General features: G+C 42.3%; 1 protein-coding gene across 1 annotated transcript; it reads right to left on the bottom strand.

Moving 5' to 3' along the window:
• Positions 1-41,344: 41,344 nt before the first annotated feature.
• LOC147900068 (uncharacterized) lies at positions 41,345-63,768 on the bottom strand. The gene is made up of 7 exons (XM_087376942.1): positions 62,958-63,768; positions 61,953-62,487; positions 45,066-45,341; positions 44,826-44,963; positions 41,996-44,249; positions 41,827-41,900; positions 41,345-41,690 (listed from the first exon to the last, which is right to left on the bottom strand). Exons 2-5 carry the CDS (start codon positions 62,238-62,240, stop codon positions 42,714-42,716), a joined length of 2,238 nt encoding a protein of 745 aa, XP_087233068.1. The 5' UTR covers positions 62,241-62,487; positions 62,958-63,768; the 3' UTR covers positions 41,345-41,690; positions 41,827-41,900; positions 41,996-42,713.
• Positions 63,769-72,089: the final 8,321 nt, after the last annotated feature.

The raw sequence follows: 72,089 nt of genomic DNA, 5'->3' as shown, positions 1-72,089 counted from the left end.
TCATGTACGAATTGGTTTACAATATCCTCACAAGCCATGTGAGTATTTGAGAGATTTTTATCAATTTCTCACAATTCTCTCGTAGTGCTTTTGTTGCTTCTATTGTGATGGAGCTAAGTGTACTATGATATAATTGTTTGAATTGATGGTTTTCCTTAAAGGTCATGATTACAAAAACCAATTGGTATTCAATTTAATGTATACCCAACTTTTTTTGTTTCAAGAAAAGACTTGTGGGAGTCTTTTAAAACTTGTTGGTGGTAACGTGGGCTGGTTGGAGACTTTAACATGGTGGATCAAAGAAGGATAGGTGGATTGAGAAAGGTACTTTATCAACAAAGGTGAGCTAAAGACACGAGAAGAATTGAAAAAAGAACCATAAAGTCAAGGTACTTCATCAGCAGACGTGAGCTAAAGACTCGGCAAGAATTAAAAGGGAACCATGAAGTTAAGGATCTCATTGAGGAAAGAATATTTTCTTGGTCTGATAGGCAAGTTGTTGTTTTTAGGAAGGGAGGCTAGGATTGATAGAATTAAATATTGGAAGTCTCAAATACCCAAATTGTGTCTTCCTGTTTACTTTTTGATATTGCAAGCTTGTTCTAGTCAAGTTAGGTGTTGGATAGGGCGTATTAGACCTGGAGGGTCTATTTTTGGGATTGGGGATTGAATTCACCTCTTCCTTTTCATTTACAAAAAATGTTTTCTCCTCTTTGCAATAAAACCCTCCATAAATTGTGAGGATTTACACCCATAAATTTGTCCTTTACAACCCATGTACCTATCTACTGGAAGGCATTAGTGGGTCAAATTTCTCGAGGAGGATTAAAATTCACCTCCTCTTCTTCACCTTTGGATCCCATGTAAATAACCAATGGAACAGTTGGGTCTTCATGACCTTGTGGAGCAAGATATGCAACATATATTTCTAGCTCTCCTTGCTGAATTGTCAAAGAATGGTGTCCTATATTCACCTTCATTTTTATTCCTTCTTTTAAGAGATGGTGTGTCTCTGTATTGTCCCTAGTGTTGTGATCAATCTTTGTCACTCTAGGTAGCCTGTGAGTGATTGTTAACTTACAACAATTGATTATGCTCTCTAGAGCCTTATCTTTATTCCATGCTTGTGTGGAAGAGGTTGTTGTCACCGATTCTCTTTGGATCCTTATGGATGGCATGGAGCTTTGGAGTTTTTAAGCTCCATGAATATTATCAATACTACTCTCATGTATTGTGCTATCCCTACATCGAGGCTTATACCTTCTCCTAGGTTGATGTTTATGCTAGTCTTGGAAGCCCTTTCTTGGTTCTTTCAAACGAGGTGTACTTTCCCTAGTACTCATAAACAAGGTTTCCAAAATAGCCAAAAGTAGTGACTCATGAGCCATAGCCGATTGTCATTACTAGAGTATCATGTTTAGTGAGACGTAGAGACATTGCATTGGCTTTTTTTGGGCACAAGCTTGCCACCTTCTCTTTCTATGATCTATCTCAGGATATGATTTTAGAGATCAGTCATTTCAACCTTTTAGTAGGGCCTGGCCAAAATCGGATAGTATGTATGGCCAGGCCTTCTTGGTTCTTTGGTTGAGCATGAGTTATTATGCACAAGGGTTATGCTTCCCATGATAGTCCACCTTACAGTAGTGCTCCCTACCTCATTTGATTGTGTTTTATGCACTTCTCAAGGATTGCATTAATTCCTCCATATGTTGCCATAGGCTTTGCAGCTCTTGAATGCCTTTTTCCACAATCCATGGTCAATCTTAATGCATGCCCCTACCTCTAGAATGTGCGGCTCACCTTGCTTATTTAGTCTAGCTAATGAGTGAGTGGCATAGAGCATCTATCCTCAACCTTAAAGTTTTTGGCTCCTCAGAGCTAGTCCTGCTGCTCTTTGGGGCACCACAAGTATCCTTATACAACCAAATAACACTTGAGGCATATAAACTTAATAATCCAATAGCATTTTCCCTTCAACATGTTTAGGAAAAAATCAAAGTCTTCTCTTATCCACCTTAGCCAATCTATTGATGAATACACCTTCCTTCACTTTGATGTAGAAAGGTAGGAGATAAGTAGATACCTCCTAGCCATATGTCCAGCTTTATGGCTACTTTATGATTAGTTATAGCTCTTTTAGGATTACTTATATTGCATACATTAGTTATAGCTCTTTCAAGATTAGTTATAGCTCTCTTAGGATTACTTATACCACATACATTAGTTATAGCTCTTTCAAGATTAGCTATACCACAAATATTAGTGGTCATCAAGGAATGCTCTTTACTTTCCAATTTGCACGTCTTCTTTTCCTTAGGTCCAAGGCTACTAGCCAACCCAGTACTTATACTTTAGATAGCCTCTTTTTTATTTTGTAGAAGTTACATCAATTATGTTAGTTGGTAGATTATCATCCTTTTGAACATTATGTGCTTGCACTTTAGTCCTCATCAAACTGTTCTATCTCATATTCCACCTTATCTAGACACTCCATATTTATTGCATTAGATTTGCTAAGCTCATCCTTGAATTCCTTACTTGATCTTGTCTAATCAACCTTTGAGTTTGTTTCTCACCCTTAGATGAATCCATTCCCTTTGTGTTTGGCACCTTGAAAAGCTTCTTTCTTGTTTCATTAGAGATTTTGAATGGCATCAAAGGCATTCCATATTTTTAAGGAGTGACTTGACCATTGGAAGGATTTACCTCTACTTGTGCAACCTTATTGACAAGAGCTACTAGAAGATCCTCTTGAGCACCATTTATTATATCAATACCTCTTCCATGGCCTCACTACCCTGTGATTGAACTCTATTTCCACCACTATAATGGCTACCTCTTCCATGTCCTCACTACCCTTTGATTGGCCGAATTGCCACCATTATACTTAGTCATGCACTTTTTAGCATGAAGCACTTTCTAGTTGTATGAGGGAGCTAGGGATTCAATATTAATCCTAGATTCCTTGATAGGAAAAATATTTAGCAATGGCGTTACTCCACAAAGAAAGTAAGATTTGGATAAGTTTTTGTAGATCATAAAATACTATTGGGAAATTTCTTAGCTAAGTTTAATTGGACAGGCTTGCCGTTAAGAAATTGGCTTGGTCTTTGTCAACTCTCAAACATGTTTGGTATATTTACAAAGTTTGTGGTTTGATTACATAGAAAAAGAAGATCATTGAGCTCAATCATTGAAGACAAAGATTATCAAGAGAGAATCTAGGTACAAATATGCTAGGTATAATGGTTGTCTTGTAATGGACTATAAGTCTTTGTTGACTACTCTATCATGCATCTCAACCTCCCAAATGAAAGCGTATAATACTTTTTTTTCAAGATTATACTTTTTTCCCAAGAATTTCCAATTGTTGAATACAAACCTCCAAAACTTTTTTGATCCAAGATTCTAAATAGTGTATCATAGAGGATGGACCCTGGCTAACTCCTAGTATAGCATGGGCTTGAGCCAATATACAAATTTATCATGCAAATCATCATGAATATAGGTTGGAAAAGGGGTATTTTAGCAGCCCTTTAGCTAGAGTTAGTGGGAAAAGTGGAGGGACTATAGGTCCCCATCCACCATTCATTATATGCACTTTTTGATGTGACATCTAATCTTATCTCCCACCTCCTTCCTCCTTCCTCCTGCGTGCTGCCTTCACTCAATCTCCCAATCTGTGTGTGTGTGTGTGTGCCTCTCTCTCTCTCTCTCTCCCCCCTCCCTCACCCTCTCTCTCTCTCTCTCTCTCTCTCTCTCTCTCTCTCTCTCTCTTCCCTTTTCCTCCCTTGTCACTCCTCCCTCTCCCTCTCTCCTCTTTGCAAAATTCTATCCCCTTTTCCCAAATCAGCCCAGCCTCCATGCTTTCTTGGGCCTGGTTCACAAACGCCTATTAAGAGTGCCACCCAAGTTGTTGCGGCCAAACCTATATGCCCAGCTGCAAGAGTTCATTGTAACAATTAACATCCCCAAGCCTCAAGAACCGAGTGTGGCCCGACCTGCAACATCGACCCGAAAAAACAACAAGCATCCATCGACGGACCAGAAGCCCTTCAACAAGGGTAGAGAAGCCTCTAGTCATATGAACAAGAGAATTGAATTCAAGGCAAGGGGCATCAAAAAATTTTCTACGGAGAAAAATGTGAGCAGTAATCCCCGAGTTGACATGTGAGCGACCCGTATGCATCCAAAGCAAGTAGCGCTCCCGTATGCCTCCGAAGTAAGCAAGCACTCGTGGAAACATGTTCGTGCTCACGCCTTTGCTCTATAGCGAGTAGCTTGGGTAGCTGAGAGCGTCACCCACATCGGCCAATTGCAAGCAAACACCCCCAACAATGATAGGCCTGACACCCTTGCCACCATGCCCGTGCATCGCCATGCCCGTGCATCTCCATGCTTAGTCTAAATCCCATGATCTTGCTATCCGGGTGTATATCCGGGTGTAGCTTGCCATCTTCCATCATCGACGTCCTATCCTCGCCTAGTCATCCTTGTAATGCAATTCGCCGTCGTCAACGCGAGGTTGCCCATCAAACCTTAAGTGTTAGAATAGGTTATGTTAGTTGATTAGTTAGGTTGGGTTTAGTTAGTGGGTTAGGTTTAGGTTTAATTAGTTAGGTTAGGTTTAGGTTTAGTTAGCTAGTCAGTTAGTTGGCCAATTAGGTTAACTTGACTAAACTTTGGTTAGGTTGGGTTTAGTTAGTGGGATAGGTTTAGGTTTAGTTAGTTAGGTTTGGTTTAGTTAATTGGGATGGGAGGGGTCCTAAGTCACCTAGGACAATTAGGCCTCCCTCCAAAAAAAAAAAGAGCCCTTTTTTTCCCAATCGCTTTCTACCATTTCGGGGCCTTTCCAAGCCCCATTCAGGCTTATTTGGGCCACGTTTTGCAGTTTCTTCATCCATCTCTCTCGAGCTTCTCCATTACTTCTTAGGTGGTCATTATAGCTATCTATTTCTTTGAGTCAACATTTGTACTCCCTTATGAGACAATCATGATGCAAACATCTATCTCGTGTTGAGGAGTTGTCATAGGTTGGGGACACACCATTTGAGGTTGCTCAACAAGAGCAAATGGCATTTATTGAGAGTGCTCCTATAGGAGGGATACTCGCCTCGCATCTCCTATACATGTGGAGCAAGGGAAATTTTTGGATGCTTTCTCGTAAATGCTTCAGAATGCCTTCTTGCAGATGGGATAACAAATCAAGCAGAAGATTGGCCAGGCTATACAGGATAAGGGCAAGTAGTCCGCACCCCAATAAGGGGACCACTCAGACAGTCAGGATGTTTTTTATGCTCCATGTAGGGTTTTATGGCAGATGCCTGTCGTGCCTATGAGCATCAATCTTCTGGACCGTTGCATGTACCCCAGCATGGGGATTATTTGGACTTGGATGATGCATTCTCTATGTCCAGAGCACCTTCTTGCAGGATGTCAAGCCATCTTTTGGCTCATAGTTCTCCGGATCTATGTAGGTCAAGCTGTCTCTTTTGGGCCGACCCATTGGTGTGCATCCAATTAATTCTCCTTTCACCACATCACCGAGTATGCCTGGAGCTGGTTTTGGTTTATATGGTAGCCCACACCCCTGGGAGAGATGTCAGTCCTCTTCTCAACCCTTTGGCATGCCATCACTTCAGAGAGATGCATTTGGTAGAGCAACCCAACCAGGGGTTCATGCACCTATTGCTCCACCAGTGGGCACACATAGCCAAATGTAGGCAGTGCATGAGATGGTAGTAGCTACTAAATAGCAAGGGGTTAGTGGTGGCTAGTAGGCCACTTTTGATGAGATGTTGTTAGATTACTTGCATTCAAATAAGGAAGGACCTGAGGCTATCAAACTTGAGATGTCTTTCTCCGATTATGTGAATCTCAAGCGTGATGATGCCCACACTTTTGGAGGTTACGCAAAAAAACTGCCACTACTAGCTATTAAAATGTAGCCTTGGTATGGCCTTGTAGGCTACTCTTAAGACTCATTCAAAATTTAGGTTGACTTTGGGGCCATATAGGCCACCTCTTTGTACTTTGTCATTATCCATTTGCAACAAGTACTTTGGTTCCTTTAGCTTGTTGTTTTCTCCATTCCACTCCACTCCCATCTGATTGCTTCATCTGATTGCTTCCCGTACCTAATAGTGGTATTAGAGTAGTTTGTTTTTTATCCATCTTGCTACCCTAGCATGGAATTTCACCTTATCCCAAATATCTCGAGCTCTCAAATCACTACCTATACTTTGATTGGCTCCGCTCATAGCTCTGTATAGCTTTGAGTTGCATTGGCACCTATCATGTAAACTTGCATTGTGCTGCCATTGACGTTCCATGTGAGCATTGTTGTGGGAAGCTTTAGGCTATAGCAACGACCAATCATGAATATCTCTAGGTATAGTCAGTGCCAAACTTGCACCATGATTTGGGATTAGCTTTCCATACTATTGTGCCATACCTACTCTACGTTGTCGTTCGGCCCACATCCTATCGGCCCACATCCTACTACACTACAAGTCATCGCATCACTGTCGGTACAAGTATCATACAACTCAAGGAATCTTTCGCAAAGATATCGTATGGTTCAAGAAACATTTCATGCAGTGTACAATCCATATAGTCTATGCATAGACCTACCCAACCGCTGTACATCTGCCTTGGCTGTCCGTATAGCATCGTCAAGTCAATGAAACAAAATGTGTGCCAAGTGAGTGCACACTTTTGCCTACTCAAATGGTTGCAAATTTCCAGACAATTTTTGGGGCTTTCCCTCAATTTTCCTTGTTTTGTTGCAATTTGCCCTTTAAAAATTGGGTCTTTTATTTTGTAAGATATATTGAGGTTTACTTTATACAATGAAATACTTCTAGAGCATTTGTCTAATTCCCATTCTGGTGATAATATCAATGATTTAAAGTCCTCTATATCTTGTGTTGAGAGGGGTGTAGATTCATCCTCTTGCTCTATTGCAAACCCAATTATTATGGCCAATAGATGGGCAATGTAGCTTTTACCATTATGTGTAGTGGATACATAATTGGTTAGCAGCAAGGATATGTGTTGAGCCTAGTCTTGTAGTTTTGCTTTACTACCTACTCTCAATGCGGATAGCATGGATGGGCACATCATCCAAGTAGTAGGTCCAGTCCATGATTGCTCAAGAAGTTCTTCCTCAGATTCCCTAGCATCAATTTCACTAATATTGGCATCCAATTGATTAACCTCGTTCTCAAATTCTTTTGACTAGTCTGGCTTCACCTCATCCTCTTCCATCTCATTGTCCTATATCCACCTCTATGTCTTTTGATCTGTTAGTGCTTCATAGGCATTATTAGTCACAAGAGGGACTGCATTAGTTGTAACAATAGGACCAGATTATTCACCTACAAAGTTTGAACTTTTGCCTCTGAATTGACTCTATTGTATTAAAGGAGGGTCTTGCTTCTAATGACTTCCAGCATCCTTGGGAACCCATTTGGGATTAGGTGGCTCATGGACATTTTCCTGTATATTCTTGATGGACTCACTTCCTACCATGCTATCTTAATCGAGAGTGTCTTTTATATTTCTCTCCTTACATGCACTGTGTTGATGGGATGGCTGGTACTCAAGCACTTGGCAGATGAAGATTAAGGTAATCTATCGATTAAGATAGCAAGGGAGGAAGCGAGTCCAATTAAGAATATCAAGAGAAACAAGTGAGGATGCAAAATTTCTCATGCTTGGCCTCTGTTTACAAGTAAATATATGCGTATTTTCAGGGAAGGGAAAGGGAATCATGCTTTCAGGAAGGGCAAGGATTCCAGGCCATCACAATGGTGAAGCCTCCATCCACTTTAACTTGGAATCCCTACCCCTGAATAAAGCTTTAAAGCATATGCTTCAAGCTTCAAGAAGCATATAGGTTATTAAACATACATTCAATTTTGAAAGAAAGAGAATGCATATGTTTCAAGCCTATTTCTAAAAAACATACATTCATAAATCCTAACACTCATTGTAAATTCAATTATTTAAACATATATACATTTTGAAACAAAGGCAGTTGAAGGAGAAAAGAGAAAAGAGGAAAAGAGAAAAGGGAAAGGGAGGGAACGGAGGGAAAGAGAAAGCGAGGGGAGGGAAGGGAGAAAAGAGAGGGAAGGGGAAGGGGAAAAGGAAAACTGAAGAAAAGGAAAAGGTAAGGGAAGGGGAAGGGGAAGGGGAAGGGGAAGGAAAGGGAAGGGGAAGGGAAAGGGAAAGTGAAGGAAAAAGAAGGGGAAAGGGAAAGGAAAGAAAAACTTAAGAAAAACAAAAGAAAATCAACATAGCTTGTGGAAAGGGATGCTTGCAAGGTGTGGTGGTCATCCTTAATGGTGGAGAGGTGTTTCCAAGATGTGGAGGCCTAGATAAGCTATAGAGGATCAATGAAAAATGGAAGAGAAGAATGAAAGTGATGCAATTTGGGATTGGGTTTTACTTTCCACAGCATCGATAAAAGCATTGAAAATACCATCGATAAAAGCATTGAAAATAAATAGAAATCATTTTCTGGGGTTTAGGATATTTAGTCACAAAATTTAAACAAAAACCCCTTATCCAATTCTTTAGAGTGTTGGTAAGGTGATAACATGAAATGGGATGTGAAGTTTTAAAACCTATGGGCATTGTTGGACCAAGACATTGTTGATCAAATATGTTGGTTTTCCATGGCTATGTTCGGCATCCATTCATGAAACAGGATAAAAGTTGATAGTCCTCAAATTCAAAATGGTACAAAGATTCTCACTAGGAACTATTGCATTTGATGTAAGAAAATGTGTTATTTTCAAGGATCCATATCACCATTTTACCACGTATCAAAATAATGCCCCGTTGGTGTTCTAGTCATGAAAATGGGGCCTGATGGCCATGATACTTTGCAAGGGACTCAAAATCACCTATATTGAGGAACATACAAAGTATTATGTCCATTGTATCCCATTTGCATGATCAAGAATAAACATTTCCATGTTCTTGCCCATGCATCCCCTGTTTAGGTCCAAAATGAGGCCCCGATGGTGTTCTAGTCATGCAAATGGTGTCTGATGGCCATGATCCTTTGTAAGGGACTCAACCTCACCTATATTGAGTCTCATCCAAAGTATCATGTCCATGATATCCCATTTTCATGATCAAAAATGAATATTTCCATGTTTTTTCCCATGCATCTCCCCTTTTGGTTTGAAATAATGCCCTGGAGGTGTTCTAGTTATGCAAATGTTGTCTGATAGCCACGATACTTTGTAAGTGCCTCAAAATCATCTTTATTGAGGCTAGTGAAAAGTGTCATGGTCATAAGATCCCATTTTCATGATCAAGAATGAATATTTCCATGTTTTTATTTTGACTTGGCAACATCAACCTTTAGGTGGATTATTTACGTTTTCTAACTGCAATAAGTCTAGGTAGATTAAGTTTTCAAGATTTTCTAGAGAAGGCCTCATGGAGATTAACATTTTGTAGTCTAATGGTAGAAACCAATGCAAAACTTAGCCGAGACCACAAGTCAACCATAGGAGGAAGGAGAGCCATTGGATTCTACTCATGTGCATCCTTAGAACAATCAAGGAGAGCAAACTAGGGCCCTAATAGAATTGTAACTATAATCTTTAACCCCAATCGAGCAGGGTGTGATTTTGTAAGAAAAAAATACAACATGTGTGCTCAACAGATAAGAGGATCTCGTATGCAAGAGAGAAAAGCAGATAGTATGGAGAATCAAAAATTTGATTACTGTAGAACTGATACAATAGATGGCGCTACCTCCCAACCGTGCGCTCTTGTGAAAGAAGCTTTGATGGCGAGCTGGAAACACTAGAGGACAGAGGCTGGATACTAAGGAATCAGTGTTGCTGTAGCCAGTGATGAAATGGGCTTCACGGGCTTGCTCTTATATAGCCACCAGTCGTAGTCGATTAGATCCAATTGGGTGACCAACCCAGTCCGCTCAAAAAGGCCGATTGGGGGTCAGTCCCAAAATAGACCACCGACCACACGATAGAACTGGTGCACAAAATAGAGCAACTGACCTACGGACGCCGTTCGGCCTAGAGCCATCCGGGATCATCTGGGGCTCCAAACAAGCCCCACAACCCGAGAGTGGGTTGCCCCAGGAAATGCTCCATCTACCCTTACTGCGGTCAGTCATGGGATGCCTTCTTGCACTTGCATGTAGTCTAGTTGGCAGTGTGCCAACTCCGTCAGCCATCAGGCCACACATGGCCCCCATCTAGTGTCCAAACCAAGACCTATCAGATAACCGAGCTACTCAAAAGCCTTCTCCTCATATGGGGGGCTTACAAGTAGAGTTAGTTGGTTCTCGCATAGTTACACGAGAGTGGAGCATTGATATCTAACACCCCCCTCAATGTCCACCCGCAAGTGAACTTACTTTTTCGGCCCAATGCCAAGTCGATGAAGATGCCTCTCCAGCAAGTCTCTTCCAAGAGCCTTCGTGAAGATGTCCATAGCATTCTCTGTAGTCAGACAGTACACCAAGTCGACCTCTCCATCCATGAAAAGCTTGCGTACAAAGTGATATTGAATCTCAATGTGTTTTGTGCGAGCGTGGAACACAGGATTCTTTGCAATCGCCATGCAACTCTGATTGTCACATGATAACTGCATAGGCTTGTTCTGCACTGCATCCATGTCCCCTAAAATCCTCCTCAACCACACTGCCTTGCAAGAAGCAAAGCATGTTGATTTGTACTCAGCCTCGGTAGAAGAAAGAGCAACTGTGGGTTGCTTCTTGCTGACCCATGACACAACTCTAGATCTAAGTGAGAAACAGTAACCTGTCACTGATCTCCTACTGTCCACGTCTCCTGCCCAATCCGAGTCACAGAATCCGATCAAGATATTTCCCTTGGTATAGGTGATGCCATAATCAAGTGTGCCTTTAATGTATTTTAGCACCTGCATCCCTGCCCTCTAATGGTTCTCTCGGGGTTTATTAGAAAACCTGCTTAGTACACCAGTCACAAAACTGATGTCCGGCCGCATGTTGCACAAGTAAATCAAACTGCCCACAAGCCTTCTGTACTTCGCTTCATCCACCAGTGGTGATGAATCCTCGTTTGAGAGCTTCATGTCAACCTCCATAGGGGTGCCAACTGTCTTGCACTCAGCCATGCCAAATGCCTTCAGTATCTCTTCAGCATACTTCAGCTATAAGATGATCTGTTTTGGTTCTTGCCAAACTTCAATCCCCAAACAAAAATGCATCAGTCCGAGGTCTATCATTTCAAACTCTCTTCCTAGCAAATGCTTTGTCTGCGAGATCTTCTCTTCATGGTTCCCTATTATGACAAGGTCGTCCACATAAAGGACCACGATCATACACCTGCCTCCTTCTTTGAAGATATACAAATTTGCATCAGATGGACTCCTCCTGAACCCGTTTTGCAGAAAGTAGGCATCAATTCACTGGCTCGTGGGGCCTGTTTTAGCCTGTAAAGTGCCTTCTTCAGTTTATAGACTTTACCTTCTGAACCGGGGATCAAAAAACCTAGTGGTTGTTCCACGTATACCTCCTCCTTGAGATCTCCATTCAGAAAGGTAGATTTTACATCCATTTGAAACACGGGCCAACTTCTCTGAGCTGCTAAAGACAAAACACTGCGAATTGTGGTTCGTCGAGCTGTGGGAGCAAAAGTATCCTGATAATCAAAACCATGTACCTGTGCAAATCCTTTTGCAATGAGCCAAGCCTTGTACTTATCCAATGTGCCGTCGGACTTGTACTTGGTCTTGTACACCCACTTGGTGCCGATTACCTTGCGTTTTGGTGGTCGATCCACAAGGTCCCAAGTGTTGCTCTTCATTATGGAGCCATACTCTGACTGCATAGCCTCCATCCACCTATCATCACCCTGTGCCTCTTCAAGACACTTGGGTTCATTAGCACGGATCACCTCTGTCATCAAAGCATAGTTGACCAAGTGTTCCTACACCCTTCTTTGCTTCTCTAATCTCTTGGACCGGTGGTGTTTGGATGGTTCCTCCTTAATGGCTGGAGGTTCTCATCCATCCAAATGCTGCTTTACCCACTTCGGGAATGGCTGTTGTCATTGTGATTCTACAGGCTCTTCTTCATCTTCTTTTTCTTGAATCCTCCCAAGCACCATTGGGGGAGTTTGGTCTGCTATTGGTGGTGGTACTGAATGGATATCCTGGTCTTGGTTGTCTGGGAAGGAAGCATCCTCCTCCAATTGATGCGGCTGTTCTGAGAAGACCACATCACGACTTACTATTACCTTCCTAGTAACAGGGTTGTAGAGATGGTAACCCTTTGCCTCTTCACTGTAGCCCAAGAAAATACACTTCCAGCTCTTCGGTTCCCATTTGGTCCTGTTAGCATCAGGATGCACAAAACAGTCACATCCAAAAACTTTGAAATGTGCAGCTGAAGGTTTCTTACTAGAAAAGGCCTACAGTGGAGTCATCCCATTCATAGCCTTTGTATAGCTACGATTCAGAATGTAAACTGCCGTGTTACATGCTTCAGCCCAAAAAGTCTCTGGCAAATCTTTCCCTTTCATCATACTCCTACCCATTTCACAGATGACGTGCATCTTGTGTTCTGCTACTCCATTTTGCTGTGATGTATGTGGTGGGGGTTTCTGCCTCTTGATCCCGTGACTTTTGCAGTAACTTTTGAATTCACTTGATGTGAACTCTCCACCTCTGTCTGATCTCAACTTCTTGACCTTCGTCCCCGTTTCTTTCTCGACCATTACATGCCATTCTTTGAACTTACTAAAAGCCTCATCTTTAGTCTTTTGGAAGTATATCCATATCCTTCTGCTGTAGTCGTCGATCAACATCATGAAGTAGTAGGAACCACCCAAAGCTTCCATCTCCATCTTTCCACAGAGGTCCGTGTGAACGAGCTCTAGAGGAGCCTTTGCCCTACTGGCCTCTTTAGGAAAGGGTTGCCGATGCTACTTGCCCATCATGCAAGCTTCACATACATCGAGTAGATCTGTAATTTTTCGTAGGTCTGTAATCATTCCACTTTTATGCATCTCCTTTAAAGAACTAAGGTCTAGATGACCAAACCTCTCATGCCATAACTTAGTGTTCTTTACATCGGCTCGAGCACTAAAAGATGAGAGTTCGTAGATGTTATTGCACCATGTACCTTTACTAACGACCTTCCCTTGAAGATCCATAATCTGTGCACCATTCTTATCGAATTGAACTTTGAGGTCCCGATCCGTAATCACAGAAATGGACAACAAGTTTCTCTTGATATCTGGCACATAAAGAACATTGGACAACTGTTTTATAACTCCATTTGACTTGAGAGCTATCGTACCTTTTCCTTTTGCTGGACATTTTGCATCATTGCCGACTACTACCAGGATGTCATTCCTACCGGATGTAGAGAGGTATACCAATCCTTCCAACTAGTCATGTGGCGTGATGCACCACTGTCAATGATCCAAGGTTCCATCCGCAGGTACATGAACCGCCTCTGTGCAAATCTCCTTAATTGCTATGAATAGCTCTATTGGTAGTGCCTGCATGCTGTTGCTGGACTCTTTCTTTACTCTGTTCTTCTCATTTGCAATCTTCTTCCGGCACTCATTCTGCTTGTGCCCTACCTTGTTGCAATAGAAACACTTGATCTTCTTCTTTCTCTTTTTAATCATCAGAAGAAGATGGGTTACCAGAGTCCTTACCCTTACCTTTCTTTGATCCAACATAGAAAGCCGAATCTTCTCCAGTCCTCATCTTTTGACGCATCTCCTCCTCTAGGTGCATTGCACTAAAATCCTCAAAGTTGAGGGGCGGATTTCTGTTTTGCATATTTAGCACCGTAACAAGACCGTCGTACTTTGGTGGGAGGATCCGTATGCACCTTCGTGCTAGATTCTTGCTGGTGATGGTGATGCCAATCGCAGTCATCTGATCACACAGATTCTTCACCCTGGTGATGAACTTCTCTACCGCTTCAGACTCAGACAGTTTCTTGTTCGCAAGTCAAGTCTCTGGATTCTAAATCCGCATTTGATTCATGGTATCGTACTGATTTTTCAAGACCGTCCATGCCTCCTCTGCTATGGTGACATGTTGAATTAACGCCATGACAAAATCACTTACACACAAACAATAGAACACAATGCATCTGCATTTCTTCTTGTCCACGCGAGAATCTCATCCGCAGTTAGTACTATCTGTTGTCCTGCATTGGCTGGATCTAGTCTCGGATCTAGTCTCGCAACCGGCTTCACGTAGTAGTATCCCAAAGCTTGTATGCACTTAGGATGGTCTTCATCTTGAACTTCCAGAGTGGATAGTTAGTGCCGTCTAACTTTCTGCTTTCACCGAATGGTGGGATTCGTAGTCTTACAGGCTGGGCCATCTCTCAGAATCTACTCGCAAACAGAAACACACTACCCAATCTTCTTGCTAGAGCCCAAGCTCTGATACCATGTAAGAAAACAATACAATGTCTGTGCTCAACAGATAATAGGATCTCGTATGCAAGAGAGAAAAGCAGATAGTATGGAGAATCAAAAATTTGATTACTGTAGAACTGATACAATAGATGGCGCTGCCTCCCAACCGTGCGCTCCTGTGAAAGAAGCTTCGATGGTGAGCTGGAAACAGTAGAGGATGGAGGCAGGATGCTAAGGAATCAGGGTTGCTGTAGCCAGTGATGAAATGGGCTTCACAGGCTTGCTCTTATATAGCCACCAGTCGTAGTTGGTTAGACCCAATTGGGTGACCGACCCAGTCCACCCAAAAAGGTCGACTGGGGGTCAGTCCCAAAATAGGACATCGACCACATGATAGAACCGGTGTGCAAAATAGAGCAACTGAACTACGGACGTTGTTCGGCCCATCCGAGATCATCTGGGGCTCCAAATGGGCCCCGCAACCTGACAGTGGGCTGGAAATGCTCCGTCTACCCTCAATGCAGTCAGTCATGGGATGCCTTCCCGCACTTGCATGTAGCCTAGTTGGTAGTGTGCCAACTCTATCCAACCATTAGGCCACACATGGCCCCCATCTGGTGTCCAAACCAGGACCTACCAGATAACCGAGCTACTCAAATGCCTTCTCCTCATATGGGGGGCTTACAAGTAGAGTTAGCTGGTTCCCGCATAGTTACACGAGAGTGGAGCATTAATATTTAACAGATTTTTCGGTGAGGTTTTTATTGCAAGATTGTCAAAGAAGGCAATAAAATTTGTGATATCTTTTATATCCCCCTCCCACACCTATAAATCCTAGAGATACTTTATCGGTATGTTTGAAGAAAATTTGACGATTTGACATGTTTTGGTTGTACATAAGTCTCAATGTACCATGACCATTACTATTACTCCTAAGTGGTCTATAATGCTTTTACAATCAAGGATTAAGGTATTAATCTAGTATTTGGCATCATCAAGGATTTGACACACCCCTTAATCTAGTATGAGCACGATCACATCATCATCAACATATACAATAATGAAGGCCATAGATGAGCTCTCTTAACAAAATGATATCTTTAGTGACCTTGATGCCTCTAATGAATCCATCAATGTTTTAATAAGAAATTAATTCAAAAATGAATAAATATCTAGTAATCATCACATAAAAACATTAGAAGCTCTAAATTCTTTGAAAAAAGTCAAAACTTTTGATACATGCATACTTTTTGACATCGGAAATGAGCTCAGAAGGCCCTGAAACCCTGGAAATGATTGTAAATATGGGTACCTTTTGATGCATTTGGAAAAAATCCATATAGAAAAAAGTACAACTAGCAAGGCCCCAAAGGAGCCCGCGTCAGCGCGGGATCCTTTAGGATGTACTTTTTTTAAATGCATTAGGAGGTACCTGTGTTTACATTCGTTTCTAGGGTTTCGGGGCCTTCAGAGTTCATTTTAGATGTCAAAAAGTACAAATTATATATGTATCAAAAGTTTGGCTTTTGTTGAAAGGGATTAAAACATGGCATACAGAGAAACTGATGTATGTACATAAAGGCATCTAGAGTTTAGGTAAATAAATTTAATGTCTTTATGTAGATTTCATATAATCCATAGATATGGCCAAGACCTAAGTCTAAATGTGCATGAAAAATGTTTGCACACTTTTCAGGATTGCAAAAAGTTCATGAAAACTTTTCCTTCATTTAATGTAGGATTCTTGGTCTCTTTAGAGTTGAGATGTTTTTGCCCACACCTAAAAAGAGTCATAGTGCATGTGTGTGTGTGTGTGTGTGTGTGTGTGTGTGTGTGTGTGTGTGTGTGTGTGTGTGTGTTGGGGGGTGGATTAAAGATTGTGTGAGGGCGGTTTTAAAAAAATCTTATATGTTTTGTTTGGCTCTCACAAAAGCTCATGACCGAAATCTTGCAAAAAGATTTCCCTCGATCTAGCAAGACTGGCAAAATGGGCTCCTTTGGGGCCTTGTAGGATGTACTTTTTTCCCAAATGGATTTTTTAAAAACACATTACGCATCAAAAAGTATGTGTGTTTATAGTTGTTTCTAGGATTTTGAGGCCTTCTGAGCTCAATTCTAGTGTCAAAAAGTACAAATTATGTATGCATCAGAAGTTTGTTTTTTGTTGAAAGGGATTGAAATATCTCAAACGTGGCATATGTTGAAACTAATATACACACATAAAGGTATGTAGATAAATTTAATGTTATCATGTGATCCATAGATATGGCTAGAGACCTAGGTATAAGTGTGCATGAAAAATGTTTGCACACCTTTTAGGAGGCCAAAAAGTTCATGAAAACTTCATATAAGATTCTTGGTCTCTTTAGGGTTGAGAGAATTTTCCAAGCCAAAATAGAATAATTGTGTGTGTGTGTGTGTGTGTGTGTGTGTGTGTTTTAGACTCAAGGAAGATCTGAAGAATTCATAGGGCTGATGGAAGTGTTTGTGCAAGTATGCCATATTATGTTCAGTCCAGAAGGTCCATAGAGCCCAAAATCTAATCCAATGAAGGCGTAGAGAATAAGGTCTCAATGGAGTAGGACATTTGCCTGTAAGGAAGGAGATCTAGACATGTCATGCATGGAGATAATTTATTTGTGTTTTTGATTTGGGCTCTCCCCTTTTAGAAGAGTCTCTTTGTACAATATTAATCTTCTAATACGAGTCCATGGAATTACCACAAAAAAAAAGTGTGTGTTTTAGACTTGACATGACCCCTTTCCATAGTGAGATGAAAACAATGTAGCTCAAAAGAGAGAGCAATTGTCATTAATGAAAAATATTGAATGCTAATGTTTTGTCAAAAGGTCAAAAAATTATAAAATGCACAATTGTTCAAAAAGTTGTGCTTTGATAAGTCGTGGCAAGCAATACTTTTATTGAAGAGGGGAGTCTGCATACCTGCCACCATCCAGCAAGAAAAACGGTGAGAACTAGCTTTAACTTAAGTTGGGAAGACAAGTGTCATAAACACCCCTCCCTTGTTATCGGTATCAAAATAAATTTAACACTTAGCCTCAGACTAATCTAGCTTAATGCGAACTTGCAAGTGTAAAGGAGAAAAAATAATGAACCTTTGTAAAAAAAAGGCGGGGTGTGGGGGGGGGGGTTTGACACAAATTAATAGAAATAATGGGAAAAGGAGGGTTTAAGGAATGGGTTAGAGAAATTTAATTTAATTAAAGGTAATCTAAGAAATTAAAGATGACGAAATGTTTAAAACATTAGGAAAATAAAGATGATGAAATGTTTAATAAATTAAGAGAAAGCAATAAAGAGAATTAAGGAAAAGGGGAGAGAGGTAAATATGTATTTGAGAGCAGAGGAAAGGAAGAGATAAATAAACGTGGGGAGTGAGAATAATTAAAAGAGGGGGTTTTTTTATTGAAGGAAAGGGGGATAATTCGGGGGTTAAAGAAAAGGGTTAAATTGGGGGGTAAAGGAAGGGGGGTTTTTTCCTTAAATAAAAGGAGGGGGAAAGTCATAGAGGGGGATGGGGAGGGAAAGAGGCATAGAGGGAATAGAGTAAAAGAGGGACGAGGGGGGGGGGAGAAGGAACCAAGTAAACTAAATTTGAAAAGGTAATTAGAGCAACAAATTAACTAAATAAGAGAGGAGAGGGGTTTTTTTGAAATGAGAAAAAGGAAAAAAGATTTTAGAAATGAGAAAAAAGGAAAAAAGGGGGGGTGACTGGACCTGTGAGTCTATAGTCATGGTCAACCTGAGTCCTAAAAAAAAGGAACCAATATGAGAGTTGACATTCATAGGAACGTCTCGAGACAATGTGTAATGTGCTCTAGAGTCACGAAACATGGTACTACATCACTGAAGGTCTTGAATGCATTAAAGGCACGGGCTCCGGGGGTCAAAGTGGGGAGTCAAGTACGGGGGCTGGAACAAGGGCAACAAGGAAGTAGGGGGACAAAACGATCAGCAATGCAAGTTTTAATTGGGCCAAAGGAGCGTGGATCATGGTGCAGAGGTAGAAGGGAGTATGGGCCAAAAGGCAGCGAGCATAGGGCTAGGGAGCCAGTAGAGGGTGTATGTAAAAGAAGCAGTTATGGGCACGTAGGCTGAGCCGCAGAGCAACGAAGGCAATGGGAGGTCAACTATAGCCATGGAGTCTAGTTAAATAGGCAAGCCTCGTCGAGATTTCAGAGTTTAGTAGAGCATCGAGGATTATAATAAGGGCATGAAAAGGCGTGTTTTAATGATCCTACAACTGCGTGCTGGGCATTATATAGTGTAGGGGAAGGGAATGGGGGAGTGAGGTAGTTAGACAGTCAGGGGGTCGTGGGTAGTTAGGTTAGGGAGACAATCAGGGCCCTAGTCATGGGTAGTTAGGTTAGGGAGTATAGTTAAAGAAAGAAATTAATTAAGGGAGAATAAAGGCAATTAAGCGAGAAAGAAATTAATTCAAGGAGAATAAAGGCAATTAAGGAAAGAAAAGGGGGTTTGGAGGAAAAAAGAAAAAAAATGGAGGGGAATAGTAATATCATAGATTAAAAACAAATTACAAAAAAATTAACAGGGAAGAAAACTTAAAGAAAAATCAAAGGGGAAAAAGGAGGTAAATAAAGAAAAGAATAAGAAAAACAAGAGAGAGAGATAGAGAGAGCCGACGAGAGAGAGAGAGAGAGAGAGAGAGAGAGAGAGAGAGAGAGAGAGAGAGAGAGAGAGAGAGAGGGGGTGGTTGAGAGAGATAAAAAAGGTTAGAGAGAGAAAAAAGTAAGAAATTGGGAAAAATTTAGGGGGAATTTAGGGGGGTAAAAATAGGGGAAATGGGAGAAGAACTAGGCGGAAAATTAAGGGAGAAAATGGGGGAAAGGGGGGTTAGGAAAATTAGAAAAAATAGAAAAAAATTATAGGAAAAAGGGAAATTTAAGCAAAATTAAGGGGAAAAGGAGAAAACTAGGAAAAAAATTAGAGAGGGGGTGGGGGGAGGGAAGGGAAAAGGAAGGCGGGGGGGGGGGGGGATTAAAGATGGAAATAAATAGGGGGAAAGGGATAAAAAGTAAATTGAATGTAAAGTGGGAAAGGGATAGTAAGTGTGTGTGTGTGTGTGTGTGTGTGTGTGTGTGTATCCAACTTAACCCTAGTATGATACAACACACTAGGTTAGACAATAGGTCATCAACTAGTTTTATGATCTACTGTCTACCCGAAAACGAATAGAAGCACTTTTTTAAAGGAGTGGAAAGGATGTATTAGAGTATGGTGAGTTTGAAATTTGACAAGCAAAGGTAATTGTTTAAGAAGAGGTCTATGGTAGGTAGAAAGTTTTAAGCAATACCGGGGTGGGAGAGGGAGGTGGGTTAACCTAGGAATTATTTGGGAATTACTCAGTGAGCAAGAAGGGGAAACAAGAAGTGCCTTAATGACTTAAACGTGCTATGTGCAACCATCCAAAGTTGCAGGGGAAACATTATGTGTGTTTTAGACTTGAGATGACCCCTTTCCATAGTGATATGAAAACAATGTAGCTCAAAAGAGAGAGCAATTGTCATTAATGAAAAATATAATCACTTTTATTGAAGAGGGGAGTCTACATACCTGCCACCATTCAACAAGAAAAATGGTGAGAACTAGCTTTAACTTAAGTTGGGAAGACAGGTGTCATAAACACCCCTCCCTTGTTATCGAGGACACAATAAATTTAGCACTTAGCCTCAGACTAATCAAGCTTAATGAGAACTTGCAAGTGTAAAGGAGGGAAAATAATGAACCTTTGTAAAAAAAGGGGGGGTGGGGGGGGGGAGATTTTCGACACAAATTAATAGAAATAATGGGAAAAGGAGGGTTTAAGGAATGGGTTAGAGAAAATTAATTTAAGTAAAGGTAATCTAAGAAATTAAAGATGATGAAATGTTTAAAATATTAGGAAAATAAAGATGATGAAATGTTTAATAAATTAAGAGAAAGGAATAAAGAGAATTAAGGAAAAGGGGAGAGAGGTAAATATGTATTTGAGAGAAGAGGGGAGGAAGAGATAAATAAAGGTGGGCAGTGAGAATAATTAGGAAAGGGGGGTAATTGGGGGGTTAAAGAAAAGGGTTAAATTCAAGGGTAAAGGAAGGGGGGTTTTTTTCCTTAAATAAAAGGAGGGGGAAAGTCATAGAGGGGGATGGGGAGGGGAAAAGGTATAGAGGGAAGAGAGTAAAAGAGGGAGGAGGGGGGGGGGGGGAGAAGGAACCAAGTAAACTAAATTCGGCAAGGTAACTAGAGCAATAAATTAACTAAATAAGAGAGGAGAGGGGTTTTTTGAAATGAGAAAAAAAAGAGGAAAAAACGTTTTAGAAATGAGAAAAAAGGAAAAAAGGGGGGGGCTGACTGGACCTGTGAGTCTATGGTCATGGTCAACCTAAGAGTCCTAAAAGAAAGGAACCAATATGAGAGTTGACATTCGTAGGAACATCTCGAGACATTGTGTACTGTGCTCTAGAGGCACCGAAACATGGTACTACATCACTGAAGGTCTTGAAGGCATTAAAGGCATACAGTCTTGAAGGCATTAAAGGCATGGGCTCTAGGGGGCCAAAGTGGGGAGTCAGGTATCAGGACCAGAACAGAAGGGCAACAAGGAAGTAGGGGGACAAAATGATGGGCAGTGCAAGTTTGAATTGGGCCAAAGCAGCGTGGATCATGGTGCAGAGGTAGAAAAAGGGAGTATGGGCCAGAAGGCAGCGAGTGCAGTGGGCATAGGGATAGGGAGCCAATAGAGGGTGTATGTAAAAGAAGCGGTTATGGGCATGTAGGCTGAGCCATAGAGCAACGAAGGCAGTGGGAGGTCAATTGTAGCCATGGAGTCTAGTTAAATAGGCAAGCCTAGTTGGGATTTCAGAGTTCAGTAGAGCTTTGGGGATTATAATAAGGGCATGAAAACGCATGCTTTAATGATCCTACAACTGCGTGTCAGGCATTATATAGTGTAGGGGAAGGGAATGGGGGAGCAAGGTAGTTAGATAGTCGAGGGGTCATGAGTAGTTAGGTTAGGGAGACAGTCAGGGGGTAATGGGTAGTTAGGTTAGGGAGTGTAGTTAAGGAAAGAAATTAATTAAGGGAGAATAAAGGTAATTAAGGGAGAAAGAAATTAATTAAGGGAGAATAAAGGCAATTAAGGAAAGAAAAGGGGGTTTGGAGGGAAAAAAAGAAAAAAGAAAAATGGAGGGATTAGTAATATCATAAATTAAAGAAAAATTAACAGGGAAGAAAACTTAAAGAAAAATCAAAGAGAAAAAAGAGGGTAAATAAGGATCAAAAAAACAAGAGAGAGAGACAAAGAGATAGAGAGAGCCAGAGATAGAGAAAGAGAGAGAAAGAGAGAAAGAGAGAGAGAGAGAGAGAGAGAGAGAGAGAGAGAGAGAGAGAGAGAGAGAGATGAGAGTGCTCTCAATAGAAGCAAGAACGGAAGAGGGAGAGAGAAACAAAGAGCCACACAAGTTTGATGGGTGCAGAACCACCCTAATCTTCTTTTTCATTCATTTATATATGTGTTTGAGTATTGTACATAACCGAGGTAAAGGCACAGTGACCTTTAACCCCCACAACCTCCCACTTAAAGGACAATGTGCCTTTAAGGGAGAACAACCAGTGAGCATACTATCCAATACCCATCAAAACTTGTGTGGCTCTTTGTTTCTCTCTCTCCCTCTTCCGTTCTTGCTTCCGTGCTCTCAACGAAAGCAAGAACAGAAGAGGGAGAGAGAGAAATAGAAAGCCACACAAGTTTTGATGGGTGCAGAACCACCTAATCTTCTTTTTCATTCATTTATATATGTGTTTGAGTATTGTACATAACCGGGGTAAAGGCATAGTGACCTTTAACCCCCACAATCTCCCACTTAAAGGACAATGTGCCTTTAAGGGAGAACAACCAGTGAGCATACTATCCAATGCCCATCAATACATGACAATACTCAAACCACTGACTAGGTAGACTCTTCGTCAGCATATCTGTAGAATTATCATCTGTATAAACCTTAACAAGCTCTATGCGCTTGTCCTCAAGTACCTCCCTGATGAAATGGTACCTGACCTCAATGTGTTTGGTCTTTGCATGAAAGACCGGATTCCGTGCTAGCTGAATAGCACCCATGGAATCACTATACAATGTCGGTACACCTGTATGAATCCCCAAATCTCCCACTTGCCGATCAAGCCATATAGCCTCCTTGCAACCCTCTGTGGCTGCAACATACTCAGCCTCTGTGGGGGTTAAAGGTCACTATGCCTTTACCTTGGTTATGTACAATACTCAAACACATATATAAATGAATGAAAAAGAAGATTAGGGTGGTTCTGCACCCACCAAAACTTGTGTGGCTCTCTGTTTCTCTCTCTCCCTCTTTCGTTCTTGCTTTTGTTTAGAGCACTCTCAACTGGTATCAGAGCCTGGGTGATCTAGCTGAGCGTGCGTGAATGCTTAGAAGCTCAGCAACTCTATGGGAGGAAGGAGAAGCTCTGTGGGAAGCTTTGTGGGTGACTTTACTTGCATCCGAGTCTATAGAGACCTTGGAGGAACTTTTGGAAAAGTCACTTTGGTTTTGCAAAGTGGTTTTGAGAGCCTGTTAAGTTCTTTTAAAAAAAAAGTCGTTTTTTGAGCTTTTTCTTGTTCCGTTCGATGACAGAGACTCCGTATTGACTTGTAGAGGCAACTATTGCTTGCTTTTGGTGTCCACTTCACTTCAAGATCTTGGAAACACCTTCATTCTTGAATCTAGGATCATTTCATTGGATTTCTGACTCACTGTATCAGTTTCTGCGTTTTTCTACCCGGGTGTTGGAAGTCAAGTTTGGAGCAACCATTTGCAGATCTGTCAGTTTCGGTGGACTCAAGAGGTCCTAAAACTTCTATGTTGCTCATCATTCGCACTCTGGTGGAGTTTACAAACAGCTCTATTTCCAAAAACGTTTTTTAGTCCGTGTGTTGGACCCAGTGATTAAGCACAGTTTTCAAAACCGTCTGTCCCATTGCGTTCTGGATGCCCAAAAACCCCTACCTGTCAATTCTTATGCGATTCGGTGGAGGATTTTCAGAGTTATAGATCTCTGTGTATTCGATTTCGTCTCTCTGTTATGCATTTTTCATTCTAAGGTTTTGAAAACTTAGATTTATGCCACATGGCAGTGGATAAGTGTTGACTCCCATTTCTCACTCATCAGTGGGGATTTTGGAGTTCCAGCAAAAGAGAGATATTTGCAGATTTTCTTGCTGAGTCCGATTATGCAATGGCACCCAATTTTTGAGGCATCTCAGGTTCTATTTTTAGTAAAAGTCATTACCATGGGACTACGATTTCTTGAGCATACCTTATGCAGATCACTCTAGTTGCAGTGTGCACTCATTCGTGGTGTGCATTGGGTTGCAGTGGATGATTTATAGGCCATTTGGATGCATTCTGGTCCTTATTAGATGCGCTGATAGGCCCAAATTGCCTTGTGGGATGCTATTTTTATGGATGCTTTAGACATGGATGCTATTTTATGCTGAGGGACAGCTTTGGCACATTGTAGGTGATGCACTGATAGTGCTATGCTCTCTTGGATGAGATATTATTAATGCATATGCCAATGGACGGTGTTTATGCTTGAGTCATTTGGCACTTATTGGCATTTTGGATTGCCATTGCAGTTGGCATTTTCTTTCGGGCCAAATTTGCTCATATGGATGCATAGCATATGCACATGAGTCAGATGCTTTGAGACATGAGTTTTGGTGATATTTCACTCTATTGTGGCATACACATTTGGGTGCACCTAGTATTTGGTGTGATTCTCTGTTGTAGGCACTAGCATTTGGGATTTTTGCTTCATTTGCATCATGGTATCCTCTTCCATGTCTGAAAAGGAGTTTTTTAGCATTAAAAAGTTTGATGGGACAAACTTTTCTTTGTGGAAAGAACAAATAAGGGATGTGCTTATTCAAAAGAAGCAGATTAAACCCTTGGCAAGGATTGAAGCTAAGCTTGCAAATATGTCTGAGGATGATTGGAATGAGTTGGATGCATTAGCAAAATCTACTATTAGACTTCATCTTGTAGAGCCAGTGTATTTCACAGTAGTAAATGAGTAGACTATGGAAGAATTGTGGAAGAAACTGTGTGCCACTTATGAAAAGGAAACTGCCTCTAATAAAGTTTACCTCATGAAGAAGTTGTTTGAGCTGCAGATGAAGGAAGGGGTCTCCGTTGCTTCTCACTTGAATGAATTCAATATTATTTTCAGCCAGCTTCAGGCTCAAAAGATGAATTTCGATGTGGAGACTAAGGCAATATTTCTCTTATGTTCATTGCCATCCTCATGGGATACCTTTTGTACAGCTGTCAATAACTCTGCACCTGGTGGAGTACTAAAATTTGATGATGTTGTGGGTAGCTTGTTGGCCGAGGAGATTAGACGGAAGTCTATGGACGGCAACAAGCAGGATGCAGCCTTAAATGTGCAAAGGGGTAGATCACAGTTCAGGGGGAAGTCCCAAGAAAGAGGAAAGTCTCGTAGCAAATCCAGGGCATGGAACATTGAGTGTTACCACTGTGGCAAGAAGGGCCATATGAAAAAGGATTGCTACAAGCTGAAAAGAGAGCAAAAGGATAAGAAAAAGAATGCAAATTGGGGTGCAAATCAAAAGGAAGAGAGTCCAAGGGAGGACAAAGGAAAAGTGAAGATCGAGGAGATCAATGCAGTCACACATGATAGTGACAATGACGTTCTCTTCATGTCTAGTTTATCTGTAGAGTTGCTTACCACTTCAGATGATGCATATTCCCAGGATTGGATTTTGGATTCTGGTGCTTCATTCCATGTTACTCCCCATAGGGAATGGTTCTCCACTTATGACAATGGAAAGACAGGTTGTGTGCATCTTGGAAATGACTATGCATGTGACATAGTGGGAGTAGGTGACATAAAGTTTTCTTTTGCAAATGGGTCTGCATTTATTTTGAAACATGTGAGACATGTGCCTAAGTTGACCAAGAGTCTTATTTCAGTGGGTCAGCTAGATGATGCTAGTTTTCACACCACTTTTGGCTTTCACAATTGGAAAATTCAAAAGGGCTCTATGCTTTTGTCCAAGGGTGCCAAGTGTGGGACTTTGTATCCCTTACATGTCTCAGGGGTATTTGATCATGTTGTTGCAATAACCGAGCAGCCAAGCACTTCTTTGTGGCATTGCAAGTTGGGGCACATGAGCCAGAATGGAATGAAACTCTTATGCCATTTGGGTTATATACCGCATTTGAGTTTCTCTGATTTTGAATTTTGTGAGCATTGTCTCTATGGGAAGCAGACTAAATCACCCCATAAAAGAAGGGGAAAGAAAGAGTTTGAAAAGCTTGATTTGGTTCATTCAGACGTATGTGGTCCCATGCCTACACGGTCATTAGGCGGGACTGAATACTATGTGACATTCATTGATGATGCAACTAGGAAAGTGTGGGCTTATGCTATAGCTCAGAAGAGTGATGTGTTCCAGGTATTTTAGAAATGGCTAGCCTTGGTTGAGAATTAGTCAAGTAGAACGCTTAAATGCCTACGGACTGACAATGGTGGAGAGTATCTTTCTCATGACTTTCAGCATTTCTGTTATTGTATAGTTCTCTAGTAAATTTTGTCAATACTATAATAACTTTTCCTAAATTTCTACTTTGCCATATGTCTTAGATGTACACTCTTGATGACTATGATTATAAGCAATCAATAATTTTTATTAATTTTTTACTCTACCATATGTCTTAACTCTTGAATCTGATTATATGCAATCAAGAAGACTCATGACACTTGTAGTTTTGAAGACTATGATTATAGGCAATCAAGACTCATGACACTTGTAGTCCCAAGATGCCTAGCAAAGTTAAACTAATTGGTTGTATTTTACTAGATGGATGCAAGAAATAGGTCTTGACCTTTGAGTATGTCCATGAACATAAGATGAAGTCTTTTAATAAGCGTGTTCATATAAATTGTATTCTTTTCATTTGAGTAATGACATCCTTTTTTCAAGACCAACCTCCAAGTACTATACCTATCTATAGGAGTGATTATCTAGCTGCATAGGCATGCGCACATACATTCTAAAACTATACCTGTTTATAGGAGTGGTTATCTAGTTGCACACACACACACTTCCTACCCCTTCCTCCTTTTTTTTAAACACTTGCTCCTTCATCTCTCCCCCCCCCTTGTCTTTCCCTATTCTCCCCTACTTCCCTCATTTATCCCAAAATTTCCTTATTTATTCTTCCTTTTTTAATATTTTCTCCCTAAAAGAAAAGAAAATTAATAAATTATTCCCTAATTTTCTAACTTTTAATCCTATGACCTTTCTTCATTAATCCCTCCTACATTCCATTATTTTCCTATTCTCTTCCTATCCTTTTACATTTTTTTCCTCTATTTCTTCAACCCCCACCCTCCCCCCTCTTTTTCTCCCTTACTTCCCTTATATTTCTCCTCATTTTGCTTAACTTTTCTTACCTTCATTATTATTTTCTAATTATCCCTTACTCTCTTATTTGCTCCTTAAAACTTCCCTAAGTTTTCCTTATCTTCCTTAATATCTTCTTAATTTTCTTAAATTCTTTATTTATTATTTTCCTTATTTTTTCTTATTTCTCTTAACATTTTTTCTCTTAATTTCTCCTGGTTCTTTCTTAGTCTCTATTTTTATTATATTTTTTTCTTGTTTTCCTAAATTTCTCTTGTTTCCTTTTTTAAAAAAATTCCTTTATTTTTTGGTTGTTTTACCACTCTTTCCTTCTTGCTCATTTTATTCACTTTTTAAATTTAATCTCCCTACCAAACTCTACCAATCCCATCAAACCAAACCCCCCTAAAAGTACCAACCTCTTTACCCCCCTAAAGTACTAAACCTAAAGTACTAACCTCTTTACCTTTAAAGTACAAAATCTTGGCTATATACACCCCGACCCCCCCCCTCGAAACATGCTGCCACATGTGCGCTAGCCCGCTTTTATGCTGACTACCTTGCGTTTCCACCTCCTTGACTTTCGCATTGCATGCCCTTCTGTTTCCATCTCTCAACCTCCCTGACTGCCCACTGACCCCAACTACGCACTTAATGCCTACACTCTGGCTATTTATATGCCCTGTGCCTCCTTGTACTATCCTACCTACCTCTCTAGCCCTTTACTCTCACACTTGCACCCGTCGTACTAGCTGCTCACTTCTCCTCTTGCATCACTATCTGCACTCGCTATGCACACTTCATCACTGCTCTCGTTTTTTGCACCTGCTCCCACGTCTTGTGCTTCACTATCTATAACCTCTGCTCTTCTTCTCGGGCCCGTCACAAATCAATGCTCTGGTTTTGCTCCCCAAAATATGCAGATCTATGTCTCAGTCCCTAGGTGCTGCCACATAGTCAGCAACAGTCGACACCACCTTCTCTCCCCACACTTGTCTTCGGAACCATGGATTCTCAGGTTCAGTCATCATTTCTTTAGGCGTACTTACTACCCCCCTCTCTCTTAATTATAAATTCTTTTACACTCCTCCTATATCCTTACATTACTTACCCTTTTCTTCATTACTTTGTAACACATTTCATTTAAACTTATTTTCCCAAAACCGCAAACCCCCTCCTCCCTTTTTTAGTCTTTTCATAATATATGTCCCTTTATGTTTTTTAAATTTCTTTCTATATAAATGCTTTAACCCTAAGTTTTCCCTCCCTCTCTATAGATCTCTCAAAAAAATTTCCCCCCCTCTCTATAAATCTCTCTATTTCTACGTTCCCCTTCTTTATAGGTCTCTATAGATATAAAACCCCACTTTTATTATTATTATTATTATTTCTCTCTCCTCCCAAAATTTCCTCCCACTTCTTTTTATTTCCTCTCACCATGCTACATTTTCTTCTTCTCTCTCTTTCCCTTTTATTTTTAATTTTACTGCCCAACTTATACCCCCCCCCTCTCCCCTTTAAAAATGTTCACCCTTAATTTTCCCCTCATCACTATTGACCTTTTGTCCTCTTTCCTTGCTTTTCCCTCTCAATTTTCCATTTATCGCATTCCTTTCTTGTATCGCCCAATTTTTTAAATAAACCTACCAGCCCACTCAAATTCCCTCACCATACATTCTTCTTTTTCACATTTTTTAAATTTTTCCTTAAACCTAACCTACTTTAATCCTCTTCCTATCCTTATCTTGTTTAGTTAATGATTCTAGGCCAAACCCCCCCATGTCCCCATCTTTTCCACCAATTTTTCTTCCTTTTATTAATCCTAATACTTCTTTTCCACTTCTCATTTTCCCTAGTTCTCCCACTTAATTTTCCTCCTATCCTAATTTAAGTAAAGATGTATTTTTTCTATCCTCCTCCCACCCTCTATTTATTTTTATTTTTTTACATTTTCCTCTCCCCTTTGTATGAAGCTCAAGATTGGTTCACTTCATTCCGCAATTTATAAACGTATCTTGTTTGCACTTTTAATACTACATCGAGCGGTTTAAGTTCTTGGTAAAAGCTTCTAATTTATTGTGACCTCGATAACAAGGGAGGGGTGTTTATGACACCTATCATCCCAACCTACGCTAAGCTAGTTCTTACCATGTTTTCTTATTGGATGGTGGCAAGTATGCAGACTCTCCTTTGCAATAAGAGAGATGCTTGTCAGGACTTACCAAGCTCTAACTTTTCACAAAAATGTTTTTTTTACAAAAACATTGCTGGCACTTCTTATCAAAACTCTTACATACTTTTTATGCAATTTTGTAGTTACTTTATCTACATACTCAAACACTTCCTTAATTCTATAATGTTCTCTTTCTATCCTTCTCCCAGAATCTTTTATCGTTTAATTATGCAAAAGGGGTTGTTGTCTTGTTTCTCACACACATGTCCTTTCCCCTGCAAATCTGGACGGCTGCACATAGTCCACTTTAGTCATCAAGGCTTTTTAGCTTCTTGACTCCTTTCATTAAACTAGTTTTAACTACGTTTTACACAAATTTTGTTACTAGTCCTCTTGTCTTTGCAGAAGCACTATTGGGATACTACAATTTAGTCCAAGTCACTCAACAGTCCTCTCTCGATACCCTCTCCCACGTCTCAAGCGGTACTCTCATGTTTCCAGAAACCTAAGTTCTTTTCGTTCATTAGAACGCATGATCTTGAGGCCCTTTTAAAACACACTCCTTTACTCATTAAAATGCTTTCCCTTAAAAATTGGATCAAGCTTCTTAAATTCTCCCAAAGCAAAAGTGATGGCACCCTCGCCAGACTTGAAAAAGTTGCCTCTAACCTAGCTGCTATCGATCTCAATGACATAAAGGCTTTGAAGGATTACCATACCATCCTCCCCGGCCTCGCCAATGACATCCTTATTCTCAATGGTGCCTTTCCCCTCCCCTTCTTGGCTGGGTTAGGCCTTTCAAATTCTAGTTTTCACAGCTTTATTAACCTTGACCTTTTATCCCCTAAAGACAAGGCTTCTTTCAAAACCCTCTTGCAATCCCTCTTGCAACCACCAAAACCCCTTGATGGTAGAGAGCTAAAAAATTTTGCTTCTTGTGTTTCCCTTCTTCCTTTTATACACATTGAAATGAAGGTTCCAATTGTTGATCATAAGATTTGGTGTCTTGATAACCTAAGCTCTAACCTGAGCTCTCTTGCACCCTTTTGCATTCATTTGCTTGCCTTCATTTGTAACCTCTCATCAAAAGAGGTGGAGCAATGCAAACAAGATTCCTACCAGAGGCATCAACATCTTAACTCAAATTACTTCTTCAACTCCCAATTCCTCTCCTAAACTCTATTGACCATTCTAAATGTGGCCTCACCAAGGAGGTGTTCTTCCACTCAAAAGGTGCCACTTGTAATGATGCTAGCTCTTCAAAAAAAGACGATAACTATTATGTCAAGAATTGTTGGAACGTCTTTAGATCTTACATAAAGTGTACTTGTCTCATAAACAAGACGAACCTGTCCTGCAAATCCTCTATCCTCTGGTTTGATCATGTTGTCTTGTTTATTCGCAACCATCTGGATATCTTTTTCCCTATTGGCTCCTTACAAGACAAATTATTTTCCTTCTTAAACTGGATGTCACAATAAAGAGGTAATCTTCTCCCTTGTCACATTTTACCACTTCACGATCCTACTCCTTGAAATTGCAAAGTCCCTTTCTCCCTCCGTCGACTTCTCCCTCCCTTCTTCTATTCTCAACCTCCTAGGTCCCTCCCTTGCCCTTAACATTCTTTCCCTTTCCTCTACTGCTAAACTCAATCCTCCTCCACCCAAAGGAAGACATAGTTCCCCCCCAAAATACACCCCTAAATTTAAAAATTTTATCCATTTTGCCCTGCTCAGCAACCCTTCTCACACCTCTCATGTTAAAGATTCCCAATCGGAATCTTTCGCCACCTCTGCTCCCAAAGAAAAACACCAGACAATGATGATTCCTCACACTACTCCATCGACTGGGATAAACATTGATTGCCTCCAACTTGTTGGCTTTTCTCAAATCATTACCAGCAATCATTCACCTCCATCCAAGGGACAAGATTGATCAATTTCAAAAAAGGCTACCTACATCAGTTGAGTAAATACTAGAAGGCCCTTAGCCCATGGGGTGACTACGGTAGGGTCTCTTTGTTCTTCCTTAATCCTTTCTTCATTCACTCCTTATTGAGGCCCTTTTGAGACCCCAAACTTCCCATAATGGGTACTTAAAACCATTTTGTTGAACGCATATGATGGAGGGGAGCTTTACATGGTGAATGCCCAGAGACAACAAACCAAATTCTAACAACCAATGATCAAAATAGATTGCTAGAATTGGTGCAATGATTGGACCTTATAATGATGCTAAAAAATTATGATACTTTAGGTAGTGTAAATACTTGCAAAGGAAAATGGGAGTTTGGGACTCTTTGTTCAAGCCAATGATAAACACATGGTTAGAAATCCAATTTATTTCATCAAGAAGAGTTTTGTTTTCTAAAATGGATTGTTGGGTTTTAAGGTTGGCAAAATGAAAGAAGAATCTTTTCCAAAAAAGGTGAGAAAGACTTGCTTCGTAAGTGGTGTGATCCAAATTAAGACAGAGACAAACTTCTTAGAAGATAGTGAGTGCTTGAAGTACTGCATGAGGGTGTAAGGGGGTAATGCGAATGTGGGGCCAAAAAGGGTATGAGACCGGAGAAAGGAATGATGAAAGAAGTTGGGGTCCGAAGTGCAAACATGCAACTGATCATCAAAAGGTTTACAAAAAGGTTTAAATCTCTTAAGTGAATTACATTGACAACTGGAGCTAAAGGAATTAGCTAGGAAGGTAAGTTTTGGTTTGTAAAGTAAGGATCTAAGGGGTGGAGTATATTTCCAACTGAAGGAAAAAGAGTCGAAAGTGGGGTGAATGTCAGAATCAATGTTAAAGTGTAGCAACAACATATCTCGGGAAAGAGATTTAGGGGGAGTTTTAGTTAAAATCTTGTTTGAATAAAGAACATGAAAGTAATTTGAACTTTTCTTCTTTGGAATAGGCTAAAAAGGAAATAACCCATTTTTGAGAATTTTATGGAATGTACCTCGCGAACATTAGATGGAGCAATCTGTACAAAAACTCACCCTTGTCAAGATACTCTCCCGAGTTTGTACCCCAAACTACTTTGTCATTCGATACACTAATATCCATCTCTATCATGCTTGATTCTCTTAAGATTCCTTACTACTCCAACAACCTTCCTTATCTCATGTGCACTTATAAAGCACAAAAACACAGATTTCGTTGGCTTACTAATGCTCAAGATTGCATCTTCTCTCCTCTCACCAACCTTATTTCTTCAGGACTTAAGGAGCTTAAAAATGTCATCTCCATTCCATGGAGATAGTCTCCATGCTACATATAAAAGTTTCCTCAATGTAAACACCAATTTACTATGGGGCATAGATTCAAACGTAAATTCCTTATTAATCTACCTAAAGAAATCCACTCTCTCTACTCTGCTGACATTGCAAAGTATTACGAAGCCATTCCTCACCATGGCTCCTCCAGTCTTATGGCATCCTTATCGTATTTTTGTAAACTTGCTACCAAATTAGGTTTTAAGTGATTCTTCCAAAAAAACGGTTGTTTTTTCCTCATCTCGCCCATATGTGTCCCCTTTAGCATCTACCCGACTTGATGATAAGTGTGTAAGGACCCAAGAAAGTGAAGGATCACATTATCCTTCTCCACTTGCATGGGGTTCTTCTTGGGAAGCTTTGAAACAAGCAAGAGTTTTAGCAAAGAGGTGAGCTCAAAGTAAGGGAGAGAAGTGTAGTAAGAATCTTGCAATTAGCTAAGCAAAAACAGTAGTTGGAGTAGGCACGACATAATGTAGCGTGGCATATTGAGAATAATAATTAAGAAACCACAATTGAGTTTGAAAGTCACAACTTTGAGCATGGAGGACAAATAGGAAACATTAATAACTCAACCTTCCATAAGTAGACGTATTTATTGTTTACAATAAATGCCTTAATGTGTGCATGAAATTGCTGTAAAAAGGCATAACAATGCAAATCTAGCAAAACCGAGTTGAAGTCATCATAACGTGATCTGAGTCCTTTGTACCAGTATAGAGACCTCTCTTTGCATTGCAAGTTGTGGCTTCCCACACCCAAACCATAACTTCCTTGCTTTAGTGAGAACCTTAGAAAGAGTTGACTTCTTTTCTTTTGAAAAAGGTCAACATTGAGCTTGATGGATTCCAATATATAGTTTGATTCATCTTCAAATAAATAAACATATGCTATGACCCTTGAAAACTTTTTCATGTACTTGTCTTATGGAAAGTTTCCTCTTATGGCTTCCTCGTATGAAATTTTGCATGCTTCAAAGAAGTGTTGCCAATCAATGGGCTCACACTTACACCTTTCAAGGAATCTATTTCTAGAGAGCATGTACCTCTTTTCACCATCATCCTTGTGTCTTTCTCATAAAGTGCCACTTCACGGACAATGTTAGCCCATTTGAACTCTTCAAATGCTATGAAGAAGTTTGTTAGACATTGAAGATATTAGTACAACTAATGTACATTGTATTGATGGCCCAAGTTCTAGCTCAATTCTAGCTTTGCATAGCCTCCAAAACTCAAAAAGGCTTTAAGGAAAAATGACTAGATGCCATAAGAGTTGTAGCAATATGGATACATAAAGAGACATCTTTGACCTCATGGAGAAGATGGGGGTTGGAGGCATTATGATGATCATCTAGAAGCTATCGGAGATGTTAAGCCTAAAAGGGGAGTTCACAAGACCATAGACCACATACTTACATGCAGAGGGGTCATCAAGGAGGCCAGGGCATGGAGACAATTGGTTTATTATTGCTTTGTGTACTTTTGCGAAGCGTGTGGAGAGCTCAACTCATCAGATGTTTGCAAGAGTTGGGGTATGATCAAGAGATCGCTTGGGTAGCCATGGCACTTTATGAGAGAGTGTCACGGGTTTGAACAAGTGTGAGGTGGATAGAGGAGATTATGAGGACTATTCGAGTCAAACAAGGTTTTCTATTATCAGAAAACCTCTATATAGATGAACTTGAGACTTTCATTGGGACTCTAGAGGGGCTGGCTACTCTCTAGCTAGATCCTTGCTCTAGATTCTTCTATATATAGATGATGTGGTCCTACTCTCCTCCTCAACAAAGGGGCTTCAGCGACACTTGTATGCACTTTATACTTTCTTTGAGACACATACTTGGAAGGTCAACCTTAGCAAAACCAAGGTCATGATATTCGATACATCCCGAGTAGCCATGCGTAGAAAGCAATTCACACTAGATGGGTTATCGGTGGAGGTGGTTGCATCCTATACATATTGAACGATTGTTTTCTCTGACCCGATCTTCATGATGTGACTAGCATTGCAGGTACAACCAAGCAAGGGATATGCCGCACTTGGTAGGCTCAAGTAGTAGTGCTTGAACTCGCATTTCTAGGATTCCTGAACCGATTTTATTCTCCTTTTCATGATATTTTAATATGATCTATCACTCTTCGTCAGATTCCATTGTTTCCTTTTGTCTCACCATACCATTCTTTCTTGTCTCTATATGTGTACTTCTATGAGAGTAAGAAAAACAAAATATGGAAATAGATACATATCTCCTATGTCCTTTCAAATCTTTGCTTGCTTGGTTGAGCCCCAATCAACTTTCTTTTGCTTCCCATTCAATCGTGGGTCTGATAACTTTGTAGTTAAAAAGAGATCCCTCACATAGCCTCTCTTTTATAGTGACCTCATCATATGCAACTTAAGAAAACAAATTAAGTAAAAAGAAAGAAGAAGGATAAAAGATGTATCTGGAGATTCCTTCATCGTCTCGTCACAACGCTATTTGTCCTTGTTTCATCTGCAGCTCTCGATTCTTGATTTAGTCCTATTGCTTTCTTCCAAATTAAATAGTTGTGGTCTTTCGCTTAGGAGAACGACATCCCTGTTGTGATTTTCATTCGACTTCCATTCTTGAAATCACATGATGCGACTATTACTTCAAAGATCATTCATTCTATAAGAATATGAATCTTTTATGTCCTCATGCCCTAAGATTGAGTCATCTCTAGTCGTAGTTGTTCATCTTCCTATCCAAAGACTACTTCTACCAATTCGTTGATAGTAGGCAGTGAAAACAAACAACCATACTTCAAGTTAGAATATAGTGATCCAACCACTCAAAAGAATCGACGCTTTCCCTTTGAACAAGCCATCGTGGGTTGTCAATCGCAATTGCAGCATTGATTCTTAAAGAATCTTTAATAACTTTTGCATATGAACTGAAAACCAAGCAATCAAGTAGTTGAAACAATTAACAAGAATATTTTGAGAATGAATGTGTCATTAGATTGGATAAAATCATGTCGCTTGTGTCCCACAGTCGGGATAGAGCATAGCCAATCTCTAATACCATTGTTACGAAAATTAAAATTAAACATAATCACAAATTCATGATTTACCAAAACATTAGAAACCAAGAACAAGGAAACAATTGGGGGAGAGAAGAGAAAGAGAGAGCGATAGTGCATGGGGTCCAATCTGACCCCCTAGATGGTGGCTCTTGCTTCCCTTTTAGAGTATTTATAATTGTAATTCCAAATAGCAAAGAGCCAATAGTAGTACATCCAAAAGCATCCCTTGTCCACATTCAGAGGGATTGCTCAACATAGCTCCATGAGCGTAAATTATAACAAGGCTTAATATGCCCTCATCCATAATTAATAAAATAAATTAGCCCACGGCTTAGTATTCATTACTTTACAATATGGCTCATGGCCTTTGGCAACCATTCGGTACTTTGATAAATCCAAATTAGCTTCACCATCTCCATTCCTCATTATCCAACTCATCATCTATACTCAAACCACCAATTGTGTTAGTTATTACAATCAAATTGATGAATCATCACACCAACTAACCCCAACACAATTGTACACTTGATATATAGACATCAAAATACACACCTTGCGAACAATTGCAATAACACCAATAACACTAGCGACATTAGTATTAACATGGAATCACCCACAATACCAAGTATCTAGCCTAGTAAAACACAAGTAATTAGGCGTCCCCAACTAAACCCCACAAAGCATTCACTAGGACCCTCGCCGCGTTCGGGGGTCCTATGGAATACTTTTCCATAGTCACACGTGACTAAAATAAAATAATTTTCATAGCAAGAAATATCAAAATAATTTCCATAGCAAGAAATATCGAAAATAGAATTCCGTAACATGAAAGGTGCTGGTATGCATGTACAAGCTAGTGGTTTGAGAGGGCTCCACAAAGACAGTTACCTTCCTTCTAGTACAACATTGAGGACCCCTTCGTCCTCCCACTCCCATATCATGAGGTGAACTAGGTTATCCAAAAGAATCTCTTACAGTGACTCACATTTAGAACCTGGTTGGCACCCCCATGAGTTTCCTATGAAGCTCATCTTTTACAGACAACATTGCTTGCATATTTTAGTGGAGGGCTTCATTGAACCACCAAGAAACATACGGATCCATCTCTCCCACTCCTTGAAGATGTTGATCGGGTAGTTTTGCATTTAATCACACCAACTTCACATTGAGAATGGATGGGCAGAGAGCATACCTAGAGAGGATTGCATCTACATTTTATGTGATCATCAGGAGATTGAGTCTTATTAGCATTTTGCTTCTAAATTCCCTATAGACTTTAAAATCAGAGGTAGCAATCATTGTCTCTTCAAGGATGGTTTTGGACCCCTATCTAGTTTCTTGTTCTACCCAAATCAAGGATGCCTGATGAGTTTCATTCATGAGGTCATCCGACACATAGGGATCATTTTCTCGAGACACATAGGTGTACAATCCCTCCATGCTTAGAGAATATGGGTTGCGATCGCTAGGAGTGACAATGGCACTTTTTCATCACAGGGCCTGCAGGAAACTACGAAACCACTTTATTAAAATGCTTTCTTAAGATTGGGACCAAAGTATTTATTTCATATGTAACGGACTCAGTACATAGTCTATCATGATCTTTCGCTCGACCATTGTGAAGCTTTAGGGCTACATCTTGGACACCACTAGCTGTGAAGTGTGCATGATGTGGGCTGTGGTGGTGATGGCTAGTCGAGCACATCATATAATGTGCATGCATAGGAATACCAGAGTTGGGGCTTGCTGCTCAAGGAACTTTTGACAAAAGTCTTTAGAGTTGTTACTAAACAAAATATTTATTGACTCCTCCATGTTATGGTGAACAAAAGTGTGCTTCTTCTAGCATACCAAACAACCGCATCGTTGTATTGGTTAACAAAAGCGTGCTTCTTCAGCATACTAGACAATAGTGAAAAGATGATGCTTAGCCTCAAATATAAGATGTCCATTTAAAGCCTTATAACCATCATCGTCATCATACCAGCTATAACAAGGTACTAAGCCAAGAGGTGGCAGGCGTGTGGAAAAAAATGTAGGACAAACTCATGAATAGAGCATGCTCAATTCTCTAGGAACGGTATGTGGTCGATATATGTGAGTAAAGTGGAGTGGCCTACGTAGTACTTAGGTTTTAGGTTGTGATCAAAATGTACGTGGTGATAAGTAGTGTGTGTGAGTGGTGTCATGGTGTGAATCATAAGCCATGGGGTGGATATCCTCAAAAATAGATAAGTGTGGTTCGCTCTTGGAGGTGGTGGTGGGATGGAGAAATCTATGATATGTGAAGTGGAGGCAAGGGATCCCATGAGATACTCAACTATGTTGGAGCCCCCCTAGTGGGAAACTAATGAAGTCACCTGAGGAAGGCTAGCAATCTAGGCCATTATAGATAATAGGATCATGGATTGTGCTCATGTCCAATAGTGCATGCCCATAAGATGTGATTGGGGCTCGTTTGTCTTCAAAGTCTCAAGACATCCTAGCCTCATCTAGATCAACATCTGGTAATAAGTAATACCTGACGTGTACCTGTCTTGGCATTGAAGTACCGAATAAGGAGAGCTTCCCCATGGCTTGAGAAATCCATGATGCTTGGGTAGAGGGTTGCATATGGTGGTCTTACCTCCTCTCATAGATCTTGAGCAAAGTGTGAGGTCTCAGGGGAAAGTAACAAACTACAATGAAGAAGTCCTTCCGAGAAGGGTGTCAGATCTGAATCCATAGAAACTTGGCATTTGTATCTTGTCTCTCGACGAAGATCTCCTAGTATGGGAAGATCTATGTAGTACTCCCACTTCTCCCTATCGCTGAACTCTTATTTCCTAGGTCTTATCTCGATATGCTCCCACCCACATGTATCCATTGGCTATCGACACACTAATGTGTTTCGTGGCAAAAGCTATGTCTCGACCTATGGTTCCACACATTGCAAGTGAGGGTCTCGATACTCTGAATCTTATCGACCTTGCCCCTCTATGTAGGATAGCCACTAGATGCTTGTCAAGGAGCTATGAAGAGCCGCCCTCTCGGACCATTGGTCACTCAGTTGATGTATGTGGGTACTGTTCTCCTCAACCTATAGAGATGGAAGGTTCTCATCCACCAAGTCGAACTCTAGGTAGTCATGTAAAGCTAACCATTTACGTAGCATGGCAAGGCGAGCCTGAGTGTCCCTACAGTGCTTAATGAGACACTGCTCTCGGTTGGATCCCACCTATACACCAAGCCCCCTTGATCTCATGCTCTTGGAATCCCAGGGTGGAAGTCATAAAGATAGTCACATCATCAATAGAAGCTGCAGGTGTGCAAAGGATGCCTCCTACTTTGACAATGAGAGCCTTAGTTAGTAGCTCTTTGTTGCTCTAAAATGGTGATTGCAACAATGGCATTCGCAAGCTCTCATTTTGTGACATCCACATTTGGAAGTCTCTATGATGCCCGACTCCATGGTGGTTATCTATGCCTCCAACCGCCTCCACTGTTTGGGGTTGTCACTATCACTGCCACCTCCTTATGGAGCTATGATATCTCCTATCCCAGGCTACGGATGAGGCGATCCTACTCCACTTCTCATGTACCAAGGCAATGTACTTCCACGAGGGGGTGCTCCTAGTCGTCATATGGGATTGTGTAACCATGAAAGGGGACTGAGTGATAGAGGGTAGGGACATGGAGGTAGGGGATTGAGAGTGGTGAGGGGATCATAGCTGAGGACGGCAATGGTGGTTGGCTTAGGGGTAAGGGTGAAAGAATTGAGGCGTACTATCGTGACGCACAAAGAGTCGGGCTAACAGGACGTTCCCACGCTTGGCATATCCACCAAAAATGCTAGGGGGTTCCCATGCATGGCCTCTGAAATGTAGGGGCTGGCATTGAACTTTGTCTTCTTTTTCATTTTAGATCTCCAAGGTAGGCCACTTGAACTTTGTTCAACTTGTTTATTGTACCCATGACATCTCCCTTGCGGCTCTTGATGGGAGGATCCCTAGGAACGAATAATTCTAGCTAAACTTTGTGACACTTATGAGTCAACTGAGTGCAATATCATGCTAGACTCCCTCCAACCTCAAATTTTTAATTGAAGAAAGAGATGACCATCTTGAAGGTTTTTACTAATGCTCAACTATTCTAGTTTCAATTGCACCCTTGTAGCTTCTCCTTTTATAGGAGGCATTCTAGAGTGGGGTGGGGTGTGCATTTGTGTGTGCATGCGCACGCGCGTGCGTGTGATTTCACTATTAAAACAAAAAAATATGTGCGTGCATGTGTGCATGTGTGTGTGTGTGTGTGTGTGTGTGTGTGTGTGTGTGTGTGTGTGTGTGAGAGAGAGAGAGAGAGAGAGAGAGATGTATTACCATCTTCGGGAGGCCTCACAAGCCTATAAGACAAAAGTGCAATCCAATGGTAAATCATACAAGCCATTGTGGACTGAAGCAAAGGGCTTAGTAAGGCCCTTGCTAAGCGCTAAAGCTCAAACTCAAAAACTAGTACTCATAAACTATTACTCGGAAACTAGTACTCATAAACTATTACTCGGAAACTAGTACTCAGAAACTAGCACTTGAAAAACTAGTACTCAAAAGATATAACTAGGTGCCATGGTGGCTCTCCTATGGGTTGCGAATATGTCCCGAATGTCTACTGTCGATTCGTCTCTTGCTATGGTGGCGGGAGGCGTGGTCTCCATGATGTATGTATCTAATGGGTCATGTCAAGGGTGACACATCGACTTAGATGGCCCCCTATGAGTAGATCCATCGTGTGTGCTCTAATCAACCTATGCATCATGTGTGGTCTCTGAACTCCTGTCTCCACCGCTCTGTGCCATCTGTTTCCGCTGATCCATGCTGTCCTCATGTCGGCTATCGCCTCCTCCTCTACCCCACTATATCCTGGGTAACTACTTGCCACCATTGCTATTGAAAGGTCCAAAAAATTTTAAGAACTCTTGTTAGGTTTGGGATGTCATATTTATGTATTTAAATCAAACTAGATTTGAAATCAATATACATACCTCATTTATTAAAAAGGACTTAGAGCAATCCAATGGTCTAATTGAGTCCCAAGGGATGCACTACCACAGAGCGTGCACTGAAGGTGTATTTAAAACCCTTCTTGCTTAGGGAGCCTATATTCATTTCCTTTAATATTTGATAAAATTCATAAAAGTTTATGAATTAAAAAATCCCTTATCTAGGTATATTTTAGTGAATTTATTGGATTAAAGAACCACTTATTTTGTATAATTACATATTTTAAACGAGAATTGAGTGGTCAACGGAGTCCAAGTTGACAAGTTTGTAAAAGCTCCTCACTTTAGCACAATTAGGCCTAATGGGAGAGCCTTCCAATGACAACTAGATTTAGGTGTGCGTACTAGTCAACAGAAGAGAGAAAGTGAAAACCATGGACACCTCTTCAACCACCATGCGTGATATGATTTTGAAAGCCTCCACTAGTATAGAGTACCAACGGCTCTTTAAGAAGCTGAATTAAACTACACTCTCCCCTTGTTCGTAGACCACCATACTGCAATCTTTGCTTCACAGCAAACATTCCTTCACATGCTCATAATTCCGTTAAGGATCCTCTTAACAAAGATCTCTTCTTCCACACGTGTGAGTGACCTATTTTACAGTTGATTGTGTTGATGACGTCAAATAAAGGGTTAATGGAGCTTACAAAACACCTGATCCCTTTGTTAAAAGTCTTGCCTTGGGGATTTTTGTATTGGGGACAAATTACTTGCAAGTGGTCACCTTAACAACACCTACCTTGTGTCCCAATGGGACTCAAATGCTAGCAGGATCCAACTGAAACTTACGCCTACCACTCAACTACTCAGCATCACATCTCATTCTGCAGCATAATCCTTGACACGCTATCACTAACTTAGCGAATCGTTTTAACCATGCACATGCCATCATACAAAGTTTTTTAACAACCCAATTGCTAGGATAAAGATTTGGTATTTTCTACACCTTATCCGAAGATCATGGAGTCCTAGTCTTTAAAGTAATCGGGTGCGATTGCAACCAATCTAAATTCTTTGACGTTTTGTACTAACAAAGATTGGCCCAGGCCCCATCCCGTGCACGTATGTCAAGTAAACATTGATTGTGTAATTGTGTCTGCACGAGGCTTCCAGAGCTCTCAGAATGTATTATGATCCCCTACAAGGATTGATGGTCCCATTTCTGCCTCTTATAAATTATTGCAGGATACTATACTCAAGGACAAATATTTCCACCTCATGTATAACCTCGCCATCTTCAGCAGCTTCAGGGCAAAGATTCCTTGGAGCTGCGAAAAAATGGACAATGCATAAATTAACTAATAGAAAAACAACTACCACAAGAGCAATGACATGGGGGGAAGCAACCATGCTTAAAAAGGATGATGTGCAGTTCAATCTAAGTTTGTATTTCCAGCATTGTACCCATGAGAGTCTGATTTTCAAATCATTGGTTCCACCTTTCTGGTCAACGCATCTCAGCAAAGGTATCACCTACTCTGCCAATATCATGTAGAAGCAAATTATTACTCATGATTTTTTGCAAAATGTGAAAAAAAAGTCACAGGATTTCACCCATTTAACAACATCTCACCTTAGCGAGGCCTCTTCTCTTTTAACCAGAATATATCCATCTGGGGAGTTTTGTTTGCTGCCAAGCCCACTGATTAAGTAGTAGGGCCATATGGATGGGGATGACATAAATTTTTATAGAGATTAAAAGAAGTACCATACGAGTAAAGCCAGTACAGCATCATTTAGGAGGAAGAAGCGCCTAGCAGCTAGACTCCTCAAACAGAAATGGCCAAATATACAAATTACTTGTGCAGTGAAGGCAACATGCCTTGGCCACCCAATGCAGCCAATATAGTACCAAAATAAGAAAGTCAAGCTGCACCTCAACACAGAAGCAGAGCTAATCAATGTTACAGTCATGTTATTTTCTTTACAAAGTCTGGAAAATACTCGCATCTCGCCAGCAATGCCATATAGTGTCTAGGCATAGCTCAGACGCTGTGAGAGCAAACTGTACTTTACTCACTCATAGAATGTCTCATTCAGAGGGTACAAGGGAGAAGCGACCACCAAATTTGCAGAAACCCAGTTTCAAACCTAGTCTTCAGGTGAACTTCCAAGATATGAGCAAGATACTTCCGTAAACCAATCAAACCCTTCCTGGTCGGTAATCCCTATTGCAAGCAAGAGTCACAAATTTTCACAGTCGTCGAAGCTTTCCACGTTCAATCTGACGTGACATCTCAAAAGTAAAATTTGCAGCAGTTTCAACCACCTTACCACGATAAGTAATATCATCATCCTGTAGCAGTATCTATTCCCATAGCCTCTTTAAGAATCAAGTCGATTCCACGGACCCAAAGCTCAGCAGTAAAAGCAGCAGCCGCATCAAAATGGACTTCCCTTCCGTTGCTCGTCACAATTCTGAAAATTCCAAGTTTCTCTGAATCACGGTTCTTTCTGTTTTTCTGAAATTTGACACTAGATCCCAAGCAAGCTTCCTTGCAAAGTACATTGCGCCTTTTTGATTCTCCCCATTTAAGAACTCCTGATTTAAGCATCTTTACAGATTTCATATGTGGAGCTCCCTTGCCTTGCCTTGTGTGTTTAGAGAGTTGTCCTCCTGCAAGCACCAGTTTCCTTGCAATGTGATCCAAGATGACCCCTTCAACAGATTTCCCACAGGCATTTCTTCTTGCAAGTGCCAAAGCTGTTTCGCCCCTTGAATTTACAAAATAACAATCTGCCCCATGACTGAGGAGAAGTTTGCAAGCATCCGCATGGCCTTCTTTTGCAGAAAGCATCAATGAAGTATATCCTTCTTCATCCACAGAATTGATAGAGGATCCTTGCTTAAGCAGATGTGCCAAAACCTCGGAGTTCCCTCTTTTTGCTGCAAAATGGAGGACTTTGAACTCACCTCCTTTCAAAATGTTAGCAAGGATTGCGTCAAAAAGAATTCTCTCACATTGCTCCTTGTTCACACTTCCTTCTGCAAGTGATATCACAGTCTCTCCTTTCACATTATTCAAGCCAACGCGAGCTCCAGCAAAAACTAGCACTTTTAAGACTTCCATGTGCCCTCTTTGTGCTGCAATCATAGCAGCTGAGGATCCAGACAAGTCTTGTAGATTTACATCCAGATCTTTTTGCTCAACAAGCTTTTTCATCACTTTCGCATTCCCATAATGGGCAACAAAATGAAGAGGTGAAAATACTTGCATGTTACTTGAATGCAGCTTCTGCCCTGATAGAATGGCATCCCAGATAGTCTGATGAACAAAAGAACCACGGTCAGTAGTATCTGCAACTTCAACCACATTTTGTCCAGCCATATTGACTACACCAAAATCTGCTCCTGCAAGTAACAGTTCATGAAAGCAGTCCTGATGACCACCAGCTGCACACAGCATGAGAGCAGTTTCACCTCTTTTTGTTCTTGCATTCACATCACAGCCATGGGATATCAAGGTTTTCAAGATGGGTAGAAGTCCCTTTTTGGCTGCCAAGTGCAATGGACAAAACTCTGCACCATCCTTTGTGCGTACACAATACTCAACATTTGCTCCAGCCTCTAGGAGCACCTGAGCTGCTGCAACATTGCCACAAAGAACAGCATGGCATAGAAGAGATCTACCTTGTTGTTCACTGTTAGCAGAAACACATCCAAGAAGCATGCGCAGAATTGAGCCTGTTGCTTCCCAGTATTCAATAGCACACCATGTTGCATCATAAGGTTCTGCCATTCCAGCACCCACCCGTAAAACTTCTTCTGAATTTAAATCCCAAGACCATGCTCCTAGTCTGGCTTGGCAGTCTGTTCTAGCTCCTGCCTGTAAATTAGTGGAGCAAATCAATAAGCCTTGAACCTTAAAGTGACTATCACCCAGACAGATGTTCTTATGTTGATTTTTAAATGAGTGTCATCATGCAAGCATTTGATGTATCCTTCACCTGAATAAGATCAATAATTTTTAAACTACTTCTGAATCTAAATCCCATACTCCTAGTCTGGCTTGGCAATCTGTTCTAGCTCCTGCCTGTATACACTAGTGGAGAAAATCAAACGGCTACACCCAGACAGATGTAATAACGTTGATTTTTATTCGAGTGTCATCATGCAAGCAGTTGATTTATCCTTTATCTAAATAACCTCAGTAATTTTCAGCATTATATTCTATGACATCTCTCCCTTGCTTTAGCTAGATATTCAGTTGTGAATCGAATTTAAAACTAAGGCAGCCCTATTCTGCATAATGACCATTCACTTGCCAGTCTGATTTAGAAATGATATCACAGCAAATCCCAAAGCTGAGCACTACCATAAGTCAAAATAACACTGCTAGATATTCATCTCTATTTTAGAATGAAAAATCCAAGAAAGCCCTAGTCTTATCATAGCCACTTACTTCTAGCAAATACTTCACCACAGTAGCTTGCCTACAAATAATAGCAGCAATCAAGGCTGTACAGTCAACACTTGAATGCAGAGCAGGCTTCTTTGAACGAAGCAGAACCCTATGCCATGAGTTCACATCCACACCATACTGCAGAATCAAAACAATTCCATCAAGAATTATCCAGAGAACAAAAGTATTGACCAATCCATCCAGATGAAAAAAGTAAATTTCAGAATATTCAATGCATGCCTTTATCAAAAGATCCACGATATCAAGGAGCCCCCGGCTGCTTGCATGGATCAAGGCACTGCTTGAAACTTCCGGCCTTGTAATTTCCCAGTTGATCAACAACTCTGCCGCTTTGACTTGACCAGAAAGGCATGCCTCCAATAACGCCTCCTCGCATGCAGGTTGAGAAGCTCCAGCTTTCAACAAGATCATTAAGACTTCATAATAGCCTTCTCGAGCTGCTGCAGTGGTTGCATAGCCTCTAAAAAGCCTTTGATTGACATCCGCACCTGCTGTCTGCTCTTTCCAAACAGCAGTAGGAAAAATGAGCCTGAAATTGTATCAAACGTGCTCACGAATAAAATGCATAAAGATTTTGAGCAGATGGCACAAAATATAAACTAAGCTACTGAACTCACACACCTCATAGATTTTGCGTTCTTTCTTCTAAGAAAAGTATGGCCCCGGGGGGGGAGCGGGGGAGGGGGGGGGGGGGGGGGGGGGGTGAGTTTAGCTATGGTCTATTAAACTTTGGCTCCAACATACTACAATTTTTTTAATTTTTAATTTTTATTACTTTTTTAAGAAAAGAGTACTTCTATTAAGTATTACAACATCCAATGACACCCAGGAGACTCTCCTGGTGAACAAAAAAAAGGAGTCATATTGAACTTCCAATGTATTTTGAAATGTGTACGAGTTATGTATTGTAGCAGGGAGAAAGACTACCTGACTCTCTCTCCTATTAATTCCTAACTGAGATGAGAGAATAATGCACTCACAAACACAAGTGAATCCGTGAGGTGAGTGTGAGAATCTGAGGGAGAATATAAGGGGCCTCCGAAGAGGGAAAGATCACTGCACAAATGTCTGCCCAATAGGGATGAAAACAACTGTAGATAACTGAAAGAGAAAGTCCTGTATGGAAGGAGAACCTTCACTGCAAAAGAAAGCAGAAGTATTGTATGTCTGTTATATAGAAAAGCTAAACACAACATGTAGATAAAACAATGTCCTTGCAATCACCAACTGAGTCAGACATCTAATGCAGAAGATATATTAGAGTACAACACTCAATGAACTTGCTTATAGACTTGTGCAGATACAAGAATACTTTCCGATCTGAGAGAGAATAAGCAGATGTACAACCACAAGAGATCCTTCTACCGAATAGAAAATCAAATACAAGAAGCTCCAAAATATGTACCGTCACCTGCAGCAAACATACACTGACGTCTGGCTACACCACGAGCTCTGTTTGCTGACCCTCTGCCTTTGAACCCCTCCTGGATCACCACCCCCTCTCTGATGGCTTCAGTAGCTTGCTCTAGGTGAGCTCCGTCTGCTGCTCCCTCCTGTGATCACATGCACCCTCCTACTGGCAGTAGGTATGTGCACTGTAGAGTCCCATACAGGCTGAGGAATGCACATAGAATGAACTAAGAATAGCCCCCCACAATAATCCCTTCTATGGGGGAAGAACCCTCCTGAACTGGGCCGAAAAAGCTGCCTCTTACCCATCATAGATCCAGAGGTTTGGCACACCTATGCGACATCCCTCTATGACGTCTCGGCTCAAACACCACCCGATATGTCCGCTCTTCCCCAACCCACCACCTGCATTCTATTCACTCCACCACCCGATATGTCTGCTCTTCCCCGACTGATTCTATTCACTCCACAGAATGTAAGCACTGCACTACGTCAGCTCCACAACAGCAATCCCTTCTATGGGGGAAGAACCCTCCTGAATAGGCCAAAAAGGCTGCCTCTACCCATCATAGACCTAGAGGTTTGGCACACCTATGCGACATCACTCTATGACGCCTCGGCTCAAACACCACCCGATATGTCCGCTCTTTCCTGACCCACCACCTACATTCTATTCACTCCACGGAATGTGAGCGCTGCACTATGTCAGCTCCACAACCGGGGAGCCCAAGTCCATGAGGGACTACGGACTAAGCGCTTCGCACATGAACAGGAGGTCTTGGCCCTCATCCTGGCATAGATGTTCAACCATGTTGTATGTCATTGCTGCCATCCTGCTTGGAGTACCACCACCCTTGTGCCAATACACAAAGCAAGAGATCCCATGGATACTAGGAACTACCGCACTCTCATGATTGGCCACACGCTTTCCAAGATTTATGGGTTGGAACTAGAGAGAGAGATCAGCTCCTACACAGAGACGCATGGTCACCGAGCACTGGGGCAGGCTGAATTCAAGAGACAGCATTCCACTCTAGATCATAACTTCACTCTGCAGGCAATCATTGAGGAGGTAAGATCCCTATCCTAGAAAGTCTACGCCTGCTTTGTAGATGTTTGGAATGCCTTTGACACTGTCCCACGATCTCGCATGATCAAACGATTACAGGAGATGCAGATTCCAGATGTCATGATGTGGGGGTGATGAGTCTGTACGAGTCAGTCAGAGGGAGAGAGTGTGACCGTGAAGGCCTACCACGTTGGGTCGAGAGGGGTGAAGCAAGGATGCCTCTTCTCACCAACACTATCTGAGCTATATATTGATGAGATCACAACATTCTTTGACCACCTAGAAGGTGAGGGATCGCGGCTGGCTGATTTAATGACACGCATACTATTGTACGCAAATGACATAGTCATTCTATCCTCCTCAGCATTATGATTACAACGACACCTAGATGCCCTAGAGGTGTTTTGTAGAGCTAGAGATTTGACAATTAACCTTGGCAAGACCAAGGTTGTGACTTTTAACAACTCAAGGGCAGCACTTCATCCGCATAGCTTCACCTACCGAGGAGAGCTCGTGGAGATCGTGTAGTCTTACACCTACCTAGGGGTAGTCTTTGAAGGGCCAATCTTCACAATGACCTATGCAGCCAGGGCACGTCTTACACGAGGGCAGGGAGCTCTAGCTCGACTGTCGGCACTGCTTTCAGGCACATTTTCAGGACCCCCCCACAAAGGGGTGGCTATTTGACACACTGGTGAGGCCGATAGCCATGTATGCACCACCCTTCTGGGGGTGTGACCTAACAATGACTGGGTGGCGACACTTTGAGAGGTTGAAAGTCACTATTGAATCCAGGATGATTCAGAGCAAGCCTCCAGTCCCCCACCGGATCATACAGGTAGAGTTTGCTATGACACCGCTTGAGATCGATGCCTTCTTCCAGACAGTTACTTATCTTCACGGAGTTTGGGTCTTACCTAGAAGGAGGCTACCGAGGGTGGCATTGGATTCATCTATGTGAGTAGCTGAGAGTGGAGGTCGCATGGCCTAATATGCATTCAGATGGTTTGACAGACACGGCAGATCGAATGTCTCCCCCCCTTCTCGTACAACTTGGATGCTCCTGATCCCTTAGTCCCACGGGATGAGACCAATCGTATACGGTTAAACCTACTCTAGCTTTAGACATCACACGGACCTTTGGGAGGGAACCGGAATTTAGTGCCGTCTAAAGCAGTGGCTCCAACTCGCCGCACCCTATCTACTCAGATGCTCCACCGCCACAACAATATCAGTCGATGTCCATCATAAATACAAACACATGTCACATCATCTAATTCGGCATAATGTAATAATGTTCTAATGTTTATTAATAACAAAATAGTCATTTCTCGTCATGACATGAGTACCAAGATATTGCAAGGGAATGAGTCTTCGCATTAGCTTCTGCCACTTGGTAAGCATCTGACACAACCTGATGAGAGGCTGCATTTCCCTCAGACGATTATGGCCATAATAGCATGGTATTAGACAGGAGCAAATAAAATCCTGGATGCAGAGATAGAATGTAAAAAACTACTCCAAATACCTACTATAAGTTTGGACTTGCAAAGCTTGGGATTGAGGACCTTGAAAATGAGTTTCCTTTGCTGCGTGAGACCTTTCCCTCTTTGAACATGACATATTTAAGAGAGGGAAAGTTGTCGCGTTGCATTCAAGGCTTGCATCCATCCCTAGCCTCCAATGTGAGGGCCAGAGCCCCAAACATTGAGCCGTCTTTGCCAAGCTCGCAAAGGTTTTTGAGCCAAAGTATGCTAACAGCTTCATGCACACACAAGGTTGCATTGGAGGCTGAAAAGAAGCCCAAGATGCTTGAGTGGCATGACAACGTTTCCTAGGTTCCCAACAATATCAAGCAATAGAATGCCTTATGCAAGGCCTTATAAGTATCTTGATGCTAAACCAAGAGGGAAGCTTAATGCCGTAGCAAAAAAAAAAAAAGACATTACATTAAATATCATACTAGAACCATCGTGGATAGCAAAAAGACGGAAAATCTATGCTTTAAGTGTGGTGAGAATGACCCCTCTGCATAGGGAGGTATGTAAAATGAGGAATGCCAGGACAACCAAACTTAGTATGATCATATAGATCTCTAATGATGAGGAGTTGCAGTTGGGGATGGTTCTGACTTTCCCTTCAACGAAGTTTGGTACTACTCGGCTTGGAGGGCATGCCCATCACACACACAAGAATTCAGCCCAATAGGGATATTCCATGCAGTACTCCTAGAACTGCTTTTGTGGATGTAAGGAGTGCACCTACCATGTTTATGATCTAGAAATGTTGGCCATTTTTGCATGTCCCCGAAAAGTGGCATCAATACACTTATGGGAGCAAAATCAAAGTCAAACCGATCATAGAACACTCCGATTTTTCCCTATGCAGCCCAACCAATCAGCCAAGAAATGGCTGGCTTCAGTGCAGTCCTAGTATAGAAAGGCGAAACAAAAGTGCCTGCATGATGCCTTGCCTAGGATGTGGGCTTGCACACTATCTGCAATCTCTACAATTCACCAGAATTGGATACATGACATTCAAGAAAAGTACATGCAGGATTCAAAGTCAAGCCATTTTTTCAGATTTGCGAGAGCCCTCATGTCAAGATCATCCTGAAATTAAATTGCCTAATGGCTTGTTGTGGTTCTAGAACAAATTTTATTTGGTTCCAGAGTATAGGCTTGGTGTTGGAGGAAATGCACTCTTCTCTCATGGCAGGTCAAATAGGTGTTAAAAGACGTATGAGAGGATGAGGCAGAGATTCTTCTTGGAAGGTTTGTGGAGATGTAGTGAAAAATGTTGCTGAATGTTTGCCATGCCAGCAAAATAAAATGGACAAAGACGTATGAGAGGATGAGGCAGAGATTCTTCTTGGAAGGTTTGTGGAGATGTAGTGAAATATGTTGCTGAATGTTTGCCATGCCAGCAAAATAAAATGGACAGTAAACTACCATCTGGTTTGTTACAGCCATTACCATGAACTATCATGGCGGCCAACCAGCATCGTCCAAGAGTATCCCTATGTTTTGTTAGAAATGAAATCCTTGCAGAGGGGAGAAGACTGATAGATGGGCCCATGAATTACACGCAGAATTGTTTCACTATGGAATCAAACTTCTTAAATTGTGTACTTCACAATCATAGATGTGTGTGTAGACCAGTAAATAGATAGTGCATCCAAGACAAATATAGAATCCACAATGATATATTTCCCTCCGTCCAAAACCGAACACAATACAAAAGAGATGCGGAGTCCCACCAAACCGTGGTCCTCCGACCTTGCCAAAGTAAACAGTCCAACGGCTGTTTTGTGACTTTTTGAGGTTCGATTTTGACGTTTTTTTAAATTTTCGAGCTGCCCGCATACAAATGACCTTGTCCTGCACCATTTCAAACGGGGGAAAAAAGTGTCCGTACAGTTGAGCGAACGTCCATACGGCCCTGTACGGACACATGCGCGACAAGTGCCAAGAATCCGTACGACTTGTCAAAAGTTGATTTCAAGCATTTTTGGGCTCTTTTATAGGGTTTTTGCTCAAATCTGGACTCTTTTCAGAAATTCGGGCCTTCCTCCAGCTGCTCCAACCTGCTTTAGCACCATTTGGCTGGGATTTTTTCCCTCTTGACTCAAATCTTCCTGGTATAGTTGGATTTGAAGCTTTTCACCCCCTTTTATGTCACATTTGCACACATTGCAGTGACACCGAGGTGATTTTGCTCTAGAAATTGAGGCTTTCGTGTCGCATTTGCAGATTTTACAATGACATTTTCTCCTTAATTCAGTATTTGCCCAATTTTGACTCCATTTCAACTCCAACGTTGAGGATTTTGGATCTATTGAATATTTTCAGATTTGCAGGTTATTCTGTCACATTTTCCTAAATAGCAGTAACATTTGACTGCTTTGATATGAAATTGGGGGTTTTTCATTGACATTGGCAAGAAACTACAGCAGATTTGGTCACATTTGTAAAATTACAACTTAATTTGGGGCTTTTACCAATTTTCCCTCTTTTTGGCATCATTGCCCTCTCCAAATTTGAGGCTTTTGCTAGATTTGCTGATATTTGCAGCATTCTTTGCTTGATATTTTCTTATATTTGCAGCATTCTTTGCTTGACATAGCCAAATTTGGACACATCACTTCCTGCAAAAATCTCTTTCACACATTGAGTGGTATTCCAAAGGGGGGCAGTGTCACTTGTGCAAATAATGCAGCATATCCCATGGAAGGGATTGGTCAAGTGCTTGTCACTACAGTGTCAAGTGATACCATTCCAGTTGTGGAAGTTTTATACGCTCTAGGTATAAAAAAGAATCTGATTTCTATCTCAGCCATCTCCACACATGGCTTCGTTTATGATAACTATATTGTACTTATTGGAACACTTGATAGAGGACTACATCATCTTGACATATATGCACAACAAGCTGCTATAGAAGCTAATGCCATGGCTGAATCTGTAATTTCTGATGCCAGGCTGTTCCAGCCCTGTTGTGTGCCCCAAATCCAGCACAAAGGCCTTCCATATCCTGCGATCCTGCCGCCTCTTCCTGCCTCTGCTCGGAACCTTGCTGACATCAGCACCCTGTCTGTGCAGTCCTCTTTTGCTTCCTCAGTGTGGACTGCCTCTAGACATTGCCATGGCAGATATGCCCTCCAAGGTGGCTTCAAACTGCCAGGTATTTCCTCTCTTTGTTTGCTGCCCACATGGCAGCCCATGTGCTCCCATGTGGCATCCCCATGACCCTTCCTATTTGTCCTATGGCCAACCCTAATCCAACATGTTTACCAGGCTGATCAGCATCACTTTGCAAGTTTGCTGTCTCAGCACCCTTGTGTGACAGCCACAACATGTAATTTTGAGGGAAATTTTATATGGGAAGAGATGGTTGTCCTAAAAGGGAGGGGGGGGGTAATACTGATGTATTAGTACTCAAGTGAGAGTTAAAGAGGATTGTGGAGACTTTTGACATTTTTCGATGTGACATCATCCCCCTACTCTCCTCCTTTCCTCCTCCCTCTTTGTATACCTTCTCTCTCTCTCTCTCTCTCTCTCTCTCTCTCTCTCTCTCTCTCTTCAACACATCCCGACGAGCAGCTATGCATAGAGCGCGGTTCACTTTTGATGGATTACCGATGGAGATTGTTTTATTATACACTTATTTAGGAGTTCTCTTCTCGCCATGCAGGCCCGTTTGAGCAGAGGATATGCTTTGTTAGCCTGGCCAAAGAAATAGTGCTTCCACCCACACATTTATGACCCTTGGACCAAGGATCTCCTTTTCAGCTCCTTGGTCCGGCCAGTAGGCATGTATGGCAGCCCTTGTTGGGGGCCGGATCTCTCGAATGCAAACTGGGCTAGTGGTAGAGCGACTCCAAGTCCTCATGCTATCACGAATGATATGAAGTAAGCCATCAGTACCTCACCAGAGTGTCCAGGCTGAGTTTGGGTCATCTCCGCTACAACTTGATACCAAGGCTCTCATTTTCGACTCTTGGTCTGGCCAACAGGCAAGTATGGCATCCCTTATTGGGGGGCCGATCTCTCGGATGCAAACTAGGGTGGGGTAGAGCGACTCCAAGTCCTCATGCTATCACAGATGATGCGTAGTAAGCCATCAGTTCCTCACATAGACTACAAATGGCCGACATCTTTCCTCGGGCCGACATAGACTACAAATGGCTAGCGCTATCCTCCTCTATGGCCATTCCTTGAGGATCTCTATTGGACAGTTCCATCTCTACATTCACTAAGGTTCTCCATTGAACAGTTCCAACTTCCATCTTTCATCGCATCGACTCCATATTGAGAGTGGATGAGCTAAGGAAGACCCAGAGAGAGTCCTATTTACACCTTGTGTCATCAATAGGAGTCGATTCAGAGGAGCACTACATTATGAGATCCGAGGCCGCTATCATTGTCTCTTCAGAGATGGTTTCGGACTCCTCCCCATTTCCTCTCCTATCTAGATCAAAGATGCTTGGCCACACTCATCCATGAGGTAGTTAAGCACAGAGAGTGCTTGCTCAAATCGCAGAGATACGCACATGACATACAAACAGACTCATCTCAAAGTATGATTACGGAGTTCTTCCAACCAGATCACATAGACCACCGGATCACGGGTGCTAGCCACTATCCTCCTCTATGGCCATTCCTTGAGGATCTCTATTGGACAGTTCCATCTCTACATTCACTAAGGATCTCCATTGGACGGTTCCAACTTCCATCTTTCATCACGTCGACTCCACATTGAGAGTAGACGAGCTAACGGAGACCTAGAGAGAGTCCTATTTGCACCTTGTGTCATCAATAGGAGATCGATTCAGAGGAGCACTACATCTTCAGATGCCCTGTATACTATGAGATCCAAGGCCGCTATCCCTGTCTCTTCAAAGATGGTTTCGGACTCCTCTCCTATCTACATAAGAGATGCTTGGCCACCCTCATCCATGAGGTAGTTAGGCACAGAGAGTGCTTGCTCAGATTGCAAAGATAGGCACATGATACACAAACAGACTCATCTCAAAGTATGATTACGGAGTTCTTCCAACCAGATCACATAGACCACCAGATCACGGGTGGTCAGTGAGGTAGACAACAACACAACACACTCGACAGAGGGTGGATGCATAGATCATGCTTGGGGACATCCCATCCATGTTCAAGACCGGAGCACGACCGACAAGGGTTACAGTGGCCCTTGTCAGATGCAAAGCCATCGCCAGGGGTGTTGGAAAGGTCACCTCCCCATCTGTAAGCCCCCAAATGAGAAGAGCATGGGGAAGGGAGACCTAGGGCAAGGTATGCCCAGAGAGAGGGAAACAGATGGTACAAACAGGCCCTGCACATGGCAGATGACTTCAGCAAGGGTACAGCCACTGTACGGATCAGTACGTGCTGCTGCAGGGCAGTGTACGGAAGGTGTGCAGAATGCGCCAGGGTCCAGACAAGGGCTGAGCAGAGGCGGATCAGTAGCAGCATGGAGTCGCACTGTTGCAGCAGGTAATGGGCAGGTCTATGGCCTACAAACAGTGCTGGCAGGTGGCGGGGTAAGCAGTCCAAAGCGGCTGGGCCCTGCATGGAACAAAGGGCTGGATAGGCAGCCAACCAGCCAACCATCTGGTCAGTTGGTTAGGGCTGCTACAGACCAGCCAGTCGGCCCAATTAGAGCTGGCTGGTCGGTTGGTTCTGGAGGGCCTTGTGCCCTACATTAGGAGGGCCTTTGTGCCCTCATATCTCATCTTCTAGAGCAGCACTTCAGGGAGCAGGAAGGAGCAGCAGAGCAGCACCAGTTGGGCCTATGGCCAGGAGGTGAACTGGGCTGAGGAGCTGCAGACTTAGCTCACAGAGGGCTGCCTACCTAGGCTGACACTCAAGGCAGCAAGGTTGAGAAGATCATTCTAGACGGAAAGTCTACAGATGCTCTGGGTGGAGCACGCGGGCTCGAGTCTAGAGATAACTCGCAAATAGGAGAAGGACCTTGTGGTAAGATCAGAGGACCACACCATTGGTGGGACTTTGGATCGATCTCTTTTGTATTGTGTCCATAGCTTTGGACGGAAATATATTATTTTGGTGGTTTCTCTATCTGGTTGGTTCATTGTCTATTGATGAGTCTGCACATCTATTCTATGCACGTAAGTTGAAGAAGTTAGTGATTCCACACCCCACACCACACTGTGTGAGCTCCTGGGCATTACTATCAGTCTTCCGCTGTGCGTACCCTCTGTTGGGTCATTTCTAACAAGGGGGCAACGACGGATCACATCTACAGATAGTAGCCAACATTCTATCTCTAACCTCATGCTAGCACAGCCCTATCCACCATCAAGCCTGTCATGATTTCCTACTCCCCTTTTGGGGCCTCCACTCACATATCTAATGTATCTGACCAAACTTGAAATTGGATCTGATTTGATATGATGAGGATGATGATGTTATGACTATATAGTACTTAGCATCTAGCATTTAGCATCGGTGATGATGCTCCTTTAGTAGCTCCACCCTTCAGCATATTGCATCAGGTTTCTCACAATCTCATAGACCCATCGGTCTTCCAAAGACTTTTTTTTTTAAATATTTCTTCCTCTCTCTCGCCTCCCCCCCACCCCTTCGATTTCTATCTCCCTCTCCCTCCCTCTTTGGGCCTGAGATCACTTGCAGTTTCTCTCATCTCTCTCTCATTTCTTTGTGTGTGTAAGTTGGCTCTCTCTCTCTCTCTCTCTCTCTCTCTCTCTCTCTCTCTCTCTCTCTCTCCAAGTGATGCGTCTATATGAGTCAGTCAGGCATGCCCCCAGTGGTCTATCGGATTGGGTCGAGAGTACGATCGGAGTAAAGCAGGGCTGTCCCCTCTCACTGACCCTTTTTACATTGATGAGATCACTTCTTTCATAGACTGCCTAGGAGGCAAAGGATCACCACTGGCCATTCTTATGATACAGATATTGCTATATGCTGATGACAATCCTTATCTCATCCTCAACAGAGAGGCTGCAGAGACATCTGGAGGCCCTAGAGGTGTTTTGCAGAGAGAGAGACCTGACAGTCAACCTTGGGAAGACCAAGGTTATGGTCTTCAACACCTCACATGCAGTGCTTTGCCGACTTAGTTTCACCTATCGAGATGAGCCAATGGAGATAGTGCAGTCCTACACACATTTGGGAGCAATCTTCACAGGACCTCGTTTCACTATGAGACATGCAGCCTAGGCATGACTCACACGGGGACGGGGTGCTTTGGCATGATTGGAGAGATAGTGCTTCTAGGCGCACTTTCAGGACCCACCAACGAAGTGCTGACTCTTCGATACACTAGTGCGACCGACTGCCACGAATGCAACACCCTTCTGGGGTTGTGATCTACCGATAGTAGAGTGGAGGAGATTTGAACGGCTACAAGTGACCATGGGATCTAGGATGATTCGGAGCAAGCCCTCATTCCCTCTGACCTCACGCGATAGTACAGGCAGATTTTGCCATGACACCACTACATATTGATGTCATCTTCCAGACAGTGACATTCATTCATAGAGTTTGGGACCTACCCCACTGGAGACTACCAGGGTTGGCCCTAGAGTCATCCAGAGGATTAACTGAGAGCGGGGCGGACACATGGTATGCACGTGTATCCACATGGTTTTCCAGACATAGGATTCACATGGATAGGCTTCCTCCCTTTCAATACAGTATGGATGCACCCCTGAGTCGATCCCACGAGATGAGATTAACCGTATCCTACAGTTAGATCTCCTCCAACTCCACACATCTGAGACTTGGGGTGGGGATCAAGAGCTCCCCACCAAGACCCAGTTTTACCGCAATCATTTCCTGAGCATCTCAGAGGAGGGGTTCATCATCAGACCCTATTATCTCGAGGACAAAGGAGTCTCACATGCACTGAGGATCGCTATTGGGCAAATACGGGTTTCATCCCATTAGCTGAGGATTGAGACAGGGAGAGCAACACGTTTACACAGAGAGCAGCGGATCTACATGCTATGCACACTGGGAGTGATTGAGACAGAGGAGCACTTTCTCTACGCTTTCCCAACCTACTACGAGATCCGAGGGCAATACCACTGTCTCTACCAAGATGGAGTGGCTTCGGTACACTATCACGATTGATCCACTTCCATGACCAAGTCTGCGTTGGGCTTTATCTGCTTGAGATGCGCCGACACAGGGAGACCCTACTACGACAGTTCAGAGAGCAGCACTCAGAGGAGACCGCCCGAGACAAGGAGTCACTCTGAACATAGCTCAGCAAGTTCAAAGATTGAGGAGACCATGTCCCCCTCTGCCACCACAGCATGAGACCGTCAAACAAATGCAAATCCAAGACATCTTTACCGCTCATAGGCATGCCATCACGGTGCCGGGGTTTCGGATTCTGAGTTTTTGAGCTCCATCCCCAATCTCAGCCTACCTCAGATAGCACGTGATATATCTTACACTTGACTCCACTTCAGCAGCTGAGCTATTGAGCTTCTTTATTTTAGTTTCTGCATAGTACTCAGAAAGGGCCTTAGCGCACCCTTTGCTCTAGCCTTTTGTGGCTTGTATGAGTTCTTTTCCCTTTTTGGTGTGTTTTGCACATGGTCCCATAGGCCCGCGAGTCTCTGTCTCTCTCTCTTCCGTTCATTTCCGCTGCACTTCTCACATGGTATCAGAGCCACAGTTGGCTTGAGACCCAAGAAGCGGAGGAAGCATTGAGCCAGCACACAGGGAGGAGGTTAAGGGTGCTGTTCGGAGGTGTCCTCAAGGAGGAGCGTGTGCAAGGAGTGGACTGTTCGGGTGCCCAGCAAGGGGTGACTTTGAAGGGTGTTTTCAGATCAGAGAGGAGGTGTTCCGGAGGGACGGATAGCGAGGAGTGAAGGTACCTTGGGCTGTCAGCCCCTTCATCCTCTTCTCCAGCCCTCTCCTTTCTTCAGCCTTTTGTTTCCTTCTTTCTCATCCACCTTCTCTTGCAGTTCAGCTCCGACATGGCAACTTTGTCCGAGATGGTAGTAAACAAGACAAATATCCTAGTTTTGCCCACGTTCCTGATTGACCGCCAGTTGAATGGGATCGATTACGCAGTCTAGTGGGTGATGATGTAGTCTATGTTACATTCGTATGATCTGGCAGATTTCATCTTGGTAGGTGTCTGAACTCTGGCATCCTGGAGCAGAACAAGGCAAAGTCCCTGTCTCAACTCTGGGACTGTGTCAATGCAAGGGTCAGATCGTTTATTTTCCTTAAATGTACTGCTCAGGTGATTAATCACGTGAAGCACATGACAGTGGCCAAGAGTATCTGGGACCACTTGGCATCCCTGTATACACCAACCTCTCCCATGAAGAGGGTTTCCCTCGAAGTCTAAATGCGGTTGTTGGATCCCAAGAAGTCTTCATCGATGCGGAACACATCAACAAGTTACAAGAACTTCAGCAGGAGATCCTCTAGGGGGGGAAGCAGATATCGTCCGAGGACATGGCCATAACTCTACTGTCCCAGTTATCCTCTCAATTTGGGGCCTTCTATTCGTCCTTGATCACAAGGGGCAGGATGAATGAGTTGACCAGGGAGGAATTGGTCCTGATGGTGCTTGACGAGGAGGAGCGCTTTGTAGATCATACCTATCAAAGTCAGCCTGAGGCTTTGGCAACTGAGCAAAAAGGCAGAAAGCAGTTGATAGCTAAGGAATGAGAAGCACTCAAGGCATCCCGTACGTGTAACCGATGTGACCAAAAAGGTCATTATTGGCGGCAGTGTCCCCAAAAGAACGGTGGGGGGCCTAGTAACTAGTTGGCCAATATTACTGCCACGACGACATATACTCGAGCATTCTAGTAGAACGAGGCAGGCGCTGCCAGCCAGCTTTCCGGATCCAAATGGAGGATTGCTTGCTTGTTTGTGGCAGCAGGGCCTACCAATCAAATGCAAGGGGAAGGGAGTCACTGATCAAGGCAGGCTTTCAGGCAGGACCTCGAGCCACGAGTTGTTCCCACTGATTCAGGTAGCAGTATGTTACAAGTATGTATTTTTTTGGACATTATGACCCGGCACATCCAGAGGGGGTCTCCTAATGTTCTGTGCAACTATTGTCTGATGTTGTTGGAGATCCGGATGGATCACCAAATTGCCCGTGTGGGAATCCAGACACAGTTGATTAATCCTTGTGAATTGTTATATGCCCGTTGCCATTGGAGCACTGAAGTTCATCGATCTAGCGACAATGTACCAATTTGGAGTTGAGAGGGGGCTTCAGAGGGGGCTATCTAGCTCTGAGATACAAGTGCCCATGCAAGGAAGCAGACATTGCACCGGGGGGCAGTATCAGTTGGATTATTGTCCCAATATTTACTGTTGGAGTGATGTACCAGTACCAGCAGTTGGATTGTAGTACTAGATGAGTCCAAAGGAGTGTACCTAGCACCTGTGGCCTGGGAGCAACAGTTCCAAGTTTCCAGTGATCGTGCTAAGGCGGTTCGCACCCAGAGGGGGCTTCTTCGACAGTGCATGTGGTGGTCTTCAGCAATGGAGTATCACACGATGGATTCCTCCAATTGTTCCAGAGACACCCCTACCTCCCTAGCGTCTCTGTTCCATCCAAGAGCTAAGAGGGGGTGTTGGAGGTCAACATTCCTAATAACATCTAGAGAGAGAGGGCCTTGCTTATGGGTGTGCCCGCCCAGTGTGATGCTAGGGTAGATGATTGAGGCATGTGTTGTGGGTGTGCCCGCCCCCTGTGAGGATGGTGTAGGATAGGCCATTGTGGTAGGTCCTCTTGAGTCGCCTCGGTCAGGCCTGTGTAGAGGGCTTGTATGGCCACCCTTTGGTGCTGCTGTCCCACTGTGTGTTCAGGCAGATCAGGGCGGCCCATATAGGGCAGGAAGTCAGCCACTAGTGGATGCTAGTCGGCCCTGTAGGCCTGCTGGTTGGCTGGAGGGCAAAGGGCACAGCCCTCCTTATAGGGCTTGTGCAGCCACACTTGTAGGGCAGGTGGTCGGCCCTCTAGGAGGCGCAGTAGGGTTGTCAGCCAGCCGTTTATAGAGGGCAGAGGGGGTCGGTCCCCTAGCATATGAGTCGACCAGGGAGAGCAGCTGGTTGGCTCCCCTTCTTGCGGACCGACCAGGGAGAGGCTGGGGCTATTTATACGCCCCCCCTCCTTGGTGTTTTGCATCTCAGTGTGAAGCCTTGAGAGCAGTCTTGTGGCTCTTTGGCAGTCCTTTTCAGTAGACGTTTTTCCCAGCAGTCCGTGAGGTTTTGGCCTGAGATCACTTGCAGTTTCTCTCGTCTCTCTCTCCTTTCTTGTTTAGTGTGTAAGAGGTTGGCTCTCTCTCTCTCTCTCTCTCTCTCTCTCTCTCTCACTTCCGTTCATTTCCGCTGCATTTCTCACATCCCTAACCTGTATCTCACAAGTTCCAGAAAGAATTTTGAAGTACACTAGTGGGGAAGAGCCTCCAAAGCATAAGGGACATGAAAGGAATTCAATCACAGGAGCTTGCACTCATGTGAGTGAAGAGTGCAAAAGAGCTCACTTGGTGCAATTTGGCCCCCGCCGTAGCGTACTTGTTTATTGAAAAAGGCCAAAAGGCTGAGAATTGGTGAATGACTGATGCCTTCCTGAGGAGGAAGACAGACTGCTTCTCCTTTCCTACTCCCTACAACTGATCTATGGGTGCTTTTGCTCATCCTTGTAGAAGCTGTGGAGCACTGAAGGCTTTTCTGCTGCTAGAGACCCCTGAGCTTAGTTTAGTGGTCACCTTCTGATTATCTCTCGAGAAACATGACACTGAAGTCATCCTTTGGATTGGAGGTCAATCCACATTGTCCTTGCATTGAACCAGATGACCTAATGCTTGTCAACCCTTAGGTTCCTGTGCCAACTCCTCAACTGCTACAACTAAAACTGCCTTAACACTCACAAACTACCTTCGAACACATATACTTCACAGCTCATTGTTTTGCAAATTCTTGTCCTGAGGTGAAAGATACAGAAAGAAAGGTTGGAGCTCGATGTTTTCCTTGCAGTCAACTTTCAAATGGAGGAACATTTTCAATTCATGAAATTTTTAGGACAAGGTGAGGTTATTTTTAGAGATATGATGTTAAAGAAGACTCCCAGGCACAGTGGTCTTTGCGAAGCTGCTCATGTGGCAATAGGACCTTTGAGCTTGGTGTGAGTTTGTTACTCAGATCTTCCGTAATAACCACTCTGGCTTGTGAAGGGCAACACTAAGTAATTGCACCTATCACAGCTGAAAACAAACTAATATGCATGAAACAGCGCCGAAACAGGAAGGATGTGCCATACCCTTCAATAAAACCACAAAATACAACTGGCTGGGATGCCAAACTAAACCCAAGGGCTTACATGTTCATAGATTTTATCCGCCAATAATATAGCTGCCAAGTGCCACACAGCAGTTCGTGCCCAACTTACCCAACTTCTCAGATGAGAATGCAAGCTCAGGAATAATTAGTCTCACAACTTCAGCATAGTTGAGGCAGACTTGACTTCAGCCACCAAGCTTTCATGATCAGCCCCCTACGACTGCAGGTCATATGCATGTCATATCTGCTCACAAGCTCATATGATTAGGTCTGAAGTAACAGTCATTACTGTCAAAAAAAAATCAGAGGGGACAGACTCGGGGCACGACAAGGGCTAGCACTTAGTTTATGCAATCAAAATCCCTGTAAAGGGACCAAATATGCACGCTAATAAACCCAAAACAAAGACATCATAGAATATAGGTTTGTTTCACAAGAGCAGGCAAAGGCATCCAGAAGTTGCCCACAAAAAGGACTTGAGAAATGAATGAAGCCACTAGGCTGTAAACAACTTTTTATGAAAAGCTGGACGAAAGAATCATTTAATCATTTTTTGGATATGGACGAGTCCAAGCTCTGTTATCATATTAAATTTCGTTAACAGGTGCTCTACTAGCAAAAATATATATACTCTTAGACGAAAAAATATATGGAGAAAACCAATAAACAGGACGGATTCCATTATTTTACTTGAAACCAGCTCATGTGATACAATCCAAAATGGTCTTCATACCAGAACTCAGATACCTCTTCATCTAATATTTGCTCATTTTGTCAAGGGCAAAGAACATCACAACTTACCAGAAGTCTCCTTACAATATCCAGATGGCCTCTGTGAGCCGCAGCAAACAAGGGAGTGACATCTGTTTTGAACTCAACGTACTCGATTTTTAGCTCATCCGCGGCTTCCTCATGCTGTATGGAGTCTGTGTGTTTCATACTTAGATTAACGGTTCCCACGTAATTCACATCAACAACTGCGTCAGAAAGAAGCTTCTCGACTGTCGGTTCATCTCCTTCAAGAGCAGCGTTGATAAGTTTCTGTGATAGAACACGCTCATCATCATCTGTCCCCAAAACCTGCCTCATCGTGGTATCGCTTTAAGAAATCTATTTCTTTGTCTGAAGATGTAGCTTCAAACCAAAGAAGACTCTATCCCTTGTTTTTTCTTACACTTATTAGATTTCCTGTAATTTGGTGCCTCAGAAATCTATATCCCAGCCGTCCATGACCAAAGTCCTCAGAGTGATAGGCATGCATGTCAAATACTTCGCCCTCCACCGCAAACAATTCCCGAGTACAAACGCAGCGGACAGCAAACTGGCGATTCAGGATCTGCAGCGCAAGGTGGTTAAGGTCAGTAGCAGTTATGGGCACCGTGACAAAAGTTGCGAAGAATGGGATCATCAGCCAAGAGCGGAAAGACTATTAGCTCACGACATCTAAGAAGAAAAAGAACCATGGCGCATAACGGAATGTGCGAGCTACTCTTGTGAAGTCTCTCTTTTCTGCAGATAGAGTAGTGTTGATGCACATGCCAGCGGACGCCGACGCTCACCCTCTCCCAAGACTTTTGGAGGAGGGAAAACCGCTGTGTTACAGGTGCGTAGTCAGGTTCATAACGTTTCAATGGGGAGTATGGCTCTACTTGAAACTGCCCGTTGTTTGATCTGTTTCGCTTCTGCAATTAATGCAAGCATTGGACCAGTCGTCTATACGCGCCAATAAAACTTGAAAAGCGCTGTAGGCGATAGGAGGATCAGCATAAATAAGCAGCAATCGCTGAATCGGACTGGAGAACAGACCTAGGGGAGCAGGAAGTACGTCGTCTCCGCAAGACAGACACGAACGCGTAAGAATTTAATGGCAGCCAAGGACTGCACAGTTGCACACATACATCCGGGAGCAGCAAACACTGATGAGAAGCGTGAAGATACTGAAGGCGCGTTGTTGTCCGGCAAGATTTGCTGACTGCTCGCTTAGAGGTACGATCATCCGACATTCAATTACGAAGGACGTGAAGATGATCGATCTTACTGGGATGCAGCAGGAGAAGATACGAGGAGACGACAAGCAAAACGAGCAGGAAGGGAATCAAGAATCGCAGGCAACTGAGCAGGAACCAAAAGACTGGTGAGTGATGAGAAGAGCGTCTGGAGCAACTTTCCTAAATTTGGCTTGCATACGCAAAATGTAGTTGTTTGTCGCGAAGCAAGGCAGGGAAAAAAACTCTCTACTGCCGAAGTCATAAAACCTACAGCAAAAGCCGGCGAGATTGTGTCAATGTGGAGCTCGATTCATCATCGGATACAGCAACGGAAACTCTGTTGGATTAAAACTGGAATTATGTTGGATTGATGTACACATGAATTATGTGTGTGCAGCAGGGAAGAGGTTCATTGTTTGACTGCGCAGTTTGCGAGGCGGCCGGATTTTTTGAGAGGATGGCAATTGGAGAAAGGAACTCTCAGCGTGGGGGCCAAAGAGTTTTTGGACAGTAGCAGTAAAAATTGGCGTAAGAAGAAGAAGAAGAAAAGGAAGATGATGATGATGAGAGACGGAGCGATGGTTTGGCAAGCATTTTTTCCCAGCAAAGTTCCGTCTGTTTGGTTTACGATGATGAATCGAGCTCACAACAGAAAGACAGAGAGAGAGAGAGAGACACTCCGAGCTTCGCCTGCAGGTGCAATTTTCTCCCCCAATCTTCCGGATGACGATGAGAGACAGACACTTCTCGCTTCTCCGCACACAATTCTTGTGCATTTTTCCCGATAAAGCTCTCTGTGAGCTCCGTCTCGGATGATTAATCCAGCACCAGAGAGTCTCTCTCAGCAATGAACCTCTTGCCTTTGCTTCTCGCTTGATACAACAGAGAGTGCTCGATCTCTTCCGTTCTGCACACAAAATCTCCCTTTTGTCAGCTTGATTCTTCATAGAAAAACGAGCAATGCACAAGAAGCTCCGATTCACCATTGGAAACCGCACAAATGGATCTCTCTTGGAATTTTCGGAGACCGCATTGGGAACTTTGAAGAATTCTCACGATTTTTCCTAGCACAATTTCACGACAAGAGAAAAAAAAAACCTCGAACCTTTTCTTCTTCACTCGTAATTCTTTTGCATTAATCCAACACCCTTCCCTTTGCCGTTTCCGGTCATCGTGAATCGAGCTCACAACAACACACACACTGAAAACATAGCAATCAAGTTTATGAGCCTCTTCTCGCAAGACGCTTGTTTTCTCAGTCGCCAGCATCATGTCTGCAAACTGGCGACTCAGAAAATGAGCAGACTATCTCAGTTCATACACTGTGCGCATTGAAACGTTTATTCCATCCATCGTCATGAATTCAATCTCTCAATCTCTTCCTTGCGCTTGCTCATTGCTCATCTTCTGCATCTCTTGCGTCTTGCCCGTCCATTTTTCGCATAATTTGTTTCTCCTCAAATCTCGCCGTGGACTCGCGCCTGTTCACACAACTTTAGATGAACTTGGAAGGTTACACGGGCCCCGTCGTTGAGCAATCCACAACTTGACACATCAATGCACAGCTTGTTCGCCCTGCATTCGATGGATTTCTCTTCACCTCTTCTTTTTAGACTCTCTGCTCAAATTCACCTCGGGAAACGTTGCTATAAAAATTGCACAACCATTAAGCTAGCCAAACCATTGCTCCGTCGTCTGCGTAACCAAATCGAAATAATAAGCAAATCAATACTCATCGATGGACTGAGTCATCACTCATCACAGACTCACAGTCTCTGTGCTCAAATGCGTACAAATTTACGAAAACAGGGGGTTCCGGAATCCGAATCATTCATGTGTACATTATTACCAAAGGCAAAACGCACCGGAAAAGTTGCGAACCGCACCTGCTTTTGCTCCCGAGGCCGAATGCTGTTTGAAATCGTGCCTCTAATGATCCAAAGCCTCGCCGGCTGCAGAATGTCTTTTTTTGCAGCCATTGCATTCCAAACAAAAACAAGCGTGTGTTCGGATTTTCTGTTTGGATTGCATCGATGATCGAAGTAGCTCAAGATTCGAGGATCATGCTAATGATCATGGTCTCCCCTTGTTAATAATACGTTAATTGGCCTTCATCCCATTACCCTAAGCTTGCATTAAAAAGAAAAGAAATGTAGCCTCCTATGAGGTAGGCAAACTTTTTTTTAAATTAAGAATATGCCGGCTTTTTTTTTAATTATAAGAAAGGAGAGGATACAAAATTGTAATCGGCTTCGTGCTATTCATATGAATCCAGCATCTGGCCATGGTGGGCGGACAATCTTGCCCATCCATGATCCCTAGGCATGCCCAGAGTGGGGTGACTCTGTAAACACCCGTACCAACCGTCTTGGAAAGAAGCTTACTCCATGAAGTCACTCGGTCTCGTCGCCTGCGTCCAAGCTAGCAAGTCACTTTTTGACCTGGAAACCTAAAATTCCAAGAAACCTTGCCATAAGATTCACAGATTCCTAAAACAACCTCAGTTTGTGCTTACATGCTCCCCATGCCTTCCACACGAGGGACGAGACCTGGGTCCATGAGTCACCATGTGAGGGTGGCTTGGGCCCCTAAGTCCCTTCCCTATCTCTTCAATGTTGCTAGGTTGCATTAAAAAGCGTCAAAAACTTGCTAGCTCACTTATAGAATGTCAATCTTGTCACATAATCAAATATTTTCGTCACTCGAAGAGCATTGACAACTAAGAAAAGATTGAGGTGAACCTTTCCATTCAAAGATGGCTCTCAACCTTCACAAATCTCCATTTGCTTATGAACAAGCTTCCCTTAGCTTTCCTCTACCCCATCTTATGTGAGCATAACAAGTCTACTTACATTGCCAAAGCAAGGGGATCGTCATCCCCCAATGCTAAGCACACTCATGAGGTTTAAGACATCAACTTCATCACCTCTATTACCTTTTGTCAAAGGTGGATTGACCACCTTTCCCATTGAACCTTCATCCCCTTCCTTTTCCCATTACCCCACATGCATGTGCAACGACCCACAAAGCAACACCTTTGGCCAACAAACCTACAGTGGCCTCCCTTGTGCTAAGATGCATGTGCTTATGTTTGGAGAGACATACAACGAAGTGGAGGAGAGATGCTTGTACAAGATTCCTTAACCCTACATTATTTCAATTATATGATATGTTTTCTTGGGCTTGAATCATACATGATTAGTATCATCCTAATCGCACAATTAGAATCTAATCAGTCACTCTCCCTAATCTATTAATTAATTTTTGTATTCGCGTCTCCCCCTCAATCGGATAAGCTAAGGTGCATTCGCATTAATTTGTGTTAATTCGCAAGTATTCGCACCTCCCATCAATCTCTGCTTCCTTTCGCTCTCCCTCTGCTCAGGTCTCCCCTCCCTCTCCCTCCACTCACACCTCCCCTCTCTTGCCTCTCCTTCCACTCATCCCTCCCCTCTCCCACTCAGACTACACCTTCCATTGACCCCTCCCCTCACCCTCTCCCTCCCCTCCCTCCCCTCTCCCTCTATCTCTGTCTCCCTCCCCCTCTCCTTGTCTCCGTCTCCCTCCCTTCTCCGTCTTCCCCTCTCCCTCCCTCCCCTCTCTATGCCCACCCCCTCCCCCTCATATACTCATCGAGGGCGGCGATAGAACATTCTAGATTTTTGCTCTGGAAAGTTTGAGTCAATTCATTATTCGAGGCAATGACTTCACGTTAATTCAATACCCATCAACATTACCTTAATTCCCCATCACAGAAGCTACTAATTAATTAATACTTGCAAAACATTGACTGGGAGGACCTATTGGCTATGTGGCCGATGGGTTGGACACGTTTTATGGGGTGTGCTATTGTCTTACTATGTGCTGGCGCAAGGGACGTAATAGAGGTGTGTTGGGGCGGGCCGAGGGGGTAGGGGAGGGAGAGGGGGGGGAGGCAAGTGATAACCAATCTATGCCTATGCATGTCCATTAAACTCCCTTCTTTTACATAAAATTTTCTCAGTAATCTCATTCCAAATAGAGGAAGGGTTCCGAAAAGGAGGACAAATATGTTGCCAAAGGCATGAAATCATAGAATAGGGTATGTGAATATATAAGCAAACTATAATAGCACGTGCTCTCACTCTTTCTTGTCTTTCAAAAACCTGCATATAGTCTCTCTCAAAGACTTGGGCTCCTTTGTTCGATTTCCTCATATGTCAACCATGCTCGACTAAGGTCTAAGCTTGAATCCCCTTTTCTTTTCACGAATGATGTTTTCTATGGAATACATTGGCATCACAATGATAAGAAGATGCTTCTTGTTTGTGATAATTTATATTATACTATACTTTTACACTTAAATGTTGAATGTATCATAGCCTTTACAAATAAATAATTCATATATGCAATAGGTTTTTTTCTCTCACCTCATGTTTTCAATGTGGGTGATTGCGCATGGAAATATGTTGGTGTAGGTTCATTTAATGGTCCATTGATTAAGAAGGCAATCTCAACCTCACAAAGTGGAAGCTTCATAAGGCGTAAACTCCCCCAGCCCCCAAAAAGAAAGTTTAGACATCTTGTTAATTGAGATGATTGAACCAAAGTTCTAAACCCTATTTTGGGAAAAGGAAAAAATGCACACGCTTGTTTTTATTGCAATGGTAGGAGTGTCCCCTTTGGGAATTGAACGGTATGGCTTCTAAATAAACCTTTGGCTCTAACATTGAATTGTGCTTCCAAGGGCTAGGATTAAACTTTGGATCCCTTTCTTTAAGACTTTGAGACTTTGGATTCCTTTCTTTCTAGTCAACTAAATTAGTAAGGTTTTCTTTCATGTTTTCAAAAGCTCAAATCTAACATATAAATTATAACTCTATAGAGAGCCCATGTGGTGCCCATGTGCCTTGTCCTTATCAAGGTAAACATCCATAAATTCCACATCTCTTACATAGGCATAGAGTATTTATTTTAAATTGTATAAAGAGCATCATCATTAACATTCTTATGCATATGCTTACTCACTTCATGCTTCAATTTGTGTAAAATCAAATAGAGACTTAGATCTTGCCATGCATGTTCCTTTTTGATGTTGAAAGCCTTGCTGCTTGCATCTTTGTGTACTCGAACCTTATTTTGACTTATATTCCATTTTCCATACACACTATAACTTTAATAATGGTATTGTAAAGCTATAACTTTCTTTGATAGTCTAATAATGAAATTGAAAAGTGATTTTTGTTATGATATCTAAATCATGCAATCTTAAAGGCATCATATCATTTTCATTGTCTTCCTTAAAAGCAGAATATTGATTTCGATTTAAAATTTGGACTTACTTTTCAACCTCTTTGGACTAAGATATATAGCAAAAGGCCTTGGGTCCCTAGACCCTATTTTGAGTCAAGTTTTGTACAAATGGTCGTTCTTACCTCCTTATTAATAACCTCAGCATTTCCCCCCCCAAGAAAAAGGTAAATAGCAAAAAGATTAGATAAGACAATATAAAAATTGGCCTAACTTTTGGACTCTTTGGACTCAAAGATATAGAAAAAAGATTAGATAAGACAATTTGAAACATACTCAATGCATATCAAACTCCTTGAAATGATGTACGTGAATCAATCGTCCACCTTTAATCATGAGGAATACGCATCATGATATTGTATTCTTTTGAGTTAATATGGTGTCAATTTGTTACGTGATGGATCTACCATCAAAACATCACACACACTATAACCAACACCCTTGATGATGAGCACAAGATAAACATCCAAAAACTCACATTTGGTTTTTCTACCACATAGCCAAAGAGGCTATCTTCAACTTACCCACCCCCATATGCTCTCACACATTTTAATAATTCAATTTATACCATTAAGCCATAGAGACTACCTTTGACCAACCCACCCATATGCTCTCACGTATTTTCATATGATATAAAAGGTGCTAAAAATCCACAAGATGTACTAGGTAATAAAAAGAACATTTTACACACTCGATCCTGGCCCTCATCGCCCCTCCTAGCCACACACATGCATGCACCCACGCATGCGCGATCGCACACACACACACACATCCTCCCAAGGCTTTAAACGATGCATCTTTAATTGGTTAAATAGTCCATTCAAATACTTTAAAGGATGCATCTTTAATTGGTTAAATAGTCCATTCAAACTATCATATCTCAAATTCAAAATGCTTAAGACTTAGCTTAGTGCCTTAGATAACTCACCAAGGATGCATAATTGCTTTTCTTTCACGTCGAGTAGATCAAGTGCTAGGGATTTAGCTCTCTTTTTGTAAAATCCATAAAATATAAAATGTATTTAAAGAAAGAATGACTAGAGGCTACTATTTAAAAAGTTTGTCTCAATAACCTCACTTTTTGTTCGTATGTCTATTTAGAAAAATATGCACATGCATATTCATGAAGCGCTAGTTCACTAAAATCAACATAATTCTTTTTACCATACCTTTCAAACTTCGTGGTTTACATCTATTCGCCTTGGTAGTTTGTTTACTTCTAGATCTTTCCAGGTGATCATCCTATTATCAAAGCACTTGTTGATTCAGTAGGGTCCTACCCATGCCTGATGTTGTGGGTTCTCCCAATGGAGCACTGTACACTAGTGCAAGCATGCTGCTTGATGTGGATGTCTTCTCAAACTTGGTGTCCTTTTTGGCCACCAGTTCTTCTTCTTTGTCTTTATCATTATCTACTCCTTGGATTAGTGTCTTCTTTTTCTTTTAGGATTCTGTGTTCCCCTTTTCTAATACAAGTTCTTTGTTGTAATCTCCATATTGTGTAGCTCCACTCCTTGAGTGAGATTGCTCACTAGCAAAGACCGCAATGCTATTTTATGTTGCATGTTGTCAAGTTGATTGGCTAGCACTTTCATTCATCCTACAAAATTGTACACTGATTTGACCTTATTTTTATTGAGGTGGTTGGGCTTCAGCAATATGTCTTCCTTATTGTTGGATTTGTGGTAGAAGCTCTTTAGGATTGTAGCCTTCAACTTGTCCACACATCTCTAAAATCCCCATTGAGCTTAAGAGGCTTCTAAAAGAGATGGGCATTCAAGGCAACCCGAAATAGGGAAAGACTTGGTGCCACAAGTGCAAGACCAACAATCATAGGGTGAATGAGGTCAGTCGGGTAGGTATTGCAATATATGCAACCATCTAGCCGCACAATCAAAGACTATTGGTTCAATATGCATAAACAAATGGCAAGTTCTCTTCCTCACCAAAGACTTGTAGGATTGCAACCATTCTTAGGTTATTTTGCATGTGAGATTGGGGATTCTCCCCTTGTGTCCATTGAAGTTTTGAAACTTCATTCATATCTTCATTTTGGCTCCTCAGTGTAGGTTCATTTGTGGACTCCTAGTGGGGTTTCCATCTTATTTAGTTACGTGTGTCTCAGTCAACTTGGTCTCTATCACCTTTTTCTCTTGCCATCTTTGTTTTCTCTTCTTGATTCACTCTTCTTCCTTATGATGGTGATGAGGATATGCTCCCTTGTCCTTGTCAAAAACCATCTGAATTTGCTAGAGGTGGGGTTGTTTGACTCTCTTGGTCTCTCTTCATTTGGCATCAATGCCCTTAGCCTAGTAGGCATGCTCAATCAAGGATTCATCTTCTTCAACAATTGTCTCAAGCCTTCTTGTCTCAACTCCGAGTCTATTCATACGTTGTTCTGTTTATTATTGCTATCAATGGTGAGGTCTTGTTCTTGTATCTGTTATCTACATCACTCAGTGCAATTCAATTTGCTTACACCCCATTGGCTTTTCCAATGCAATGAAATTTGAAAATTGCTAATTGCCAAATTGCAATGGTGCTATGACTGGTTTTCCAAATCATGTGCCCTTTGTTTTGTTTAGGTGTACAAGGTAATTTTCTTTTCTAGGTGACCAAAGGAGTGTTTCCCACTTTAAATGAACACATATTGCCAAGAGCAAATTTGTAGCATGGGGCATAGGGGAATTGAACATCTTAGAGCAAAACAAATAATTAAAAGAATGAGAGAAGGAAAGGTTGCAATGATTGAAAATTCAATGTACTCTTCTATTACTTAGCCAAAAATTGCTTCAAATACAAACAAGTCTTGGCTACACAAACATTGCCAGACCCCAAACTAAGTAAACAAATGAATCCCACTATGCTGCATGACCTAGAGCTTGAAACTCAACCCATGATGTGGATAGCTAAGCACAAATGGCTCCCTTATGAAGTACAGATGACACCATCCCCTTAGCTGAACATCACTAACTACAAGCAAGTCGATTCCAATCAATGTTTCAATGATTAAGCCTTGAAGGTTTGGCAAGCTTGCAATGTGATGTGTTATGTGGCTGAGAGATTCCTACCTCTAGGTGTGGTCGACTATGGACCATGGAGGTTGGAAGAAGAGGAAAAAGTACTATGAGCCACTTATGTATCATTTGAGGAGGACTAGAAGATTTGGTAGCAATGTATCCTGGCACTTCATGCGGCAGACAAGGTGAAGATTGAAGTGCAATTTCCTTGGGAGGAAGTAAAGAGATTAAAGTACCAAAACTGAAGGTGCAAGATGTAGGCAAAGGCACACATTGACTGGGCTGGCAAATTGAACATTAAGCTAAGGCCTTGAGTCAAAAATTTGGAAGCACAATGCAAATCCAAGGACAAGGTCCACATATTAAAAGCAAAGTTAACTGTAGTCCAAGCCAAGATAATGAGCAAAGGGCTTGAGGTGGTTGAGGAGATCTGAAGGCAATGGAATGAGCTCCAATGGTAGGTGGAACAGGTTCTATAGTTATTCACAGGACCCTAAGATGTTGAGAAGCTAAAGACCAAGAAGGATGATGACAATGAAGGAGAAGGTGGTGCAAGAGCCACGGGTGCTTTGACCTCAACAATGCTAATTCCATCAAAACCTATGGCCCCTCTTTAAGAAAAAACCAAGTGTAAAAGAAAA

The sequence above is a fragment of the Dipteris shenzhenensis genome, chromosome 7 (genome assembly GCF_047967505.1).
Source record: "Dipteris shenzhenensis isolate YYH24624 ecotype China chromosome 7, Dip_SZ_1.0, whole genome shotgun sequence".
NCBI classification, from domain to species: Eukaryota; Viridiplantae; Streptophyta; class Polypodiopsida; order Gleicheniales; family Dipteridaceae; genus Dipteris; species Dipteris shenzhenensis.
The sequence above is the reverse complement of the archived record's forward strand: the minus strand, read 5'-3'. Positions and strand labels throughout refer to the sequence as shown.

Excerpts from the sequence above, each read along its gene's own strand:
- LOC147900068 (XM_087376942.1), bottom strand. The coding sequence starts at position 62,240 with ATGAGGCAGGTTTTGGGGACAGATGATGATGAGCGTGTTCTATCACAG. Across the intron at positions 45,342-61,952 it reads ATATTGTAAGGAGACTTCTG|ACAGCAGGTGCGGATGTCAA; the intron begins GTAAGTTGTGAT and ends TGGAAAGAGCAG. Across the intron at positions 44,250-44,825 it reads TGGTGAAGTATTTGCTAGAA|GCAGGAGCTAGAACAGACTG; the intron begins GTAAGTGGCTAT and ends ACTAATTTACAG.